Source organism: Balaenoptera physalus (genome assembly GCF_965194825.1).
Source record: "Balaenoptera physalus genome assembly, chromosome: 12".
Taxonomy (NCBI): Eukaryota; Metazoa; Chordata; class Mammalia; order Artiodactyla; family Balaenopteridae; genus Balaenoptera; species Balaenoptera physalus.
In genome coordinates, this window is record NC_138897.1 from 60,119,738 (window position 1) to 60,191,826 (window position 72,089).

General features: G+C 36.5%; 1 pseudogene across 1 annotated transcript; it reads right to left on the bottom strand.

Moving 5' to 3' along the window:
• Nucleotides 1-28,234: 28,234 nt before the first annotated feature.
• Nucleotides 28,235-47,957, bottom strand: LOC309640217 (hsc70-interacting protein pseudogene; annotated as a pseudogene). The gene has a single exon. The product of its transcript is annotated as a hsc70-interacting protein pseudogene (transcript).
• Nucleotides 47,958-72,089: the final 24,132 nt, after the last annotated feature.

The window sequence follows — 72,089 nt, forward strand, 5'->3', positions numbered from 1 at the left end:
TCAATTCCTGTATGTTACGGGTTGTCACATTCTTCAGAATGGAGGATCTGCTTTTTAAGACCAATTGCCTTTCGCAGCAGTAGTGTGATAACTTTATCATGCCAACATGTCTCAACAATTGTAAAAGAATGCTCTCATTCTTGTTACTGTTACCTGTTATATGTATGGGATTCATGGCTGCACTGAATTAAAAAAAATTTCTTACCTCAAATTCATAAAATAACAATTGTTTCTTACTTAACAACTACAGTTGACTCTTGAACAACACAGGTTTGAACTGCGAGGGTCCACTTATATGTGAATATTTTTCAATAGTAAATGCTACAGTAGTACACAATCCATGCTTGGTAGAATCTTTGGATGTGGAGGAACTGTGGGTATGAAGGGCTGACTATAAATCATATGCAGACTAAACCCCTGGTTTTCAAGGCTCCACTGTAGACTTTTATTAATTCGTCTTGGAAAAGGAAGGCAATAAATATGTATTGATTGCTTACTAATTGCCAAGTACTTTAAATATTTCATCTCTAAAGGTAAGAATACTATTGGCTCAGATATATTACCTTGTTTAAGATAACATAGGTAGGAAGGATAGACTCAAGACTTGAAGTCAACCTATTAGACCCATTTCACTATAACCCACAGCTTCCTAAATGTATTTCTTTATTTGGAATATACTTCTTGTTCTACCTATTCACTTATAGTGCATCCCTACAAGACAATCCTTCCCTATCATGTAAGATCTTCCTTAGCTATTAGAATTCTCGGCACTCTTTCCCTTCTTTAACTTTCTGTAGCACTTATGGTGTGCACCACAAATTCTTGTTCTTGTTTCTTTATTGGTTAATGTTGATTATTTCACCTCCGCAACTGTATTTCATGTCCCTTGAGGCTAGTGACCTTATGAAGAATCTGCAGCACATACAAAAGTCAATAAAGTGCTTTTTAAGTTTGTGGTTTTCAGGGCTATTCCAAGGATGTAGAATGAAGATAGGAAGTTTGCAGACTTTTGCTGATGTGTGTGAGTAACTGAAGGAGGCATATAGGAATGCTTAAAAAACAAGTATATGAAACTCTGAAACATGAAATTTTAGTTTGAAGAAAATATAGCACTAGTTATAGCTAGATATTAGATACAGAGATATAAAAATGGGGTCAGTATGTGCAGAGAGAAGATGACTATTAAGACCAAAACTGGGATGTAAACAAAAACCATTCCTTTAAATCCCTGTGCCTAATACTATTTTTGCAAAGTATTACTTGATGCGCAACTTCTTTGGAATTATTCCTGAAGGAGGGAATTACTGATACCCAAGCTATGTGACTTATCATGCATAAAGATACTCTGGTCCTTTTGAAACTCTCTGTCTCTCTCTGTCTCTGTCTCTGTCTCTCTCTCTCTCTCACACACACACACACACACCAGCAGTTTCCTAAACTGAGGTTTACAAAAAAAATAAATTCAAGGGCTTCCTTGGTGGCGCAGTGGTTGAGAATCTGCCTGCCAATGCAGGGGACACGGGTTCGAGCCCTGGTCTGGGAAGATCCCACATGCCGCGGAGCAAATAGGCCCGTGAGCCACAATTACTGAGCCTGCGCGTCTGGAGCCTGTGCTCCGCAACAGGAGAGGCCGCGATAGTGAGAGGCCCGCGCACCGCGATGAAGAGTGGCCCCCACTTGCCGCAATTAGAGAAAGCCCTCGCACGGAAACGGAGACCCAACACAGCCATAAATAAATAAATAAATAAATAAATAATTTAAAAAATAAATAAATAAATAAATAAATAAATTCAATTGCCAAATGTAGAATAAACTCTGAAGTACCTATGTTTGATACTGTTCTAGCCCTATATCAAAGAAAGAAATGATTGGCAGATTCTATACCTGCTTCTTGTTACTCCCTCTTCAAATTAGTTATTTAAAGGCTGGGTGTACTGTTTTACAATGGACACAGAAATAATCATAATCATAAGTAGATATGAAAGCAAAAAAATTGAAAATTTGAGACCATGTTTTTGGGTGGACTACTTATTGCTGGGCATGACTTATTTCAATTATAAAATTACTTGTACTACACATTCACAGGGTGCAATTCATGGCATTATACAGAGAGTGCCATTTGTGCCCAAATCTGTGCTTAGGGTGAGATCACTTTCACTACTTTTCCAGTTTGTTCACATTAAAAGGAAAACATGGAACAAGACACTAAAGGGCATGTTTAGATCATATAAAACTCGGAAAGACTGGGTTGCAGCTCAGAAGCCATTACAGGAATAGTAAATGAAACAGTCAACCACCATTTCATAGAGCATATTGGAGGGAAGAACGATTTTCTTGGAAATGCAGCAGGGCGCTTGGAACCAAGTATCATTTTAGAATAAGAGATCAAGTCTTTTCTCCACATAGTAGTATTTCCCTGACATAAAAAATTACTTCCCTGTGTAGCTCAATATTAGAATACTCAGAAAAGAATAGCAGAACTCCAACATTCAAAAAGGAGATGAATGAAAAAAATATAGACAATGACTACAATATCCTATTACACTAATTTAATATGATAAGAATATTCACTATTGCAAATGACACATAAAGGGGTATTTATCTTAAAATGTACAGTATGGGATCCACTTATCTTGGATAATATTTTTCAAATTGCATTAATTGCATTTATTAGGGGGTTATGAAATTAATGTAATGGGTCATGTAAAACATAAAAAAGAAATAGACTAGTCTAGACCAGATTAAAATACAATAGAAAATGTTAGCATGAGCTGCATGTACTAATGTTAAGCATTCAACCATCCATTCAGAGTTCATGGTCAAAATGTATCAAAGATATTTGCCTTTTATGATAGGAAATCATGGAAGGCATTATAGTGGTGGTGATATTTTGGCTTACTGTTAATAAAGAAGTAGAAGTTTTTTAAAGAGGTAGGGAATAAGATTGACATTCTAGGCAAAAGAAATGACATTTGCAAAGGCAAAAATAGTACTTGTCAAAATTCTTACTGTTTAAGGGATGTTAATAAGATTATGTATAAAAAGTCTGTGAAAACATTTTTTTGGTAACTCCTTTACTGAGATGTAATTCACATAAGAGGCAATTCACTCATTTAACATGCACAGTTGAATGGTTTTTAGTGTATTTACCAGAGTTTTACAACCATCACCACAATCGATTTTAGAACACTTTCATCACCCCAAGAAGAAACCCCATATCCTATAGTCACCTGCCTCGCACCTGCTCTTCTCCCCATTCTGTCTCAGCCCTAGGCAACCACTAATCTACTTTCTGTCTCTATAAATTCGTCTAGTTTGTAGTTGTATGATTGTATGATTACATTAATTGATTTTCAAATGTTAAACTTACCTTGCATTTCTGGGATAAATCCCTCTGTATCATGGTGTTTACTCTTTGTTATACCTTGCTGGATTTTGTTGAGGATTTTTGCATCGATATTTATAAGAGGTAATGATGTGTAGTTGTCTTTTCTTGTGATTTTTCTTCTGTCTAGTGAAAATTTTTTTTTTAACTACAGGACTTCTCAGAACTTTTAATATTCTCGTGGTCATTGTTTATCTTTATGTGGGTTCAAGCACTTCTTATTTTAAGATGAAATCTTTTTATCTTGTGTACTGAAAGGGGACAGTGTTCCACGGAAAATGCTTTGGGAAACAATATTATTGAGTAATAAATGAGCATGGGATATTTTGGGTCCTAGAATAGTTTGATATTTACAAGTTTTTTTATGAGTTTCTTGGTGAGAAGGGAATTGGAAATTAAAATTAATCTAAGAAACTCAATCTACAATTTGTGAAGTTTGTTAGTAGAACTTAAAGTAATTATATAGAAAGCTGAATCTCTCTCTCTCATTCCACAATTTTAATTCAGGAATTTTCACCTTGTCCTGTGGTTGTCTTCATGGAATCTGGAAGCTACCTTCCCTTCTGAATGCTGGTGTCTGGGATGGGTGGAATCTCCATAATGATCATGTAAACATTCTGAAGCCAGCATGAGGAAATCAGGTAAAAATGGCGACCATTTCATAGTGTTACTTTAAAAGACTTATTCCTGTCTGAATATGAAGTATAAACTTTCAGAAGATGTCTTTGGTTTCCCAGTGACCAGTAATAATCGGTTTCCAGTGTGCGCCTGTCCTTTTTAACCCCTATCACTGCAGACCATGCTAGAAACTTCCTGTTTTCTCTACTTTGCCAGATTTACTTTGCATGTTACCTTTTTCCTTTCTCTGCCTCCATTTTCTCTGTGGCTTCATGGCAGGGTGTACACAGCCCTGATATATTGTCAAGAACCCACATATCCTCCAAGCATTTGTGTGGCCATTAGGCTAACGAGCATATGTGCTATGGTGTTGAGTGCTATGAAAATAATTGACGGAGTATCACCCACCTTGTTACGTTTCTAGCCAAGACATTAACGGCCTCAACTTAAGGGTAGGCACAATTTGTTCTTCCTGAGTTCTTACAGAGCCAACAGTGCTTCCTTTGCAAGCACACCACAGGAAAGTGAGCGTAAACCCAATCACTGGGTTAGTGACAGATACTCTGTCATCTCATCAGATTAGCTTGACTAATCAGATTAGTTCTCCCAGTTTGGGACTCCCAGAAGTTAGAGATTTCACTTAAATTACATCAGTATTTCAAAAAGAAATGTCTGTGATAGCTTCACAATAACTTTACTCAGTTTGTAAGCAGAAGGTAGCCCTTTTAGTCTTTTCCTGTTATGTGCACTGTTTCCTCAAGTCCTGGTCCCAGAACACTGTGTTCACTATCTTTCCAAGGGAACTTTGCAGAATACTCAGTGACAAAGCTTTATGCTCTACATTAGTCTAAGGGTCTCGTATTTGTCACCTCCCACTCTCTGAATTTTCCAATGATGATTGTTGACTTCATCTGGAGAGACAGGTGCCCAGCTTAGAAATGCCAGTGTAATACTTTCCTCTGATGTGTACTGAGTTCCACAACCTATTAAGCAGTAAACGACCACTGTCTTCAGAAAGAAAGAAAAAAGAGTCACAAGAAAAACGGAAAATTTTTGCTCATTCTACTTTGTGTCCTTTTGTGACTCACTTGCCTACATGCTCATTAGGAGATTCCATCTCCGAATTCTCTTCCAGGTTTCGTTTCAGGCCAGAAAATTGAGAATTATTTGAGGCTGCGCTCTACTGGTTTCAGACTTTCAGGAAATGATGAAAATAAGGAACTTCAAGGGGCCGTGGGGGACTAAGAGCACCCGTGCGGTACCTAACGAATTGTCCAGCCTAAGGGTTTCACTCTGCTTCCCTCCAGGTTCCTAATTCCTAGAGCTAAAGAATCATCTGACTTTCAGTTCTCTCACCTGCAAAAAAAGAGAAAAATATTAACTTGCTTTCCAGGAGTTATACCTTCATAAATAACAAATCTATGACCTCAGGGTTCCATATCAATCCAAGTAGATTTCATTTTTCTCTTTCTCTCTGGTAGATATTTGAATTGGCATTAAAATTTCAAGAAGAGGACGATATTGGCCAGGTGGAAACTATCAATAGAAATTCAGATTTTTATTTATCAATATTGAAAACATATTCACTTTGATTTAACAAGCTATCTTATATGTTGGTCTCCTTTCTGTTTTTTTACCTCAGCCTCTGTGAGTCTGCATCTGACTCACTGAGAAAACTGGGAGGATTATTTGACTTCTGTATGAATTGTTTGCACAATTAGTGGGAAAGGGGTAACTAATATTCCTTCCTTTTGCTTCTTACCTTCTGTGTGAAAAACACAAAGAAGATTTATAACAACCAGTTTTCAAAATACTTGGCTTCCTATAGAAACATAATTTTTACTATGTTATTATTATTGTCTCATCCTATGAAAATTACTAGTTAATAGGACAATTACTGTTAAATAGCAGTTTATCAATGTGCAAGAGAAATAGCTTAACTCTCAGATTAACATACTTGAAATCTTTTGTATTTCTTCAATTAGGTAAACCTGAAGCTGTATCAATAGGAAAAAATGCTCCTTGTCATGGTCATTCCTAAAAATAAAATAAAGTGGCAGATTGGCAACTATAGATCCTGGGTAGCTTAGTACAAGGCAGGCAAATCCATCAGCAGGTCCAGCTGTCCTGGCTTTTAGAATACAGCTGTGGGGATGGAGACAAAAGCATGCCAATCAGTCACCCCTTGGGATGTAGTTGAGTTTCAGTTGAAGACATTTAAACTGCATGTTAATTTTGGAAATGTTTTTTTCTGGCAAAATGTCTAATTCCTTTCTCTTAATTAGGGTGAAATAATTTAGGATGTCAATCTCTAATCTAAAAATAGTTATTGATTTGCTATTGAACTGATTTTTTCAATAGGCTTGATTTGTTTGGTCTTATGAGAATGGGTTCTTATTTCTACCTGCTTTTGAATTTTGAAATGAATTGAGCTCCTATTTCCTTCCTTAAGGAAATAGCTGAAATATTCTGGTTACTATACCTTCCAAAAAGTTCCATTAAAATGTAAATACTAGCCATTAATTTAGGTGAAAACCCCTCTCCCTTTAATCAAACTGTTCAGCAAAATTAGAACTGAGAGCAGATGTCTTGGTTTCAGCAAGATATTTCCTTTTATTCTTGTTTATTTTGTAAGTTTTTGGCTAATCAGGCAGCACCTCATTTCTTCACAGTTCCTATCTCATTCTCTTTTTCATCTGGTATCTTCTAAATTGGCATTAGAAGATAAGAAGGAAAGAAACAAATTGTCCACTACCCATAAGATAGAGATGACTTTTTCCTCAGGCAGTGTTTTTCTTTCCATTGCCTTCTCCTGTAAGGTGGCTTCATTCTTAGCTGTTATTTTAGTTACAGTGCTACTTCTTGCTTTCTTCCTTCCTTTGCTTACTGAACGTTATGACTCTGCTAGCTCCTTTATTGTCCCTTGTTTGTTCAGACCTAACATTTATGAGAATTGCCCTTTTTATGAGTTGAGTTACCTAATAAAAATGCTGCAGTGACTTACTGTGGAAGATTGAGGGATATGTTTCCTTGGAAAATAATTTTAATGGCACATAAATGTGGGGATAGAAATGGACAAGTTCCTCTTAAGGGAAAGAATCATGACATTTACTTCCTTTATTTTCTGATAGCATCTAGTATACTGAAAAGACATAGCGGGAACCTAACAAATCTTTAGTGAATTGAATTGAACATTCCTAGCAGTGATCCTAATATATGAGCTGACACTGGGTTTTCTGCCTCTCCTAGGCAGCCTCAAGATAGGCTTTGGATGCACAAGCAATTACTGGGATATTTTAATGGTTTATGACAAACAATGGGACAGCATATTTCAAATAACGATATATGGTCGGCACATTCAGCACAGCTATGTTTACTCTGCAGATGTCTGCTCTGCATTGTATCTGAGTGACAGCCTTGATGCTAAGCCTGCCTCCAAGGAGCTCGCAGCCTAATGCCTTTACCCAGCTGCAGGTGTACTTTTAGAGATGAGGGTGTTTTTGCCAAAAGAGGTAAAGCATTCTGGAGACAATGTTTTTTGATGCAGTTGAGTACACATTCATTTCACTTTAAAATTTAAAAGCAAATCTTGATCAATGTTAAGTTGGTGCTCATATTGTATTTCTCAGAATACTGTTTATGTTGATCTTTTTCTAAAACTTGGTCAGTCAATTTTTGTGCTTCCTATGCTACTATTCAGGTAACTTGAATATCTAAATACTTACCTTTATTTCACATTAAAGCTTTTCAATATGGTTATCTAATATAATATTACCTTTCCTTTGCAATTGCTTCTCAACTTATGTTATTTATGAAGTATAATATTACCTTTCCTTTGCAATTGCTTCTCAACTTATGTTATTTATGAAGTATAATATTACCTTTCCTTTGCAATTGCTTCTCAACTTATGTTATTTATGAAGTATACTATGATGCCTGATATTTGGAAGTAAAGTACAGAAAGTGTTGTTGATTTGGCTTCTAGATTCTATAGGTTGATGATAGTGTGCAGATGATGATAACATTATTTTAACAATTAGACCTTTAATAATATCTTTTGGTATTTTTAAGTCTATTTTTATTGGTCCTAACATTGCATAAGACAGACAAGCGATGTGCATTACTATACCAAATCCATTTTCCATATGAGATAATGATGCCCTATGAGTTTAAATGACTTGTAATTATTATCCAAAGCCATTAACATTTAAAGTATAAATAGTATGTATGAGGCACTTGGTGGACTCTCCACACTTTATCATGTTTGAAATTTTAAGTGGAAGAGATAACCGGAACTAGAATTCAGATATCCTTTTATATGGACACCAAATGATGGAATCAGATAGGGTTAGGGTCCTACCCTCATGACCTTACCTAACCCTAATTACCTCCCAGAGGTCCCATCTCCAAATGCCATCACATGCGGGTGAGGTCTTCAGCATAGGAATTTTGGGAGGACACATTCAGTCTATAACTGTGCAATATCAACAATAACTTTTAATATCAAGATAATTGTAGAAATATAGATTTCTTGATTACGTCTCCTTTATTTAAACAGTCTGATTATATAGTGCTTTGTTTACTGTTTTACATTGAAAAGATGATAATCAATTATCCATGGGCTGTGAGCTGTAAGTAAGATCTAAGGAAAATCCAACATGGTGAAAATCAGGGCTCTGTTATTTGCTATCAGTTCCCCTACAGCTGCCATTGCCCAGCCACTGGCTAGTTCAAGCTCTTTGTTAACAAGGTAGGCATCGAAGAGCCTCATTGGGATTTGAGAGGCAGTTTCAATTGTTAGATGACTAGAAACTGCGTTTCCGCTTTAAAATATTTTCTCCAAGCTTTATTGAGATGTAATTGATATATGACATTGTGAAAGTTTAAGGTGTGCAGCATGTTGATATGATACATACATATTGCAAAATGATGACGACCACAGCTTTAGCTCACACCTCCATCCCATCCCATAAATACCATTTCTTTCTTGTGGTGAGAACATTTAAGACCTACTTTCTGAGCTACTTTCAAGTATACGCTAGAGTATTATTAACTGTAATCACCATGCGGTACATTAGATCTCCAGAACTTATTTATCATAAAACTGGAAGCTTGTACTCTTTGACCAACTTGTTATCAGCTAAACATCAAATTGGTTGTAGTATCAGTTTTTTAAACATTTGGGTACTGTCATTGAGATAAAATTACAGTCTATTCAGAGGTGGCTGTCTCTTATGACCTATAATTTATAAATATGCAAATATACTCTAAGTACAACACAGAGTAGGGTGATTGATATAAAACTAAAGGAAGAATTTAACATATTGATGTAGATTAAACAATGATCTTAACTATTGATACCTTGAGAAAAGGACCTATATTTCCTTACTTTGTATCTCATTGTAGTATCATGCAACTTTAATGTTTTCTTTAGAAAATTCTAGAATGACTCTTCATTTGAAATATTGGTCTATTGTCCTCTCCTTCCCTTCCCCAATCCTGGGTACACCTGCAGTGTCTGTCTAGGTCTATTTCACACAGCTGTTTAATGCCTATGATATTACTATGCTGTTGCTCTTCAGAGTAGAAATACCAAGGTGTGGAGAAGCTTGGGAGGAGTTAGCTGTATCTAAATGCACAAGCTGTCAGAAACTAGTAGACCTATTTAGGTTCACTTTCAAACCTAGCACACTTTGAGAGCACTCCTCGCTGGCCAGTTTTCAAGTCTTCAGTTACAGTAACTCAATTCTTCTGTAAGAGTCGGAATAACAGAAGACATAAAAATAGAATGATTTGCATTATTTGCTCTGTTGATTTACATTCTGAACCCATTCACTTGATATGTAAAGTGTATTGTGGATTTATTAAGCTGAATATTTTAACACTGGCAACTCTTTTTAAAGTTTTCATGAAGGACAAATGATATACTTGGACCACTCATAAATCAGTTTTTGAAAACCTAGAGCAGTTCTTCTGGACTTGAATATATATATATGAATCACCCAGGGATCTTGTTAAAATGCCAATTTGGATGCAGTAGGCCTGGGGAGGGGCCTCAGAACCTGCTTTTCTGTTAAGCTCCTAGAAGGTGCTGATGTTGCTGGTCTGTGAACCACATTTTGTGTAACAAGACACATTAAAGTGTGTGTGTGTGTGTATATATATATATATATATATATATATATATATATATATATATATATGTATGTATATTTTGCTCTGAAATTAAATTGTTAAGAAAACATTTTTAGATTACCAATGGAATAAAGAAATTAAATACTCTTTGTCTCAGAAACTGTTTAGTATCTCCCTAGAAAGGTTGTCTTTCTTGCATTTATTAAAACCTTAAAAAGATTTCTCTTTTGTGAATGCTAGAACAAATAGGTAATGTGAATCTACTATTTTAGATGGCTTAATTCATATGATAAATCCGAAGTAATTGCAATTAGTTTGCTAACTCTGAGTTAAAAGATGAAAGTGGCATTGTAAAGATTTCCAGCTGCTAAATACTAGCAGCTTTTCTTCTTAATTTCAAGTGAAATGTTGTAAATCCCTTTTTTCTCTTTGTTTTCCCCCCTATTTTGTTAAAATGTTTGTTAGAATTAATTTTTCATCTTCCTCAGGTGACTTTTTTGGAAAGAGTGATTATTCCAAGACTTCAGTAATCAGGCAAGGAGTCACTAAGAGAGGACGGAATTGGCAGAGGGCATCCAGGCCCCCTTCCTTCTGCCTGTCTTCTTAGAAACTCTCATGTTCTGTTTTTGTATCGCATGCTGTGGGCGTCTGTAAGATTTGAGGACTCCATGTCACTTGTATTCTCCATGTGTAGACAGAAAAAGTAGCACCTGGACCTACTCTCTTCAAACTCTTCTGCCTGAAATTAATGTGAATACGTTCACTTCTTGGATTAAGGAGAAAGAAGCCCATGTCCAAACCATTTGATAAGATAGACAAAGGAAACAAAAGGGGATTGCTTTATTGCTTAAAGTACGGTGACCCACAGTTAGATTGGATTGGGAAACTTGACTTGGTTAGTTGGGGGAAAATTGTGGTAATTTTCCTTATTCAGACACTCCAAAACCTTCCCTTTTGGTACATTTTCTATCTTTTGTTCCTCATCATATTCAGTAATCTCAACTTCTTTTCATTTGAAGAGCACCAAGTTTCTCTTCCTTTAAAACTATTAGAGTCCCTTTTGACTTACATATTGAGGGTATGTGTAAGAAAAATTTTCTTTTTCTTGAATGAAGTTTAAAAACAATGAGGGAAAGAAACGTTCTAGTTGGGTTAATCTAGAATATAAGAACACACAGAAGAAAAAAGATTGACTCAAACAATTGAAATAATGCAATGATATTGGGAGGAGGGCTGTGCAGGTAGCTGTATCTAAAATGGTAAAACAAGAAAATCACTGGGGGTTTAGTCCTTAATTAAGTTAAATTAAAAATTAAGTTCAGCTAAATACACAATAATGACCATCTGGCAAAGTCCTCCAAGAAAAGTGGTAGCTACCTCAAAGTTCTACAGAGTTCAACCTAGACATCCCCTTAGGAAGAATGCAATAGAAATAGTATACTACAAATGGACAAGTTATTTAACAAATGATATACTTACGAGTACTTTTCCTAAATGATAAAACATTACCCACTCTGTACCCTTTAAAAAACAGTTTCAGAAATTTCCATGGAATTATTGCTAATCTTACCATTTTAATCTATTTGGGACATATGCTTTCTCTGTTCAACCATCTAAACCTTTGTCTGGTTTAATTCCTGGGCCTCCCCTATATTCTATGATTTCAGATATTTCTTGTAATGATTTACTATATGCAACTATTCTTTGATAACTTTGGAACATAATTGGTCCAGTTCAGGAGAGGAAGTTGATAATGGGCTCCATGAGGTCAACTGTGCTTTTTTGTGATTATTAGTGTAACTGCCCATTGCAGCCACTCACAATCTATTTTAGAATCTTTCCTCAGATACATGTCATTCTAAAATATTTGACATATGCCTTTTCCTTTTGAGATTTGACTAGAGATAGAAACTATTTCCATTTTAGATGATAAGCATAGGATATGAAACTGAAAATAAAAGATCTTTATTTTTAATATTTAAATTAGTTATAGAATAATAATATTGGCCATCATATAGAAGTTCAATTAGTGAAAATATAAGGAAGTTTTATTTCGTCTATATTCTTAGCTATTGTTGACATTTTAGAGAGAGCAGAGAGTAGCCTTATTTATACCCGGGGGGCCAAAGGCAAAGCATGATAATTAGAGATAATGAGGATGATGGTGTAGTTTATAATTTTTCCCAGCTTTCCAGAAGCTAAAATCTTTTATTTGACATTGTCTTAAAAATAATAGAGCTTTCAAAAGTATACTCAAATGGCACAATATAAATCACTGTTTTATTTGTTCAGCTATAGTTTAAAAATTATAAATTTTCATTGAAAATTATCAAGAAATTTTGACTTGAAATTCAATGTTGAAAATATCAAATCAACAAACGTCAAAAAAAGTAAGTGATGGCGTTTGGTTTGTATAATACATCATGTTATTTTAATAGTGTCACTTCTACCTGACTGATATTCTAACAAGTGTCAGTACATATGGTTCTGCACATATGATTAATAAAAAAATATCAGTTTAATAAAAACAGGTGGCAGTCTATATAATGTATGTGAAATTTATCATTGACTATATACATATTCACAGTATAGAGTACATGATAAATTTATTCTGTGATTATGCATTTATGAGTTTTCTCATGTTGTTAGAAATCACAGATTAAGCTAAAATTAAAGGGCACACTTTAATTTCTGAGTTCACAATCGATTCCTATAAATGAATGAAAATTCAGAAGTCAATCATTGGAATAATGAGGAACTAAATGTTGCAGAATCTGGTGATTGTTACCAGTGTTTCCTCATGAAATTCATATAAGATGCCTTCAGAATATACACGTCTGTTTTAATAAAAAGAATTTTAAAATTTCATTGATATTAATGAGATGATCAGGGCCAATTTGCAAAGAGTTGAAATAAGTTCACTGTCAAAAATTGAATTTGATTCTAATAAAAGTCTGCATTAAAATAGCACTGCTGGAAAAAAAAATAAAACATATATGGCAAAGTTTAAGGCGAGTTATCCAGAGCTTTTAATATACATTGTCAGCGTATCTTTTGGACATAGTGATGATGAAGATTAATGATGAAAAATTAGAACTCTGAAACACTTAAAACACTTTCAATACTGTCAGTTCTTCATGAGCTACTAAACGTGCAGATTTTAAATACTGGAAAATGTTCCAGGTATTTTTAAATAAAAGGAAGGTTTAATAATAGGAATGCTATGTGTTTTATTAAAAAGCACATTGAACTATGCTGTGCACTATCAGTTGTTTTAAGGAATTTCTGGAGATGTCTCATATATTGAAACTTGTATCAAATGATTCTTTAAATATGTATATGGTAGTGAGTGGAACTTTTTTTTTTAACGTTTCTATTGGAGTATAATTGCTTTACAATGGTGTGTTACTTTCTGCTTTACAACGAAGTGAATCAGTTATACATATAACCCCATATTTCTTCCCTCTTGCGTCTCCCTCCCTCCCATGCTCCCTATCCCACCCTTCTAGCTAGTCACAAAGCACCGAGCTGATCTCGTGTGCTATGCTAATGCTTCCCACTAGCTATCTGTTTTACGTTTGGTAGTGTATATATGTTCATGCCACTCTCTTATTTTGTCCCAACATACCCTTCCCGCTCCCCGTATCCTCAAGTCCATTCTCTAGTAGGTCTGGATCTTTATTCCCGTCTTGCTCTTAGGTTCTACTGACCATTTACTTTTTTTTCTTTTTTCTTTTTTCTTTTTTTTTAGATTCCATATATATGTGTTAGCATACAGTATTTGTTTTTCTCTTTCTGACTTACCTCACTCTGTATGACAGTCTCTATGTCCATCCACCTCACTACAAATAACTCAGTTTTGTTCCTTTTAATGGCTGAGTAATATTCCATTGTATATATGTGCCACATCTTCTTTATCTATTCATCTGTTGATGGACACTTAGGTTGCTTCCATGTCCTGGCTATTGTAAGTAGAGCTGCAATGAACATTTTGGTACATGACTCTTTTTGAATTATGGTTTTCTCAGGGTATATGCCCAGTAGTGGGATTGCTGGGTCATATGGTAGTTCTATTTTTAGTTTTTTAAGGAACCTCCATACTGTTCTCCATAGTGGATGTATCAATTTACATGCCCACCAACAGTGCAAGAGGGTTCCCTTTTCTCCACACCCTCTCCAGCATTTATTGTTTGTAGATTTTTTGATGATGGCCATTCTGACCAGTGTGAGATGATATCTCATTGTAGTTTTGATTTACATTTCTCTAATGATTAATGATGTTGAGCATTCTTTCATGTGTTTCTTGGCAATCTGTATATCATCTTTGGAGAAATGTCTAGGTCTTCTGCCCATTTTTGGATTCAGTTGTGTGTTTTTTTGATATTGAGCTGCATGAGCTGCTTGTAAATTTTGGAGATTAATCCTTTGTCACTTGCTTCATTTGCAAATATTTTCTCCCATTCTGAGGGTTGTCTTTTTGTCTAGTTTGTGGTTTCCTTTGCTGTGCAAAGCTTTTAAGTTTCATTAGGTCCCATTTGTGTATTTTTGTTTTTATTTCCATTTCTAAGGAGGTGGGTCAAAAAGGATCTTGCTGTGATTTATGTCATAGAGTGTTCTGCCTACGTTTTCCTCTAAGAGTTTGATAGTTTCTGACCTTACATTTAGGTCTTTAATCCATTTTGAGTTTATTTTTGTGTATGTTGTTAGGGAGTGTTCTAATGTCATTCTTTTACATGTAGCTGTCCAGTTTTCCCAGCACCACTTATTGAAGAGGCTGCCTTTTCTCCACTGTATATTCTTGCCTCCTTTATCAAAGATAAGGTGACCATATGTGTGTGGGTTTATCTCTGGGCTTTCTATCCTGTTCTGTTGATCTATATTTCTGTTTTTGTGCCAGTACCATACTGTCTTGATGACTGTAGCTTTGTAGTATAGTCTGAAGTCAGGGAGCCTGATTCCTCCAGCTCCGTTTTTCTTTCTCAAGATTTCTTTGGCTATTCGGGGTCTTTTGTATTTCCATACAAATTGTGAAATTTTTTGTTCTAGTTCTGTGAAAACTGCCAGTGGTAGTTTGATAGGGATTGCATTGAATCTGTAGATTGCTTTGGGTAGTAGAGTCATTTTCACAATGTTGATTCTTCCAATCCAAGAACATGGTATATCTCTCCATCTGTTTGTTTCATCTTTTATTTCTTTCATCAGTGTCTTATAATTTTCTGCATACAGGTCTTATGTCACCTTAGGTAAGTTTATTCCTAGATATTTTATTCTTTTTGTTGCAGTGGTAAACGGGAGTGTTTTCTTAATTTCACTTTCAGATTTTTCATCATTAGTGTATAGGAATGCAAGAGATTTCTGTGCATTAATTTTGTATGCTGCTACTTTACCAAATTCATTGATTAGCTCTAGTATTTTTCTGGTAGCATCTTTAGGATTCTCTATGTATAGTATCATGTCATCTGCAAACTGTGACAGCTTTACTTCTTCTTTTCCAATTTGAATTCCTTTTATTTCTTTTTTGTCTCTGATTGCTGTGGCTAAAAATTCCAAGACTATGTTGAATAATAGTGGTGAGCGTGGGCAACCTTGTCTTTTTCCTGATCTTAGTGGAAATGGTTTCAGTTTTTCACCTTTGAGGATGATGTTGGCTGTGGGTTTGTCATATATGGCCTTTATTATGTTGAGGTAAGTTCCCTCGATGCCTACTTTCTGGAGGGTTTTTATCATAAATGGGTGTTGAATTTTGTCGAAAGCTTTCTCTGCATCTATTGAGATGATCTTAATGTTTTTCTCCTTCAATTTGTTAATATGGTGTATCACATTGATTGATTTGCAAATATTGAAGAATCCTTGCATTCCTGAGATAAACCCCACTTGATCATGGTGTATGATCCTTTTAATGTGCTGTTGGATTCTGTTTGCTAGTATTTTGTTGAGGATTTTTGTATCTATGCTCATCAGTGATATTGGTCTGTAGTTTTCTTTTTTTGTGACATCTTTGTCTGGTGTTGGTATCAGGGTGGTCGTGGCCTTGTAGAATGAGTTTGGGGGTGTTTCTCCCTCTGCTATATTTTGGAAGAGTTTGAGAAGGATAGGTGTTAGCTCTTCTCTAAATGTTTGGTAGAATTTGCCTGTGAAGCCATCTGGTCCTGGGCTTTTGTTTGTTGGAAGATTTTTAATCACAGTTTCAATTTCAGTGCTTGTGATTGGTCTGTTCATATTTTCTATTTCTTCCTGGTTCAGTCTGGGAATGTTGTGCATTTCTAAGAATTTGTCCATTTCTTCCAGGTTGTCCTTTTTATTGGCATAGAGTTGCTTGTAGTAATCTCTCATGATCCTTTGTATTTCTGCAGTGTCAGTTGTTACTTCACCTTTTTCATTTCTAGTTCTGTTGATTTGAGTCTTCTCCCTTTTTTTCTTGATGAGTCTGGCTAATGGTTTATCAATTTTGTTTATCTTCTCAAAGAACCAGCTTTTAGTTTATTGATTGTTGCTATCGTTTCCTTCATTTCTTTTTCATTTATTTCTGATCTGATCTTTATGATTTCTTTCCTTCTGCTAACTTTGGGGTTTTTTTTGTTGTTCTTTCTCTAATTGCTTTAGGTGTAAGGTTAGGTTGTTTATTTGAGAGGTTAGGTTGTTTATTTGAGATGTTTCTTGTTTCTTAATTTAGGATTGTATTGCTATAAACTTCCCTCTTAGAACTGCTTTTGCTGCATCCCATATGTTTTGGGTCGTCATGTTTTCCTTGTCAGTTGTTTCTAGTTATTTTTTGATTTCCTCTTTGATTTCTTCAGTGATCTCTTGGTTATTAAGTAGTGTATATTTTAGCCTCCATCTGTTTGTATTTTTTACAGATTTTTTCCTGTAATTGATATCTAGTCTCATAGTGTTGTGGTCGGAAAAGATACTTGATACTATTTCAATTTTCTTGAATTTACCAAGGCTTGACTTGTGACTCAAGATATGATCTGTCCTGGAGAATGGTGAGTGGAACATTTATTGATATGATTTTCTAACTTGAAGGTTTGCTTGAAATTTCTTTACTGTTTTCCGTTTGTTAGACGAATTCTTTCTAAAGACCTTAAATGTCAAAACTATAGAACTGTGTTTTTCACCTTTTATGAATCATAATGTTTATGAGAATCAGTTAAAAGTCATAGACTTCAGCTTAAGTAGTCCACTTAACCATATATAAAAAAAATTTAGCATATAATATATTTTATTCTACTGAAAACTTATTTCACAAGGACAATACGTAGTGAAACTTTGTTCTTTGTAAAAAAGTGTTTCTTTTATTTTTTTCTAAGAAAAAATTCATGGCAAAAAATAAGAAGAACATAAATTTAAATTCTGCAGATAGAATAAATCAAAATTTAACTTTGCTTCTAGGTAATGTTCAATAAGAAAATTGTTGAGTTTTGGCTTGAATAAGAGGTTAAAATTGAAAAGTCATCTTTGATATGGCAAAGTGCATGTTATTTTTGACACCCAGATGATTTGGGATTTTTAATTTGGATGGTACTAAGCACAGTACCTGAAACATGAAAGTGGCACAAAAATTATGCAGAATGAATTAATCTATGAGTGTCAAAGACCCTAACACTGTTGCACAATTGAATTTATCATCAGATGCCATTACAGACATACAGGGTGATATATATAGGGCAGCATCATTCAGGACTCTTTCCACTTTACAACATTTCTGAGAAGTGCTAAAACGTGGAACCCAAACTTTAAGGAACAACAACAAAAATATGGTTAAACTGTGATGTTTTAGGTAATCACACTCTCTGACATTCTAAGCTGCATAGTTGGTAATAGAATCAGATATTTATAGTTTTCTTGGGCAAAGAAGTCAGCCCAGATGAGTTAGGGGGCACCATTGGAGGCAAATAAATTGTCGCTCTTTCAAAGCAGTATTACTTAAATACTTATTCAATATCTGACCTTTGTGCACAAGCAGAGATTGATTTTCTTTTAGTAAAATTCCTAATCTTCAAACCAGAACATAACTTATATGTAGTTTTCCTAACTAGACAAGTTCTTGAGAAACATTAAACCCTTTAAAATTTGGATAATTTTAAATTAAATTTTTAAATAATTGAAAATTAAATCTAATTTTCCCAGCAGTCACTGTTGTGCCATGCATTATGACAATTCAGAATCTCTGCTGACCCTGAAGAGCCATCTCTTGGGACTAGGCTCAGTACTGGAGGCAAGGCAGATATGCCATGTACCTTGAATCTATGTGTTACAGAAATATCAACAGAGGTATTCTAAAGGAGTGCTTTTCTTTTTAAAATTAGTATCAGTAAAAATGGGATCATTTTCTATTTCTCCAATCACTTCAGGAATTACACGGAAAAACTGAATAATTGGTAGCAGCTTCTTACTTTAGTTCAGTATTGTTTTTGTGCCCCTGAGAAACTGAGATCGAGATGTCCATGGCAGCTGGCACTTTTGGTCTGCCTCTTAATCTGCAAACACAGGTAGGTTGGGTCAAGTAGAAAATAGAATTTTGCAAGACATACTGTGTTGAATTCACGTGCAATCTTTTCCTTTACTCAAGTCAGCAAGACCATCTTCATCAGGGTCTGCATATTCAATTTTAAGCTCTGAGTTTAAACTGCCAGAGTTCAGTGTTTTGAAGTATCTGCAGATCCTGCTGTGGAAAAATTGAGAAGGCTGTGTTAAATTTGACTCCACCTTGCAGAGACAATATTCTAACATTGGAAAGTTCAGAGGTTTCCTCCTGCAGTTTCCTTCTGCAGAGGGAGAAGCTTGGTTTAATAAAAAAAAAAAAAAACCTGTAATTTTTTTTTAGAACAACCATAATCAAACTCTACAGAGTTCTGTGCAAAGATTTACTTAATGAATAATGTCAAAAATATATAGTGAAGGAGTTAAGCTGTGAAAGAGCTCCTTCTTGTCAATGTTTCTGTGATTGAAATTTACCTTTTTTTTTTCAAAACAAGAGAAACATCTTTCATGGAGGCTAATCATGAATGTGAGGGAAACACTCCAGTGATCCAGTGGGTGTCAGGAGTAGAGAAGGACTTTACATTCTGTTCCAATTTCTTGTTCAAAGCTCTTGAAAGGCCCAGCTTTCAGGGTTGATGCCATTCATGTCATGAACGAGAGGACTTTATTGATTGTTGAAAGAGAGCCGGAATGTTCTGGTTAAGTGAGCAGAGGTGAACAGCTGTGGAGTTTGTTCAAATGAGTATCAAGGCAAGCTAAGTTGCCAAGTACGGAATATGTTTCACCCGTATGTATCAAGAATAACATTTTCTTTGTGGCCACAGTTTTGCTTAGCATTTTGGTGTCTTCCCATAGTGGCTACTTTGGTATCAAGGTGCATTTAAAAAATGTAGCCCAGGGGCTGCTAGTACCAGGGTCAGAAGTAGTTGCAACAAAGTATTAAAAAAAAAAGTTTTTGAGACCCAGGCAGTTTTTGATGAGGCATTTCTTCAATTTTTTCTTTCCCAAGTAATCCTTTCAAGAATATGTTGTTTCTCCAAGTTATTTCCCTTCAATCATTCGTATACATTTTCTTTAGTTAATTACAAGGTTATGAAAACATCAGGGCTTAAAGACAAGACTTTTATATGGGAGAAAAGTTTAAGTTTTAGTGAATTCTTAGCCTTTTCAATTCAAACACACTTCCTTATGAAAACAGTTAATACTTTCCATTGTATTTTTATGACTGACAGATGTAAAGAGTTCCTTCAGATTTGTTTTGTTCTCACTTCCTTGGAAGGGCTTTGCAACATAAGAAGCACCTTGCCTTTCATTTCTTCCCATTTCCAGCAATGAAAGTAGAACCCAAGAATGCATGTGCTCTGTGGTACTCAATATTCGAGATTTTTCGCATTAAGCTAGGACTCATAGAACCAAAGATAGAGGCCCATAATCATAATGTGAATGTTTATTTTCTTCATTTCCTATCCTCTCATTTATTATTAATTCAGCCAGTATTTTAAAGCACTTACTATATATTAAGAGATGTGCTAATCCCAGGCTACCTCTGCAGTCAGACAGACATGGAGACTTCCTGTCCCTGAAGTAGGAGATAAAAAGGAGTGAATAAACTATATTGCTACAGTTCTGTACAAGCTGTAATGGGGCTGCACTTGACCTAGCCTGGCACACAGCCTAGTCTTAGAGGACCCGGGGAGACTTCTTGGAGAAGTGACATCTAATTTGTGTTCTAAATTATCTCAAGGGGTTAGCCAGGTAAAGAAGAGAGGGGACAGTTTACATGGTAGAGGGAATAACATATGTGAGGCCCAGAGTCAAGGACAGGCAGTGGGTGTTTTGGTGAAACAGAGCAGTGCAGCACTCTGAGGTGGGGAATGAAAGTGGGATAGTGTGGAGGGGTGAGTGGGAACATATCCTGCAGGCTTCGTGAGCCATGTTGAGTTGTTTGGATTTTATCTGTAAACAATGCTAAGCCATTTAATGTTGAAAACATAGGTACCACATGTTGGACTTGCATCTGAAGATGTGTATCATAGCAGTTCAGGGTACAGATTCTAGAGGCCAGGAGCCTGGGTTCCCATCCTGGCTCTACCACTTAATAATTTCAGGGTCAACTAGCAGCGGGCCTGGAGGTAGGGAAAGAGGAGAGGAAAGAGGAGGAAACGACAGCTCTGTGTCGTAGATAAGCTAGACTTTCTACTGTGTGTCTGGATTTCAGGCAGACCACAGCTGGCTGTAGACTCCATGGAGAGGTATAGATTATCCTCTCAAGTGGAAAGAAACAGAACAGACTTCCTGCTATCCAAACTTCTTACTAGAGAACACGAGTGATTATATCTGTCTAATTTCATTGGTGCTAGTGATCTGGGCCCTTTTACTAGTGTTGTTTTCACTGTACTTTTTATTCACGTCTTCTGGTTGTCCATATGCAATGGTTTTTCTAGAGTGTATAAGCAAGAGTAGAATTTCAGTATTGTGGGTGCTTATAAGTTACACTGATTATTCATTGCTAAACTGTTCCCCAAATATTATATGTAGCAATTTATATCCCCATCAGCTCTGTGATCTTGTTCACATGGCTTCACAATTCCTACCAACATTTGCTGGTTTTAGACTTTAAATATTTTATTCTCTGATAGGTGTGTGTTAATAACAGCTTTTCACATGTTTACGGGCCATTCATGTTTCCATTAATTTGAAAGACCTATTTGTGTCCTTTGCCATTTTTTTTCTATTATGTCATTTATATTTGCCTTATTTATTCTTAGGAAGTCTTTATATAGTCTGGGTACTTTATTATAAGTCATATGTGTTGCATAGATATATTCTATAGAAGTTTTGGGATCAGATTCTCATGTTTATGACTCCAATTGGTATTTTGATTAGAACTATATTAAATAAGTAGACAAATTTGAAAGTAATTGATATCTAAATGAATTTGAATTTTTCTGTCCACGGACATGACATGTCTCTGTATTCTTTAAGTTTTCTTTAAGGATTTTCAATCAAGTTTTATCTATATTTCCATAAAAATCTTGTGCATAGTTTGAAGATAATTCTTTTCGGTGACATAATTTTTTGCTTTTTATAAATGGTGTCTTTTAATAAAATAAGTATTTCCTTTCCTGGTATGTAGAAATGTGATTAGTTTTGGATATAGAGTTTCAAACTAAAATACAAAACTCTTTTTAAATCTATCAATATAGATGAAAGTTCTTTTGGAATCTACACATAGACAATTATAACATCTATAAAAAAGAGAATTTTGTTTCTTCCATTTTGATCCTTATACTTTTTATTCCTTTTTCTTCTCTTATTATTGTGATCAGTACTTCCAGTAGAATGTTCAGTAGTAATGTTGGTATCCTTGACGTGTTAGAGATTTTAAAGGAATTTAAAAAATATTTCTCATTTTATAAATGAGTGATCCACTTTATGGATATTGCATATTCTGTTTACTGTTTGCTTAATGTTGATGGACATTGGCTTATTTTTAGTATTCCTTTTTTACAAATAAACCTGCTATTAAAATTCATGTACAGCTCTTTAGTGGACATATGTTTTCATTTCTCTTGGATACATACTTAGGAATGGAATGTCTGAGTTGCCAATTTTACATTCCCATTAGCAGCATGTAAGTGTTTGGTCTGGTTCACAACACTTGATGTTCTGTTATTTTAGTTTTAGTCATTGTAGCGAATATGTAGTAGTATCTCATTGAGGTATTAAATGGTGTTTCCCTGATATCTAATATTTTTGAGCACTCCACTTTACTAATTTTCTCTTCATCTGTGTTTAATCTGCTATGAAAGTCATCTTTTGAATCAATTCATTTTTGGTGTAAGTCCTGATCTGAATCTGAAAGTCTGAGAACCAGGAGCTTTGATGTCCCAGGGCAAGAGAAAGTTCACATCTAAGCTCAAGCAGAGAGAGTAAATTTGTCCCTCCTTCACCTTTTTGTTCTATTCTGACCCTCAACAAACTGGATGATACCTATTCATATTAAGGAGGGCATTTTGAGTTACTCAGTTTGATTTCACATGCTAATCTCTTCCAGAAACACCTTCACAGACACACTCAGAAATAATGGTTTACCAGCTAACTGAGCATGCCTTCATCCAGTAAGTTGACACATAAAATTAACCATCACATCATCTGACCTACCTCCCAATCTGCTTGGACCCAGGCTTGTTATTTTGCAAAAAATCAAAGCTCCACATCAGTAGGAATTGGCAGATATCTTCAAGGAAAATGGTGTCATTTACTCTGGAGTTTAGTTACCCCTTTTGAAGGGTCTTTCATTTTGACTGTAGCCTTTTATAGTTTTCCTCAACAGCCAGCTAGGCTTTAAAATATATTATGAATATATTTTCCCTGTGTGTTCTATATCAAAAGGTAGTTCTCTACACATTTTTTGCCATATTGCTGGAAAATGAAATTCCTACTAATTTACTTACAGATTTATTTTCACAAAGATGAAAATGTACACATATGAGGAAGACTTTATACACATTAAAATGCTATGAAAATATTTAGTATTATAATTTTATATCTTTGCAGAACGTAATAGAAGAGATTGGTATGGTAGATATATGTATTGCAGTGGTCAAATTAGAGATCTGTTTTTTTGCTATAGTTACGCATTCCTCTATTAACATACATTTACTGAATTCCTAGTATATACCATACACATTAGGATTTTGAGTTGTATATTTACCATGACATATTGAGAATACATCCATTTTTGGAAACCCTGAATAGCAGATTTATACTGAGTTAGTTGTTTCTGGTTGTTTCCCAGGGAGCCACCTGATTTTTTCAGTGACTAAAGAAATTGCTTTTTAAATCTTGCACATTCTTGCCTTGAGTTTATAATTCTTTAATGTTAAAACTCTACATTCTCTTTTCTATTCAGATTTATCAAAAGTTATTTTAAAGAGACTGTATTGAAACCTAAACATGACCAGAAGTTCTATAGAGTTTTTTACTACTTTGTTAACCTCAATTTGTTTCATTTTTAAAAACGTTTTTGAAAGGCAGTATAAATAATTTTTGTCAAATAAAATGTGACTTTATTTTTCCTTATAAAATGTATACCAAATTTTATGTAACTTTGAAACTCAAACCATAGTGATATTTTTTTTTTTGTAGTGAAAAAGCTAATAAATAAGCCATGCTGTGGTATAAAGCTATGTCAAGCTATCTGTGGTAATGTAGTGATAATGACGAAAAGATTTACAGAATCTGAGTCAGTGAGTCACATTAGTTCTTTCCTGAATGATTGTTAGGATGGTGGAAATTTACTATTGACCTCCACATTCAAGTCATTCAACCACCGGCAATGACTTTGCCTAAGTACAATGAAAGGGAATAAAAGCTGCATCACAAAGGATAATTCTTTGAATTAAAGATAGATGTGACAGCCACTATACTACAAATGAAAAGTAAATATATCATTGAGAAGATATGAGTCTGTGGAGCCTGAAGGATGGAGGATATCAGACCTCAGGTCACACTGATGCACACAGCTCTTAGAGGAGTGAAGCCACTAACATCACATCCTACTTAATGATAACAGTTGGACTGCAAAGACCACTATAATTGGCCTCCATGGCTATCTTCTTTCTATTTTTCCTGGCTCCAGGCCTGATCATTATTTGCCCTGTCCATATTTCCGTTAAGCCACCCGCCCAAAAGGCAGGGGCAGAGTCAATTCTATTTTAATGACTGTCAAAAATAAACTTTATTGTTGTAGTTCAGTATCCTTCTTATTTTGGTGTTTTTGTTTGTTTGTTTTTGTTTTTTTGCCACCAGTTCAACCCACTTCAAGCAATTCTTCCCCATATCCAAGATTCAGTAATCTCTTTAGGACACTCTAATCACATCAGTCAAAAGCCTCTTATGGTGCTCAGACAACATATTTCAAGTGCCCCAGCTGGATATTAAAGGTCCTCTATAGTCTTGTTCCTCAGACTCTTCTGACCTCCAGCACACCCCTCCATGTACCCAGTGTTCCAGCTGAATACGTTGTCTGCTCTCTTGGCATGTGCTTTGCACTTTTCTGATAAATAAGGCTCTTGCCTGCAGTGTACGGAACTCCTGTCCATTTAAAACTATCTACTTATGTCAAACTATTTAACAGAGAAACCAAGCTCTCTTAAATGATAATCCAATGAAGAGAAATTCATCCTTCTCTGTATAGCTCATCGCAGAGATTGCTTTCTTTGCTCTAGAATAATATGTTCTTGTTTTTATTTTTTTAAATCACAAAGACATTGGATAAGCTTACTGTTATGTATTGTTGTGAATCATGTTAATGCAATTGTCAGGCCAAAGAAAATGGGCACATAAACAAGTGAATAAAAGTGAATAAGTAAAACTTCTGCATATTTTGATGGTTTTACTTACATACGCATTTATTGGTCTTTATGGAGGAGAATGAAAGACACAGTGGTCCTGTTTATAATATTTTACTATCTTTTCTCTCTAGTCTATTCCTGATCACATTTCTATAAACAACAAAAATTAAAGTATTTAAATCAAAAGAATAAAGGGACAGGCAAAGGAAGACCTTGAGATTTTATTGCATAGTCTGTGGGGCCTATTAAAAGTTTAAAGCAGGACTTTTTTTGTTGTTGTTGCTTAAACAATAGGATAGTTTTTATATGTGTTTTTAAATATGGTTTATTAAGAAGGCTGGAGGAAAAAAAAAAAAGATGCCTGGAGATAGGCAGCTTCCAAGATTGGCTTAGCATTTAAGGATATCTGAAAGAACCCTGGCTTCTCTCCATCTTTCCGTTCTGGTATCCTAGGGGTATGGTCAACAGTAACCCCCGCCCCCTCATGGCCACAGGATGGCTCGTGGAGCTCCAGGCAGGATGTCCTCACACAGCACTGCCCCTGCAGATTGCTTTATTTATTTGTTTGTTTATTTCTTTCTTTCTTATTGGAGTATAGTTACTTTACAATGTTGTGTTAGTTTCTGCTGTACAACAAAGTGAATCAACTCTACATATACATATATCCCCTCTTTTTTGGATTTCCTTCCCATTTAGGTCACCACAGAGCACTGAGTAGAGTTCCCTGTGCTATACAGTAGGTTCTCATTAGTTATCTATCTTATATACAGTATCCATAGTGTATATATGTCAATCCCAATCTCCCAGTTCATCCCACCCCCCCTTTCCCCCTTGGTATCCATACATTTGTTCTCTACGTCTGTGTCTCTATTTCTGCTTTGTAAATAAGATCATCTATACCAATTTTTAAAATAATTGTTTCTGCTTAGATGAAGAACTGGTTCAACAGTGAAGAAGATGGACTATAGATAAACAAGACTTGGGAGTATAGACACCAACTCATCCATAAGTAAATGATTTGATGTGAACAAAGAAAATGGAAGAGCAAACATAGAATGGGGGAGAGGGTTTAGTGCTAATTAGAAAGTATAATTGATGGGATCGGTTTATCGATTGAATGTGAAGGGATATGGGAAATTTAGTTACTTGAAGCTTCTAGGTTGGGTGGCTGGGTGGTTCAGGTTGACAACAAATTAGACAAATGGTTGATCACATATTATGTCTAGGTACTGTCTGACACATGAGGGGTGGTTAAAATAAACAAAGCACGCTTCTCATCCTGAAGCGGCTTACAGTCTAGTGGGAGGGTTGCCTGGCTGTAGCGTAAGACAGGATGTGAAAAGCCTGAGGCCAGGGTGTGTGTGTCTTGTTCACTGTTATGATTTGACACTTCATAGGTGCTCAATAAATATTTGTTGGCCGACCTAAGCCTGGGAGGGAGAGAGGGAGGATTAAGCCCTCTTCATTTGTCTTACTCAATAAGTGATTTTCTCTGTTACAGTCCTCTTGACATGAGACACACCTTTGAGACAGTGCCTCACTTTTTGCAGAGAATCTGTCAGATGTTGGGCTTTATATATAATTTTCAGCAGTTCTTTTCAACTGCTTTCTGCTTATTTCATGATTGACTTGAAGGCTTCTTTAGACACTTTTTCTTTAGACAGTGAGCTCAGTAACACAAAAGCGGCCCTCAAGCCTAAAGCAAACTCTTGATTTAACAATAAACCCTGAACTACTAGTTTTTCCAGCCACTGAATGCCAGTGGATCTTTTGAAGTTTTGAAGTTTCTTGCCCCTCTTCTGATAAGAATCACAATAAAGATCAAAGCCACGTCTATATGTGTGCACACACACACACACAAAACACACACACACCTGTGAGGGAACAGATGCTCAATTGGTGATGTTGAAAGATTTAAAAAAATATTTTATTTCTTTCTTTGAATAAACTTCTAGTCAAAGAAAGTAAAACTCACAGGCAATAGAAATTAGGAAATGTGTCTAAAAGTTGGGAAATTTACTCCAGTAAAATATCCTTTCAAAAATAAAAGTTTTATAAAGGCTGCATTTAATAAAGTATTTTAGCCTCTTCCCATAAATTGGTTTATCACTTTTTTTCTTGTAAATTTTAATGCCTCTAGCATTCTAAACTAAAATCAATCACTTACTAATCCAGGTTAGAGTCTTATATATAGATATGTATGTTTCTGGGTCTGCCATTACTATTGATAAAATATTCTCATAAACCCCTTGTGAAGCAATGGAAAAACACCGAAAACAATTGTATCCACTGCCTGGAGAAATGAGATTCAACCACAAGCGTATGAACAAAATGGACATATAAGTAGGACAATAATAGTGTCTTAATTGCTTTGCTAATGAACTTTTCCATTTCCTTAAAACAAGAGGATTGCTGCTTCACTTTAATGTGGCGTTTCTGATGCTTATTAAGTATTATGTGCTTTTAGAAGAAAAAAATTCTTAAGATATAGATATGTGCGATGCTCCACTTTTTCTTATGTTTACTATTTCTAAATCTCAAAGAGAGAGTAGACAGGTTGAAAATTGCCTGAAAAAACATACACAACATATGGATTAGACATACAGCAAATGTGTAACACTAACAATAAATGGTCTACATAGATTAAAGTACTAGCTTTATTTTAGTTAGTACTGAGTCTTGCTAAGTTTCCTTCTAAATGGTTTCAGCTGTAAAAAAGTATTATAAGCTTCTGATTAGAAATCTCCATATTATAATGAACTAATTAATAAATGTAAAGAATAATTGTATTTTGAAATAGCTGGAATTAATGGAATAATAATGGGAAATGGCATTAGTTATTTCTTTTACTATAAAACCTGCTTGTGGAATGTGGAGCGTAGATAAACTTACAGTGAGGTGAATTCTACCAGTTAGGACTCTGAAATCTATAGCTGTAATTGAACCTACCGATTGAGCACCCAACCAGGATCTAATGTAGTTGTTCTTGACTGGAACTTGACAGAAATCTGTGTGTGTGTGTCTGTGTGTACTTTAACAATCCCTTAGGGAATGAATGAGGACAGCCAGTTACAGAACAACTGTATTAGGTCATCTATCAGTTTCTTAAGTTGTATCCTGTTTATCACAGAGTCTATGAAAAAAGTATTTATTTAGTGTGGCATTTTCCAAAAGCATTTGATTATAGAATTGTCTGTGCCTGTGAAACTCCCAGCAACTCAGATTTAGTTTTCAGTACTAACAACTCATTGTTAGTAGTAGCAGTGGTAGTATGGTATCACCTTGTCATTTAAGGATGACAGTACAGAATTCTAATATTGTTCTGTTGATGGCAATATATTGTTGGAATCTCAACTTCTTTCTGAAATTTTGTTTTAAAAATGAATAAAATACTTCATAGTGTTATTTCCTGCCAAGTGTTCATTGTACAGCCATCAAGTGCATGACAATATTCTGGCTTTTTTACAGAAAAATTATCAAAGATATTTATTAATAAGTCTTAAAGAACTTGTAACCTGAACTAAGGTCAATTTTCCATGCAGTCAGATTAAAATCTGCCACAGAAATTCATATATTTTCATAGGTCTGTCAGCAATATCAACAAAACAGTCTCAAATCTTTCATGTAGTCATGAAAAAACATGGCAGGAATTTCAATCCATTGTTTGGAGAAACCAAGGTACCATATGCTCAGAAAAAATTATGATACAATGTCCTCTGATTAATACTTTAAAAGTGAAAGAACCAAAACTATAAGAGCTGAAGGAATTCAGAGGGATGAGAGCTCACATGTAGGTAGAATGAGTGAGGAAGTCTTCATGGAGGGAGTGGTATTAGAGCTAGATCTTGAAGAATATTTTTAATTTCAATAGCTCTAGAGGTGGAAAGTAGATGGGGTAAGGAAAAGTGGTGGAGACACTGCATGTTAGAAGGAGTGATGCAGACACGTGTAGTGTATGGGGAATACCAGCTGAGCTCTGGAGAGTAATGAAAGCTATTACGTTCTATGCTAGTCAAATCCCAATGACCCAGATCTCAGCATTACTAAATAAAATTGTGTCAATCTTTTTTCCCCAGTCTTTCAAAAATACATTTAACCTTTAAAAATTTCACAAAAATTGAACAAAAAGGTTTTTACAGCCCATTAAAGTCAGATAGATAAAAACAGTCAATGCTGAAAAAGGAATTATTAATATTTATATTCAAAGTATTTAAAATGACATGTTCTAATATTCAGTTAATGTAAGGTGAACGTATCCATAAGTGCCTGGTTATATGAATAAATACTGGAGAACTAAAATTACAGTTAATAGCACTGCGTAGTTTTGAGACTAAGTTGAACTGTGCCATACAGTAGAAAAAAGTCGAGAGGAAAACGATTTCATCAGGAATGGCCCCCCTCTTTGATTGAGCTTTATAGGAATTCCTGCAGAACGGGAGTAATGAACCCTCTTGAAGACATCTTCCCAGAAATAGTAAACCCTAAAATGTGGTGTGAAGAAATATTACTGATAAATTTACAGTGTCTACTTAGATGGTATCAGGAAAAAGCCAAGCTAAAATACAATGTAATCAATGAAAAAACGCTCTACTTTGGGGATTTGAGATACTTTAGGACAGTATCGTGAAATGAGGAAGGCACTAATTGAATGACAAGAATAAAGAGAAGAGGGCTGGGCATCCCAAGGGTGAGAAAAGAGAGCTGGTGAATAAGAATGTGTCAGACTGTCACCCAGTACTACTGAGGGAGGAAGCTCCAGGGCTTCAGTAATCCCTGGTAGCGCTGCTTTCTCTGGGCACTGCCAAGACAGAGCTTGGCAGGTAGAGCGCTGGCTTTTTTCCGGCCCCTCAGCTGGGCATTTGTGCAGGGCACAACCTGCACAAATGTACCTAGTTGCCCTGACAGGCTCACAGTGGTTTGTAGTAGCCTTCATAGGAATAACCTTATAAAAAGGTATTTCATCAGACTACTATAGCTCACTGATAATATCCCTGAAGACTTTCCAACTCTTATGTGTAGCAAGATCATACATTTTTCTCAGCAAATCTCTGATTTTTAGTATCTCCTAAGAAACAGGATAGCTCTGAGCTTCTCAGGCAAATGCCATAGTGCAAGTTAGAAAATGAACAATCTAGCCAGCAAAATAATAAAGTATGGGCATTGTGGTAGGCAGAATGATGCCCCCCCCCAACCCACCAATGTCGATGCCCTAATTGCCAATGTAATTAAGGTTAAGGACCTCAAAATAGAGAAATCCTGGATTATCTGGTTGGGCCCAATATAATCACATGAGATTTTATAGCACAGAATTTTTTCTGGCTGGAGTCAGAGAGATGCAGTGGAAGAAGAAGCAGAAGAGAGATGTGGGGAAAAGGGAAGTCGGAGAGATGCCAAGCGTGAGAAGGATTCCACACTCTGTTTCTGGTTCTGCAATGGAGGGCCAGCCTTGTGTGAGGACTGGAGAGAGGCCCCAAAATGAAGAGTGGACGCCAGCAGACAGGCAGAAAGGAAGCAGAAACCTTAGTCCTACAACAAACAGCAGGGCACTGGGTTCTACCAACAAGACGAATGAGCTAGGATTCTTCCCAGAACCTAATACCTTGGTTTTAGCCTTATGAAACCCAGAGCAGAGAGACCTGTCAAGCCCACTCAGACATTTGACGTACAAAACTATGAGATAACAAACTTGTGCTGTTTTAAGCGTAAAATTTGTGATAATTTGTTATAGGAGCAATAGGAAACTAATACAGGCATCATATGTTAGCAATAAATATGACTGTAAATACGGCTGCCTCATGGAAGCCAGTTTGCAGTAGCAGACAAAGTGTATTTAAGCCTTCATAATCTCTGAGAGAAAGCCATGTGTTATCTACCCAGCTTTACAAAGGACCCTTCCAATGCCCCTTTCAGTTTTAACCTTCCTTGAAAGTTCCCTTACCCAAAAGAATCTGGTTTCATGCTTGGCACTTACATTTTACTTACTCTTGACTTTAACTTTTCTGTTGGTAATTTGTCTACCTTGACTCTGTCTTCCTTGTTGCCTACCATTCAGCACTGCTATTGTTTATTAACCCAAGATGACTTGATTTGACCCTTTGTCCCAGTCAGCCTAGCACTCACTCCTTGAGGCATCAATTTGTCGTCTTATCCAGTGTCTGGCTCATGGCTAATTTTCTGTGAGTTGGGGACACATTCACTAAAATTTGACCATTCCTGGGTGAACTGATGCCATTGAGTTTCTGAACAGGCAAAACTGAGATTTCAGTGGCAAAGCTGTTTCCACCTTGGCAAGGCTGACAGGCTATTCACCTTGTCAGCCACTTGGCCTCTTCTTTTGCTAGGTCTTGTCCTTGCATATTTTACATAATTTAATAGTTTCTCAACCTGCTTGTGACTCTTCTCATATCTGCTTTTCCTTTTATATTTCACTGTGTATTAGTTACTTGCTTGAAGAAAGACTGTAGGTAAGATTGAGAAATGGATGGAAGCAGAAAACTAAAAGCTTAAGAAAAGCATCACGCAAGCTGTCTGCTGGAGCTTCAGTCAAAAAAGTAGCTTCAACCATGGAGGAAATAACTCTAACCCACAACATTTAGAAAAATGCAGAAGCAATGGTGCTTCCATTTTGTCTATCGTTGTGTTGCAGAAGTGATGCTCCCTCTCCTTTTATTTTCTTTAAAATGTGGTACAGGTCGGAGGATAGTTATGTCTCCTTCTTTATTTTTCTTTATAGAAATTATCCAGTGGGAGAAACAATCTGGCTTTGGACTTTATAAGATCATTTTCTAGACTATTTAGAGCTTTATAAAGTTTACCAAGCAAATCTTTTCAGAGTACATATTATGCTAAAGCAATATATATAGTGTTTACAAGAGTAAATTAAAGTCATTTTTATAACTTCCTAGAATGGGAGTGGCTTCATAAAAAACTGGACCATCGTTAGTAGACATTACCTGAATTTCTTCTGTGAAAATGTGAAAAGCCATTATAGAGGTCAAATAAGGTAGCTATTGCCCTCAAAGGATTTGAATTTATATTCTAAAAGATATAGTAAGATTATAATAGGATATATCTCTCTCTAGCTATTCTGTCTGTTCTTTCTATCTATCTATCTGTCTGTCTGTCTGTCTGTCTGTCTATCTATCTATCTACCTATCTCTAGAGAGAGGGAGGGAGAGGGAGGTTGATGGATTGAAATAATGGGCTCACATAATGATTGTGGGGCTGGCAAGTCTGAAACCTGTAGGGCAGGCTGGCAGCCTGGAAAGTCAAGTAAGAGCTGATGTTGCAATCTTGAGTTCAAGTTTTGCAGGGCAGGCCAGCAGGCTGGAAACTTAGGCAGAATTTCTATGTTTCATTCTTGAAGCAGAATTCCTTTTCTTTGGGGAATCTCAGTTTTTGCTCTAAAGGCTTTCAACTGATTAGATGAGGCCCATCCATATTATGGAGGATAATCTGCTTTACTTATAGTCAACTGCTTATAAATTTTAGTCACATCTAAAGAATACTTTCACAGCAATATCTAGACTAGTGTTTGACTGCAGAACTGGACACTATCGCCTAGCTAACTTGACATAAAATTAATCATCACAGTCAACTGGTTGTCATCTTGGCCTCCATACACATCTCCATAACCATATTTAATCTCCAGATAAAATCAAATAACAAAGTAATTCTACCAAACATGATACAACGATTCTGTATACAACTGAAAAGGTACTTAGCTTTTCCCTAAAAAAGGATGCAAAGTTGTTGGGATGTTCTTGACGTTGTGTTTAAATACTATAACATAAAGTTAACAATACTTAAATACCATAATGTAAAGTTAATACATCTTATATTGTATGAAAAAGGGATAAGAGATGGAAGAAAAATATATTTTCTATATATGTGTGTGTGTTTCTGTGTTGTGTGTATATACACAAACATATTAATAACATATAAGGGATAATTATAGTCCTCATTTCTGTAACTGATCTTATAGTTATAGCTGGTATTTATAACTGCCTTCTTCTACTACCCATTCTGTATTCCCTTTGTTCTCAGTAAGCACCTCAGCTGGTCGTGAGTCTTTATCTGGTGGGATGATCCCACCTTCATTTCTGAAGGATCTGGGCCATTATAGCTCTGCTGGAATTGGGTCATCGTAGTTTGCCGTTGACTTTCACCATAGGGCATGCCAGTCGTCTTAGTCCATGTGGGCTACTATAACAAAATACCTTAGACTGGATGGCTTATAAACAACAAACATTTATTCCTCACAGTTCTGGAGCCTAGGAAGTCCAAGATTATGGTGCCAGCAGATTTGGTGTCTGGTGAGGAACTGCTTCCTCATAGCTGGCACCTTTTAGCTGTAAACTCATGTGGGGGAAGGGAGGAGCTAGGAGCTCTGTGGGGTCTCTTTTATAAAGGCACTAATCCCATATAAGGGATGTAATCACCTCGCAAAGGCCCCACCTCCCAATACCATCATGTTGGATGTTAGGTGGGGGGCTGGGCGGCACAAACATTCAGATCAGAGCACAGTACTAGGAGACTGGGTGGCTGCTTCATGACTGTGAACCTCCTTAAGGATGAGGCAGTGCACGAAATGCTCAGGCAGTGGCAGTGAAGGCAGGAGCTTGCTCTCAGATTTTCAAAACATTGTAGGAAACTTTTGATTTCAATAATAGTTACATGCCACCTAGAAGGCAAATCATATTTGTTTCCTAATTTATGTTTCAATTATGATGGAGTAAAACAATTCAGATGTATTATAAAGAATATATGTTACTTCTACAGCTCTTCTATTTTTTCAAAATGTATTTATGATCAAGTTGCAAAAAATAAAGGGATATATTGCATTCTCTGATTAAAATATTTAGTTATTATACAAATCCAAAATAAGGATTGCAACTCTGCTATAAAAATGCCGTGAAATATAATGCTACTGTAGCTGAAGTCCTGTTTTTCATATAGTAGAACCTTTTGATTATTTTGCAATAATCAAAAGATCTTTTAAGCAAGCTCTCATTTATTTAATATGTCCTATGAGGAAATGGCATTCCTATGAGGGGTAGAATTGGGGGGAATGGGGTTTATGAAGTCTAGATTACCTTAGGAATATGAATTGTTTTCTTGAAACAGAGGGAGAAGAAACCTATGGCTTGTTTCGATTCCCCATTTTGGGATAAGGAGTTCTCTTGGAGAACTAGGCCTCTCCTTAAGGTAAGATCAGAAAGCGCACTGAGAGTTACTAAGTGCCAAGCTCAGGAACAAAAACAAAGGGGTGAAATCCATCAGAATGCACATCTGCCAGCCTAGAAGAAAATGAGGACTGTAGACTGTTTTTAAGATTTGGAGTTACTGTTAAAAATATGTAAAATTCTGCAATCTTTTTAGTGTTCCCATATTTGTTGTTTTTGTATGCCAGTTTCTTACTTTCTAACAGAAGCAAAATCCTTATAGTCAGTAGGTCTATGAATTTTATTTTATTTCATTATTTTATTTTTGAAAGAGTGAAAGACAGGTAAGCTGAAAAAACATTTCTATAACTAGGCTTGGGGAACATAGAATCCCAAGGGACAGTGTTGCTAGTAACAGTTCTCAAGAAGAGAAAGAAACATTCTGTATGCTATGGAGACTGCTACAAAGGAGAAAAAGAATCTCCAGATTATTTTCAAAGCATAGAGATAACACAGGCTAACAATTTTCTAAGATCTGGAGTATCTCTTTTTATCAGATAAATACATAAACTAAACCTTAGCAAATTTAGGTCATGTGGTACTGATATTCCAACCATGAAGCAATGTCATTAGCTCATTTGTGGTTAGCCACTTAGAAAAACCTACAGTTTATTAGCTAGATCTTTGAATTAGACAACAAGGGTTCCTGATGACAAATTTTCCTTATGCGTTCAGTATACTTAAATTTATGCCAAGTGTAAGTACATGATTACATGTTTTATATCTCCAAATATTATCAACTTTCTTTTTGCTGGTAGTGTTACATACAGTCATGGATAATCATCCCACATACAGGTGATGAAAAATACCTAAAATATATTCAAAGTACTTAACTTGCCATTAAGGATTAATTTGATTGTGATCATTACCTGGTTGAAACACTATTGCAAATCTAAATCCATTTCTGATGGTTTATGGGTCATTTAAAATAATTGTCCACAGCAAAAAGTATATAAATTAGTTAATAAAAGTAGTTCTATCTCTTTAAGGGACATCAAACATTTAATATCCATCCAAATTAAATTTAAGTTTAATCTGGACTGTGGGAAACCTGCAAATGACCCTGTTAATTATCAAATAAGCCTAACCTAATCCATACCTAGTCAATAAAGAACTCTCTAAGAGAAGCCCTGGTAAATGTTAGTGGAGACTGCCAATTTTATAGGGCAAATATTATTTTTGAAAAAGTTTTGAGAAGTCATAAAAAGTGCCCAATAACCATTTTATTTGTTGTGCAGCTGTCTTGTCCATCATGGAGCTGCATTAGTGTTTGGGGTCAACGTCACATACTCCTGGAGATGAAAGGAGAATATTTCCTGTCTGTTTTTCAGTACATATAGTTGAGGAGTAGTGGCTGCAGAGGGACAGAATTGGGTATCTTAAATTCTAGATTCACTCTGCATTCATTCATTCATTCTCTTGCACCCTATGGCTCCTTATCAGACCCTTTTATCACTGCTTACACTATGCTTGACAGGTCAAGAGATTCCTGCAAAATGTATCTGTGAACTTTGATTGCTGTGGGCATGGAAATTAACAAATGGTCTTAAAAGGCTGCAGGGCTAAAAACAAAAGAAAATGAAACTCACAGGCCATACTGTGAAAATGAATTGCATCATTGCTTCTGAGTTCTGTTATCTTTTCTATTGACTTCACTTCTATTGCATTTTCTGTTTCTTCCATCAGGTTATGCTGTCTAGCAACTTCCATGGCCCATTTTAACACAACACATCTAACTACATATAGGTATTATTAGGACTTTTGAATGACACAGAAATAAATGGAAATGTTTGTATTGTGTATCAGAGTATAAGCTAGTTATTTACACAAATTGGGTATTACCTTTTTATTTTTCTTCTGAAAGCTTTAATACACATTATTTTTAAAAATTAAGAACTGCACCAATCTTCTGGAGTCCCTAAAAATGTTTGCCTGAACTTTCACCCTATTTAACCACTTTGCACCTTCATGCAGATTTTAACCCAACTAGGCTCTTTTTATTCTTCAAACTCACTGGTACTCTTGCTCTTTCCTGATTAACATGGAATCATCACTACTATATGTGACACACCCAAAGCTTTCCTACGTTCTTTAAATTTCTGTATGTGTTTATCTCAGCTTAGAACATTTACTATTAATGACCCTCTAAGGGGAAGGGAGGAGGTCTTTCAGGTAGCACAGTGAGTAAGAGCTTAGATATAGGAGGCAGGCAGCCTGGGCTTAAACGCGGCGCTTCCTAATGTTGTGATGTCCGTAATTCCATAACCTTCCTACAACTTCTCTTTACAGATCCTTAAACTTAGAAAAAGAAAACTAAATGAATTGTCACTGTAGACAATATTTCTTTTCACTCTCAAAATGTTCTGGTTTGGGCAATACATTATATAGCCACACAACTGATACTGCAAGTTGTACATGTTAGTGGTACTTGTTAGTAACCTTGGCCAGAGCAACCATAAGATATAAAATGGCCTAGTTTGAGTGTCATATCTTGTATTAAGCAGTAACTACGAGGAGGTTATAGTAACTACCAGGAGGGTAAAGAAGAGCAAGGAAGAGATAAAACACGCAAATTCAGAGTAATCTTCTGAATACTTCAGACATGATTGTGTTATTTTGCTGTCATGCAAACAGGCATGTCAGAAATCTGATTATTCATTCCATAATTCCTGTGCCTGGTTGTTATTATAATGAGTTTTTTCTCTTTCCTGTCATTGTGTTCATATTTACAGTCACTTGCTTCTTTTTAATTTGATTGGTGTATTACATTATTCTTATAGAAATAGTCATACCAAAGATTCCATTTGCTCCTTGACATTTTTTCAGTCACTTTACATACAAGTAGGTAGGGTCATGGACACCAGTTCTGGTCAAAAAATTGTGGGAGGAGTGCTCTGTGTCCTTTCTAGGCTGAGGCTGTGTAAAGCCTTGCTGCTTTTCCAACTAGTGGAAATCCCAGAGAGTGGGTCTCCATTGGGCTGCCTAGACCACACCCCTTGTCCATCTGCAGGAGACATGTGCTGTGATGCGGAAACACCCTTTGGTATATGAAGCCACAGAGAGTTGGAGGCTATTGGTTATGTCAGCATCACCTAACCCGTCCTGACTAATACAGAAACTGCTACCAGGAGAGATGTGCTGCTGTAACAAACAAGCCAGAATCCTCAAGTGCATGGCCCTGGGTTTGGTGGCTACTGAGTAAATGACTATCAAGCTAGAAAGGTAGCAATCAATTTTTTTCAATAAACTTTTGAAAAGTTTAGAACTGTTTTAGATTTACAGTAGCAATCTGTTTTTGCAGGGGTGAAATATTTTATAAAACTGGAACCTGTGATAATTTGGGAAGCAGATCTTGTAGTGTACCTGATGCAGCTCTCTGAGAAGAGGTTGAAGATAGAGCATGAATAGTGTGTGCTGGTTGCTTTGGGGTTGTATTTCACAGCGTATTAGAAGAAAGAGGTGATTTCAGCATAGAAATTGTCAATTTGCAGCTTAATGAAAGGGAATGAGGACATTTAGACCTTTTACTGTTAAAAGAGTCAACTGCTTTGACATCTAGTAGTAAGAGGCTTGAGAAAGACTTTTTGAGAAGCCTACTCAGTACTATCTTTCAACTAATTAAAATGCTTAAGGGAACAATTAAACTAAGTATCAGAGCCCAGAAAAAAACATTTTTTTCCACTGAAGCCCAAGGGATTCTAGACGCCACCATTAAGTTTAGAGAAAGTGAGAGTTATCAGGATGAGAAAGCAAACAACTATTTTCTCTATGAGAACTATGTCTCAAAGAGAATGTTAGATATATTTACTGGCACATCGTGCTATCTGGAGTGGACTGGATAAGAAACTCTTGAAATTTTTGAGATTATTATATTGCCAAAGAAACCACTGAACTGAAAGAGATGGAGCCTTAAAATGACCCTAGCCAGTTTTAGGATAGGTTAAGTTATGCCATGGCAACAAACAACTGAAAATACTAGTGGCTTACAAGAGGCAAAGCTTATTTCTCCTTTGCACACATGACCATCATAGTTGGCTGTGCTCTGTATGTTCTCTTTATGCTGGGTCCCATCTGAAACAACCACTGTCTGGTACGTTGCAAATCAAAGTGGCAGAGGGTAAAGAGAGCATGGAAGCAGGTCCTACTGTAGAGGTAACACATGCCACTTCCCATAGGATCTTGGCTGAAACAATGAGAAAGCCAGAGATTAACCGAGGGGGCATGTGATCCCCTTGCCTGGAGAGGCAGTGAATATTCATGAGCAGCGATGGAGACAACTATGTGTTACTGACCGTCTGGTGGGCAGGAAGTGGGCTCAGAAAACTGCATAGCCACAGTGAAGGTGAAATTCCCCAAGGCTCAATTCAGATGTGAACAAGAGTCAAGATACAGGAATCAAGGATTATTTTCCACCCCAGTCGAGGGTGCCCTCCACAATGTGTACTCAGTGGGATTTGGGAATTGGTACAAAAAGTCATGACTGTGCCTTTCCTATTTTTCTCTCCAGATGAAGTTTTCTACTGTTGTTTTTTGTTAGTTAGGGCAGTAACAGGTCTTTTTAATCCATAAGTCTCTGGACCTAGAAGAGCCATATCTGGGCTAATGTAGAGATGACTGTGCATCACCCAGAGACCCTGGGCTTTCGGCTGAGTCTTTGACTGGCTGGAAGTTTTATGCGATCTCCCTTGGGAGGTGGTTAAGTGTGGCCCATCTGTTGGAAGAAGAGAGCAGAAGGATATGCGGTGACTAGACGGGTAAACTGGAGCATAGATGGTAATGCTCACCAAATATTCCATTTTCCCCTCCACTGCCACTCATGTGACCATGATGGCCAATGACCTATGAGTGGAAGCAAAGTGTTCCTTCAAGGCTGAGATGATGAGAAGCTCACACATGATCTGCAGCCTCTCCTTCCTGGTGTGGAGCCTGAGCAAGCCTTGCAGGGAGCACACTCACAAGAGGAGAAGCCTCTGTGGGATCCACCTCTGAGGGGCAGTGTGGGGCAGAGCCTCCTGCTATCCCGCATGAGGCATGAGCCTGAGTGATCAACCGACAAGGACCTACTGTATAGCACAGGGAACTCTGCTCAATATTGTACAACAACCTAAATGGGAAAAAATCTGAAAAAGAATAGATACATGTGTATGTGTAACTGAATCACTTTGCTGTACACCTGAAACTAACACAACCTTGTTAATCAACTATACTCCAATATAAAATAAAAAGTTTTTAAAAAATCAACTATTCTTATGTCAAGTGCCTGCGCTTTGGGAGTGGTTTGTTCCTCAAGCCTAATCTAGTCTATCAAGTTATGCTGGGTAAAGCTGAAAACTCTGTATAAAGCAGACTTTTTAAAAAAGGTCATTTTAGTTTCCCTTCACATTTATGCGGACACTTTGTGTGGCTTATCCCCCTTATTCACCCATCTCCCTGCTCCTGGGGGAAAAATAAGTATCATAAGAGTAACTGTGAAGAGGCAGAGAGCCTGATCTAACCATAAAGGCTCTGTTTCAAATGCAGCAAAATGTGGTTAGAGAGTTTGTTTTTTCCTCTCCACCTAATGGTGCATCAGAGGTTAGACACACTCAGGAAAAGGTTACTGAGAATATCCTTTGGGAATTCCATAATGGGCGTTGGCTCTTTGTGCATCCCTTCTAATCAATGCAAAATAGCAGATTGTGGGTTCCATAAGCAAAAACACAGACATTTAATCACATGAATGCACACAAATCCAAAAGAAGAATTAATTATTAATGATTCTGTGGTTAGGCTCAACTTCAATTAGTAAATAATTTAGAATGCTGTAGACAAGGAAACCACATTATAATAAAAAATAAGGTAGAGTCTTAACCAGAAACCTCCAACTCAACATTTAAGAGGTCATTTCTCAACATTGATAATTCCTAACAGTGTAGCACTCTGCTCAGTCCACTCCTGCTTATTCATAGCAACACCCGTAGACCAGCATGAGGTCTTTATTAATATTTACATACTTCTTTTCATAAGTATATGATGGTGTATTGTAAAAAGGACATAATTCAAGATGTAATCTGGCCTGATGCAATGAAAATAGATACGCCCAAAGCAGCTTTCACTAACACATAGGAAGGCAACAAACAAACTTATTTCTGCTTTCAGTTATGCCTAGACAGTGCCAGAGTCTTTCAAATCCCAAAACTGCTTTAACACAAATTAACAACCATCTTAAAAAGCCGTGCTATAGCAGGTACTCTTCTCATTTAATGGTCCATCTGCTGCTTGTGGCTAATGTATGTACCAGTCACTTATTCCAGAATCTACCAGCATTTAGGCTTCAAGATGAAAAGAACACCATCATGAGATGCTGTTTTCTTTTGATATGCACTTGGTAAACACTCCTTGTGTTCTCTGAGCTTCAGAGTTAAAACTACTTCAATAGGATGTAGACATAGGAAGAAATTAATCTGGGAAGTCCGATTTGAGAATCATTTTCAAGAACCTCTCATCCCCCCTCACTCCTCTCCCTTCCCTCCCAGGACAGTAATAGAAAAAGGGAAAAATGAGTTCAAAGTTCCTTTTCAAGCTTCTTTTGGCAACGATTGCCTATCTAAAAACCAAGATATTTTGGATGGCTTCACATTCAGTAAACTCTGTGTGATGTTTTCTGTCACTCCCTGTGCAGCTAATTTTTGGAGAGTGTGACATTAGAGACAGATAAAACTGTCTCTAAGCATAATTTAATTTTCGTAATTTATGGTCTTTCAAAACCTAGAATTTATTCTAGGCCAGACGAAATATTAATCATGTGGACTGTCTGGAGCTTTTGCCTGAGATTATAGAATTAGAAAATAAAGATGTTGATATAATGTTCAATCTGTGCTACTGGGTTATTTTCATTCTTATTTCATGTTAAAAGTAATAGCCTTTAAAAAATTGCTTATACAAAGTTAACAAATGTAATAAAAGGAAATAAGAGCCCTGTGAAAGCCTCTGGTTCTACATTTTATTACCCAGTGTTTAGCTTTTTTTGTTTTCTTCTCAGTCCATTAAATAGATACAATAGTAGAAACGCCTCAGAGTTAAAAGAATATTTGCAAATTTTATAATATACATTGAGTTCTTATGAAATAGGTATTCTATAATATAAAGTGGGTTAAATTTTAAGAGATGAACATCATCTATGTATTAAGAACTGTACAATAGGCAATTAAAATTAGTGTTAAACTGTATTGGTGTATTTGCTAAAATAAAGATGGATGAGAAGAATTTTTAGAAGAATTTGTCTTCTAAGGAAAAAAGAGGAGGCCTCATGCTGGCATTTATTCAATGGCTGTCTAGTGTTTTAGTGCCTAAGTCTTAATGGCAAGGGACTCTTTCAAATGATAGATTCCAGAGGGTCCTTATTCTAGTGATTGGCAATAGACAACTTTGGGCTTAGGAATCAGCATTTATAACCAGCAGCTCAGGTGATGCCAATATGCATGGTCCCTGTCCACACCTTTTTTTTTTTTTTTAATAAAAATTTAAAAATTCCCTTGGTAAAGAAAACCAAGGGGAAAAAAAGCATGAAAAAATAGATGGACTATCCAAAAGTAGTTAACAAATAGGAAAAAGCCAGTCTATCAAACCTACCTAGACCAGAAGCAAAGTTAACAAGTGTAAGAGAATGATGAGAAAGGAAGTAATTGGATAACCTTCATATTATTGTATTTTAGTTTTTCTTTAAAATTTTGTATTGGCAGTTATCTTTTTCTATCATTGTGTTTTTAATGTTTTCCCGTCCCCTCTACCCCCACTGCCCTGACTCTTCCCTGCTTGGAGAAATAACTTGTTCCCTCAACAAATGTTCTTTGACACCAATTTCTTGTGTGAGGAAAGCTTAAGAAGTAAGAAATAATAAAAACATAAATGGGGAGAAATTATCCTCCTTGACTCATGGATCCTAGTCTTGGGGGCACAAATAAAGTTGGAAACAATTTTGAGGGATTCACAGACCCCTTAAGCCAATCCTCTGGATTTATTATTATTATTTTTCCCTAGAGTTTTAACACAGCCCAGCTTAAGCACCCTGGGAGAAGAGCTTGGACACCTTTTTCAGATCTAAAGTTTTTTTTTTGAAAAAAAATTTCTTATAACAGAGATACAGAAAGGTACCATTAAACAGATTTATAATTTAACAAATTCTTATAAACCAAAATACCTTAAGAATTCAAGAACCCACTTCAAGAACCCTCAACGCAACTCTTCCTAATCACCAGTTCCACTCTCTACCCGAAATGAAGATACTCTCCTCACTTTATGGGAATCACTTTCTTGCTTCTGTAAAAATGGTTTTATCATCCAGGTGTGCATTCTAAAACATTCTATTTCACTTTTCAACACATATTTGGGTTGTCTCATTTTTCTTTCATCTTTCTTCTCTTTTCCTCTTAAAATTAGTTATTTTGGAAAAATCAGGTGGTTTTAACTGTAGTTTCCTGGAGTATGAATGTTGCTGATTTGATAGTCATGATATGTTTCACATGTCCTCTGTATTTCCTGTAACTTCGTAGTTAAATCTAAAGACTTGACTAGGTTCCTTTTCTTCCTTCCTTCCTTTCTTTTTTTAAAATAAGTTAATAGGTGGTGGTATTTTCCTTTATTAGGACATTACCTCTCTTTTGGGGTGTTAGTAACCATTGGTATTTGATGCCTGGGTCCATTAATTCACTGGGGATTAGAAACTATGACATTTTAATTCCATCACTTTGACTTCATTTATTTGTTGGAATATTTTCATAAAAATGTTTCCCTTCATCAACTATTTTGTTATAAAGTGGTGCAGTTATTATAAAAAAGCTAAGATATATATACATATCATCTTTTCAAGATAATTAATTGGATCCCTATCACTCTCCAAACTTAGTTTTTTTCTTTAAATTTGATACAAACTCATAAGCTTAAATATATCTACTGTTTCAATCTGTTCCAATTAATATCCTCATTGGAGCTTAAATTATCTCAATTAATTTGTCAGAACTTCTTTAAGTTGGCTCCTAAGTCATTTCAACATGACCTTCGTAAACTTCACTTTCTTTCTGACATGAAAGACGGTTTTAGCTCATTTTTTTTAAAACATCTTTATTGGAGTATCATTGCTTTACAATGGTGTGTTAGTTTCTGCTTTATAACAAAGTGAATCGGCTATACATATACATATATCCCCATATCTCCTCCCTTTTGCGTCCCCCTTCCATCCTCCCTATCCCACCTCTCTAGGTGGTCACAAAGCACCGAGCTGATCTCCCTGTGCTATGCAGCTGCTTCCCACTAGCTATCTATTTTACATTTGGTAGTGTGTATATGTCCATGCCATTCTCTCACTTCGTCCCAGCGTACCCTTCCCCCTCCCCATATCCTCAAGTCCATTCTCTACATCTGCATTTTTATTCCTGTCCTGCCCCTAGGTTCTTCAGAACCATTTTTATTTTTTTTTAAGATTCCATATATATGTGTTAGCATACAGTATTTGTTTTTCTCTTTCTGACTTACTTCACTCTGTATGGTAGACTCTAGGTCCATCCACCTCACAACAAATAACTCAATTTCATTTCTTTTTATGGCTGAGTAATATTCCATTGTATATATGGGCCACATCTTCTTTATCCATTCATCTGTCGATGGACACTTAGGTTACTTCCATGTCCTGGCTATTGTAAATAGAGCTACAATGAATATTGTGGTACATGATTCTTTTTGAATTATGGCTTTCTCAGGGTATATGCCCAGTAGTGGGATTGCTGGGTTGTATGGTAGTTCTATTTTTAGTTTTTTAAGGACCCTCCATACTGTTCTCCATAGTAGCTGTATCAATTTACATTCCCACCAACAGTGCAAGAGGGTTCCCTTTTCTCCTCACCCTCTCCAGCATTTATTGTTTGTAGATTTTTTGATGATGGTCATTCTGACTGGTGTGAGGTGATACCTCATTGTAGTTTTGATTTGCATTTCTCTAATGATTAGTGATGTTGAGCATCCTTTCATGTGTTTGTTGGCAATCTGTATATCTTCTTTGGAAAAATGTCTATTTAGGTCTTATGCCCATTTTTGGATTCGGTTGTTTGTTTTTTAATATTGAGCAGCATGAGCTGCTTGTAAATCTTGGAGAGTAATCCTTTGTCAGTTGCTTCATTTGCAAATATTTTCTCCCGTTCTGAGGGTTGTCTTTTCGTCTTGTTTATGGTTTCCTTTGCTGTGCAAAAGCTTTTAAGTTTCATTAGGTCCCATTTGTTTATTTTTGTTTTTATTTCCATTTATCTAGGAGGTGGATCAAAAAAGATCTTGCTGTGATTTATGTCACAAAGTGTTCTGCCTATGTTTTCCTTTAAGAGTTTGATAATGTCTGGCCTTACATTTAGGTCTTTAATCCATTTTGAGTTTATTTTTGTGTATGGTGTTAGGGAGTGTTCTAATTTCATTCTTTTACATGTAACTGTCCAGTTTTCCCAGCACCACTTATTGAAGAGGCTGTCTTTTCTCCATTGTATATTCTTGCCTCCTTTATCAAAAATAAGGTGGCCATATGTGCGTGGGTTTATCTCTGGGCTTTCTATCCTGTTCCATTGATCTATATTTCTGTTTTTGTGCCAGTGTCATACTGTCTTGATTATTGTAGCTTTGTAGTATAGTCTGAAGTCAGGGAGCCTGATTCCTCCAGCTCCATTTTTCTTTCTCAAGATTTCTTTGGCTATTCGGGGTCTTTTGTGTTTCCATACAAATTGTGAAATTTTTTGTTCTAGTTCTTTGAAAAATTCCATTGGTTGTTTGATAAGGATTGCATTGAATCTGTAGATTGCTTTGGGTAGTAGTCATTTTCACAGTGTTGATTCTTCCAATCCGAGAACATGGTATATCTCTCCATCTGTTTGTATCATCTTTAATTTCTTTCATCAGTGTCTTATAGTTTTCTGCATACAGGTCTTTTGTCTCCTTAGGTAGGTTTTTTTTTTCCCCCTATGTGGAAATATGAAACATTTATTTTAGATATCAGAGAAGAACAGAGCTAAGTAATCCAATTTTACTGCAGCAGTATAAAAATCATCCCTTCACCCAGTGTAAGATTTAAGTGCATCTGCACAAGGGTACACATTATATGAAATGTAGTAAGATTACTGCTGCCCTGACAAGTACTTCCACTCCCTACCCAGGTCCTACTGCAACACTGGTGGTCCCAATAGTTTCATGGAAGCAAATCATTAAAAAGAAAAATAATAAAGCAATTAAAAAGACAAATCAAAATGCCTCAGTGACCATATATCCAACTCAAACTTTATATATTTAAATGTTACATTTTCCTCCCACTAATAAATCTTTATTTCACTCAAACTTGAACAATAAATCTTCCATACTGAAGTATCTTCCTTGCCTAATTAATTCAAAGGAAAAAACCAAAATGATTAGTAAAGAAAGATGTAGGGATTAACACACCCTTTTAATTTGTTTTAAGTATTTTTAAGGTTTAAAAATTGTTTAAAATTTTTAATTTCTAGTAAGAAAACATTATCTGAATGAATACCCTAATGGAAAACCACTGTAAAATGTTTCAGCTGCACTTGGGGTAGAGGGGTAGGAATTATCTTTAAAGCACCCCAGCTTTCTTCATGAGAAGTTCAGAGGTACACTAGTTTGTATTATTGCAACATCCATTAGGTGATCTAAGTTGCTTTTCCTTCAGCAGGGGCTTTATTTGTCAGAAGGGCATTATGCTTGACCTCCAAATTTGCCCGACAATTTACTGACGAGATTCATAACCTTTGGGTTGCTCTGATATATTGACATATTTCCTGGGTTCTAAGCCACATCCTGGAAGGCCACCATAACTTCTGGATCCTGTATGGCTGCAAGAACCCCTGGATCACTAAGAATTTCATTGAGCCCAGGCATTCCTGCTATTCCAGGCATGCCCCCTCCTATTCCAGGCATTCCTCCAGGAAAATTACCAGGCATTCTGCCAGGAAAGCCACCTGCAAAGAGCCATACTGAGCTCCTGATTGTCATCTAGCTTCTTCCTCCCTCTGGGCTCTCTCATGTTCTTCCTTAGCCTTCTTGACCCTTTCTGTTCTTTCTTTGATCTCTCGCTCTTCACATATTTGCTCATACTTTCTCCTATGTTCAGCAATTTTCTGGGCCCTTGGTTGAACTTCTTTCAGCGTTGCACTAGTATCTTCATCATAATCCAGCTTACAGGCATGGACAAGATCATGGGCAGCTTCTTCCCAATGGCCCAAAAGTCTGTGTGCTTTCCCTTGCCACTTGTATGGCTGAGCAGAATCAGGATTTATTTCAATAGCTCTGTCACAGTCTCGGAAGGCAGCATTTGGCTTCTGTAATTTGATGAAGGCACTTGATCTCTTGGCATACAGAATGGCCAAACGAGGATTTAGCTTGATGGCATCTGTGAACAAGTCAATGGCTTTCTGTAGTTCACCATCATTTAGGGCATCAATGGCAGGCACTTTTTTATCATTTGCCTGATCCATCATCTCCTCAGTTATCTCTACATTTTCATCTCCTATTTCTTGAGGGGCATCAGGGTCTGGTTCAATCACACCTTCATTGTCAATTTCTAGATCACTTTCCTCACTTGATGGTTCGTCTGTCTTTATGTTTTCCTCCTCGTTCTTACTGTTTTTTCTTCCTTGGTATTTTCTTCCAATTTAGTTTTACGAGTAGCGGGTGGTATTTTACCCCCATGCTCTCCACCCATTCCCTCAGGAAGCACATTTCCTCAGTGTGCAGAACACTCGGGTCCTGCTTGCACATTTTCACGAAGGCTCGAAGCTCGCTCACTTTGAGGGAGTCTATGGTCCGGAGACGGCGGGAGGCAGCAGGAGGCGGCGGGCGCGGCGGAGGCTGCGGCACAATCCCAGGCCCAGGTGCTAGCTCAGCGTGACTGCATAAACGGGGCGGCTGCTGCGAGGCAGAACAGACTAGAACCTCCCCGGCCACTGGCTCTGCCCACCCAATGGTCTCGTGACCCTGGGTCCTTCGCCCGTTCATTCCTACTCTCTACCACTTTCCTGCGCACTGGCTAGAATCTTCTAGAAGTGTGGCTGTTAATGCTGTTGCTTGCCTCTCCATGCACGCATTCTTATATTCACTCAGAACCAGTGCTCTCCTTAAGTAGGTTTATTCCCAGGTATTTTATTCTTTTTGTTGCAGTGGTAAATGGGAGTGTTTCCTTAATTTCTCTTTCAGATTTTTCATCATTAGTGCATAGGAATGCAAGAGATTTCTGTGCATTAATTTTGTATCCTGCTACTTTACCAAATTCATTGATTAGTTCTAGTAGTTTTCTGGTAGCATCCTTAGTATTCTCTATGTATAGTATGTCATCTGCAAACAGTGAATGCTTTACTTCTTCTTTTCCGATTTGGATTCCTTTTATTTCTTTTTCTTCTCTGATTGCTGTGGCTAAAACTTCCAAAACTATGTTGAATAATAGTGGTGAGAGTGGACAACCTTGTCTTGTTCCTGATCTTAGAGGAAATGGTTTCAGTTTTCCACCATTGAGAATGATGTTAGCTGTGGGTTTGTCATATATGGCCTTTATTATGTTGAGGTAAGTTCCCGCTGTGCCAACTTTCTGGATGGTTTTTATCATAAATGGGTGTTGAATTTTGTCAAAAGCTTTTTCTGCATCTATTGAGATGATCATATGGTTTTTCTCCTTCAGTTTGTTAATATGGTTTATCACATTGCTTGATTTGCATATATTGAAGAATCCTTGCATTCCTGGTATAAAACCCTCTTGATCATTGTGTATGATCCTTTTAATGTGCTGTTGGGCTCTGTTTGCTAGTATTTTGTTGAGGATTTTTGCATCTATGTTCATCAGTGATATTGGTCTGTAGTTTTCTTTTTTTGTGACATCTTTGTCTGGTTTTGGTATTAGGGTGATGGTGGCCTCGTAGAATGAGTTTGGGAGTGTTCCTCCCTCTGCTCTATTTTGGAAGAGTTTGAGAAGGATAGGGTGTTAACTCTTCTGTAAATATTTGATAGAATTCGCCTGTGAAGCCATCTGGACCTGGGGTTTTGTTTGTTGGAAGATTTTTAATCACAGTCTCAATTTCAGTGCTTGTGATTGGTCTGTTTATATTTTCTATTTCTTCCTGGTTCAGTCTTGGAAGGTTGTACTTTTCTAAGAATTTGTCCATTTCTTCCAGGTTGTCTATTTTATTGGCATATAGTTGCTTGTAGTAATCTCTCAAGATCCTTTGTATTTCTGCAGTGTCAGTTGTTACTTCTCCTTTTTCATTTCTAATTCTATTGATTTGAGTCTTCTCCCTTTTTTTCCTGATGAGTCTGGCTAATGGTTTATCAATTTTGTTTATCTTCTCAAAGAATCAGCTTTTAGTTTTATTGATCTTTGCTCTTGTTTCCTTCATATCTTTTTCATTTATTTCTGATCTGATCTTTATGATTCCTTTCCTTCTGCTAACTTTGGGGGTTTTTGTTCTTCTTTTTCTAATTGCTTTAGGTGTAAGGTTAGATTGTTTATTTGAGATGTTTCTTGTTTCTAGAGGTAGGATTGTATAGCTATAAACTTCCCTCTTACAACTGCTTTTGCTGCATCCCAGAGGTTTTGGGTCATCGTGTTTTCATTGTCATTTGTTTCTAGGTATTTTTTGATTTCCTCTTTGATTTCTTCAGTGATCTCTTGGTTATTTAGTAGTGTATTGTTTAGCCTCCATGTGTTTGTATTTTTTACAGATATTTTCCTGTAATTGATATCTAGTCTCATAGCGTTGTGGTCAGAAAAGATACTTGATACGATTTCAGTTTTCTTAAATTTACCAAGGCTTGATTTGTGACCCAAGATATGATTTATCCTGGAGAATGTTCCATGAGCACTTGAGAAGAAAGTGTATTCTGTTGTTTTTGGATGGAATGTCCTATAAATATAAATTAAGTCCACCTTGTTTAATTTACCGTTTAAAGCTTGTGTTTCCCTATTTATTTTCATTTTGGATGATCTGTCCATTGGTGAAAGTGGGGTGTTAAAGTCCCCTACTATGATTGTGTTACTGTCAATTTCCCCTTTTATGGCTGTTAGCATTTGCCTTATGCATTGAGGTGCTCCTATTTTGGGTGCATAAATATTTACAATTGTTGATCTTTTCTTGGATTGATCCCTTGGTCATTATGTAGTGTCCTCTTTGTCTCTTGTAATAGTCTTTATTTTAAACTCTATTTTGTCTGATATGAGAATTGCTACTCCAGCTTTCTTTTGATTTCCATTTGCATGGAATATCTTTTTCCATCCCCTCACTTTCAGTCTGTATATCCCTAGGTCTGAAGTGGGTATCTTGTAGACAGCATATATATGGGTCTTGTTTTTGTATCCATTCAGCCAGTCGATGTCTTTTGGTTGGAGCATTTAATCCATTTGCCTTTAAGGTAATTATCGATATGTGTATTCCTATTACCATTTTCTCAAGTGTTTTGGGTTTGTTATTGTAGGTCTTTTCCTTCTCTTGTGTTTCCTGCCTAGAGAAGTTCCTTTAGCATTTTTTGTAAAGTTGGGTTGGTGGTGCTGAATTCTCTTAGCTTTTGCTTGTCTGTAAAGGTTTTAGTTTCTCCGTTGAATCTCAATGAGATCCTGGCTGGGTAGAGTACTCTTGGTTGTAGGTTTTTCCCTTTCATCACTTTAAATATGTCCTGCCACTCCCTCCTGGCTTGCAGAGTTTCTGCTGAAAGATCAGCAGTTAATCTTATGAGGATTCCCTTGTTATTTGCTGTTTTTCCCTCACTGCTTTTAATATTTTTTCTTTGTATTTAATTATTGATAGTTAGATTAATATGTTTCTTGGCATGTTTCTCCTTGTATGTATGCTGTATGGGACTCCCTGTGCTTTCTGGACTGACTGACTATTTCCTTTCCCATATTAGGGAAGTTTTCAACTATAATTTCTTCAAATATTTTCTCAGCCCCTTTCTTTTTCTCCTCTTCTTCTGGTACCCCTATAATTCTTATGTTGGTGCATTTAATATTGTCCCACAGATCTCTGAGAGTGTCCTCAATTCTTTTCATTCTTTTTTCTTTATTCTGCTCTGCGGTAGTTATTTCCCTATTTTATCTTCCAGGTCAGTTATTCGTTATTCTGCCTCAGTTATTCTGCTATTGATTCCTTCTAGAGAATTTTTAATTTCATTTATTGTGTTGTTCATCATTGTTCTTTTGTTCTTTAGTTCTTCTAGGTCCTTCTTAAACGTTTCTTGTATTTTCTCCATTCTATTTACAAGATTTTGGATCATCTTTACCATCATTACTCTGAATTCTTTTTCAGGTAGACTGCCTATTTCCTCTTCATTTGTTTGGTCTGGTGGGTTCTTACCTTGCTCCTTCATCTGCTGTGTGTTTCTCTGTCTTCTCATTTTGCTTAACTTACTGTGTTTGGGGTCTCCTTTTTGCAGGCTGCAGGTTCGTAGTTCCTGTTGTTTTTGGTGTCTGCCCCCAGTGGGTTGTGTTGGCTTCCTGGTGGAGGGGACTGGTGCCTGTGTTCTGGTGGATGAAGTGGATCTTGTCTTTCTGGTGGGCAGAACTGCGTCCAGTGGTGTTTTTTCAGGTGTCTGTGACCTTGTTATGATTTTAGCCAGGCTTTCTGCTATTGGGTGGGGTTGTGTTCCTGTTTTGCTAGTTGTTTGGCATAGGGTGTCCAGCACTGTAGCTTGCTGGTCATTGAGTGGAGCTGGGTCTTAGCGTTGAGATGGACATCTCTGGGAGAGCTTTCGCCGTTTGATATCACATGGAGCCAGGAGGTCTCTGCTGGACCAATGTCCTGAATCAGCTCTCCCACCTCAGAGGCACAGGCCTGACACCCAGCTGGAGCCCCAAGACCCTGTCAGCCACATGCCTCAGAAGAAAAGGGAGAAAAAAAGAAAGAAAGAAAGAAAATAAATAAATAAAATAAAGTTATTAAAATAAAAATTTTTTTAATTATTAGAAATAAAAAAAATTAAAAAGTAATAAAAAAATTAAAAAAAGAGAGAAAGAAGAGCACAACCAAGCCAAACAACAAATCCACCAATGATAACAAGTGCTAAAAACTATACTAAAACAAACAAACAAAAAAGAAAACGGACAGACAGAACCCTAGGAAAAATGGTAAAAGCAAAACTATACAGACAAAATCAGACAAAGAAGCATACACATACACACTCACAAAAAGAGAAAAAAAAATATGTATCTATATATAAAAAATAAAAAAGGAAGAGAGCAACCAAATCAATAAAAAAATCTACCAATGATAATGAACTCTAATTACTAAACTAAGATAAACATAAAACCAGATACAAATTAGATGCAGAAAGGAAACCCCAAGTCTATAGTTGTTCCCAAAGTCCACTGCCTCAATTTTGGGATGATTCATTGTCTATTCAGGTATTCCAGAGATGCAGGGCACATCAGGTTGCTTGTGGAGATTTAATCCTCTGCTCCTGAGGCTGCTGGGAGAAATTTCCCTTTTTCTTCTTTGTTCGCACAGCTCCGGGGGTTCAGCTTTGGATTTGGCCCTGCCTCTGGGTGTAGGTTGCCTGAGGGTGTCTGTTCTTCCCTCAGACACGATGGGGTTAAAGGAGCAGCTGATTCGGGGGCTCTGGCTCACTCAGGCGGGGGGGGGGGGTGGGGAGGGAGGGGTACGGAATGTGGGGTGAGCCTGTGGCGACAGAGGCCGGCGTGACATTTCACCAGCCTGAGGCGTGCCGTGTGTTCTCCTGGGGAAGTTGTCCCTGGATCACGGGACCCTGGCAGTGGCGGGCTGCACAGGCTCCTGGGAGGAGAGGTGTGGATAGTGACCTGTGCTTGCACACAGGCTTCTTGGTGGCGGCAGCAGCAGCCTTAGTGTCCCATGCCCGTCTCTGGGGTCCGCGCTGGTAGCCGCGGCTTGCGCCCATCTCTGGAGCTCCTTTAAGCGGTGCTCTTAATCCTCTCTCCTCGCGCACCAGGAAACAAAGAGGGAAGAAGAAGTCTCTTGTCTCTTTGGTAGCTCCAAACTTTTTCCCGGACTCCCTCCCGGCTAGCTGTGGTGCACTAGACCCCTTCAGGCTGTGTTCATGCAGCCAACCTCAGTCCTCTCCCTGCAATCCGACCGAAGCCCGAGCCTCAGCTCCCAGCCCCCTCCCACCCCGGCGGGTGAGCAGACAAGACTCTTGGGCTGGTGAGTGCTGGTCGGCATTGAACCTCTGTGCGGGAATCTCTCTGCTTTGCCCTCTGCACCCCTATTGCTGTGCTCTCCTCTGTGGCTCCGAAGCTTCTACCCTGTGACCCCCACCTCTCTGCCAGTGAAGGGGCTCCCTAGTGTATAGAAACTTTCCCTCCTTCATAGCTCTCTCCTAGAGGTGCAGGCCCCGTCTGTATTTTTTTTGTCTGTTTTTTCTTTTTTCTTTTGCCCTACCTAGGTACGTGGGGAGTTTCTTGCCTTTTGGGAGGTCTGAGGTGTTCTGCCAGCGTTCAGTAGGTGTTCTGTCGGAGTTGTTCCACATGTAGATGTGTTTCTGATGTATTAGTGAGGAGGAAGTTGGTCTCCATGCCTTACTCCTCCACCATCTTGAAGGTCTATATCTTAGCTCATTTTCTGTTATCACTTTTCTGTTTCTATTTCATTGATTTTTTTGCTTACTTTTGTTCTTGGCTTCCTTTAGATTAAATTTGCTTATCTTTTTCTTATTTCTTAAATTGAAGCATAGATCATTGATTAGAGAAAATTCTTTTTTTTAAATATGAGCATTAATCCCATAAATTTCCCTCTAAGCAGTTTAGCTAAAACTAACAAAATTTGATATAATGTGTCCTTATTTTCACTCAATTTTCATGTATTAAGATTTACTGTTTTCGGTGATTAGCTCTGTGACATTTGACAAATGTAGACAGCTGTATAATCACCACCACAATAGAGATTTAAAATAGTTCCTTCACCCCCATAAAGGTCGCATGCTCTTTATTATTCAAATCCTCCTAACATCTCCATCCCCTCTCAAGAATTGGTCTTATGATTGTACCCTTGCAAGAATGTCAAATAAATGGAATTATACAACATGTGCCCTTTTGAATCCAGCTTCTTTCACTTACCAGGATGCATTTTAGATTCACCCATGTTGTGTTGACTAGTTGTTTTTCCTTTTTATTGCTGAGCAGTGTAACATTATATGGATGTGCCAGTTTGTTAATCCATTCTCTTGTTGAGGGATGTTTGGGGTTTTCTCCTGTTTTGGCTATTGTAAATGTTCATAAATAGAGTTTTATATTTTTATTACACTTGGGAGTAGAGTTGCTGGGTCACATGATAAGTACAGATTTGCTTTTTAGGAGGTTGCTCTGTATCCTCAACAACACTTGATATTGTAGGCTTTTTTTTAAACCGTTTTAATAGATATTTAATGATATCTAATTATGGTTTCATTCACATTTCTTTAGTGACTAGTGATGTTGAGTATATTATCACAGACTTATTTGCTGAAACAATTGTTCAAATTTTGTCCATTTTTTTGTGGTTTTCTTATTAAAATTTGAGAATTTTTTGTTAATATATTTGAGATATATCTTTTATCAGATATGTGATTTAAAATATTTTCTACCAGTATGTGACTTTTTCATTTTATTAACAGTGCCTTTTGAAGAACAGATATTATTAATTTTGATGAAGTCTATCAGTTTTTCTTTAATGGACCATGCTTTTGATGTCATGTCTATGAAATATTTGCCTTAACTAAAGTAATAGAGATTTTCTCCCATGTTTTATTCTAGAAATGTTACAGTTTGGGGTTTTGCATTTGTTTTACACACATTTTCTTAGCAAGAGTAGTAGGAGAAGGGGGAATTTAAATTGAAGAGATTATAAAATAACACATGCTTTGTGAAAAGACCGAATTCTATAGTATCTGTTATAGACAGTGCATCCTCAGATCATGCCATGTAGAAATATTATATGTTATAATATAAATAGGCTTTTAATTTTGTCAGTTTTGTTAAGATTATTTAAAAGAGAAATAGTGTCAAAACATAATACTGTCCTAGGGCTTGCCTTTCCTCCTGCTCGGCAATATATTTATCTTGGACAGCTGATCATTTTATTACGAATAAATTTGTTTTGATTTTCAGTGACTATATAATAATACCTAGATTAAATAACTCTCATTTTGATGAACTTTGAGGTTCTTCCTTTTTTTTGCTATTGCAAATGGTTTTATATAGTTTTGTCTATTTCTGTGACTATATCTCTAGGATAAATTTCTCCAAGTGAAATTGCTGGATCAAAGACTATGTAGAGTCCATACACAAACGTCCCAGGTTTTTCCTGTATTATCTTTTAAAGCTCTTTCTTTTTGATCCAAGATTCAATTAAAGTTCACAATTGAATTTAATTTTCTGTCTCTTTTGCCTCTTTTTAAAGTGAACTTGAATATTTAAAGAGCCCAAGCCATTCGGCTCATAGAGAGTCACACATTCTGGAACTGTTTGCTGGTTTCCTCATGATTTAATACTGGATAAACATTTCTTACAATAATGCTTTATAAGTGATGTATTCTTCTTAATGTCTTATATCAGGAGATACATCAATGTCAGGTTATCCCACTGTTGGTGACCTTACTTTTGTTACACTTGGGTTACACTGATGACTGTCAGACCTTTTAATTGCCAATTCCCCCTCAGTAATCAACCATTAATCTATGATATATGATACTTTGCTACTATGATAATCTATTTCCCAGTATTCTCTTACCCAGGGGCTTAGTGTCCATTGATGATCCTGGCCTAAACCAAATATTACAATGAAGAATGGTCATTTTCTAATTCTGTCCTACATTTACTAGCTAGCTTCCTTCTTCCTCTTTATCTCCTTCTTTCCTTTAAAAAAAAAGTATCACTGTAAACATTATTTTTAGTATTATATTTGTTATACCCTTTACATTTGTTAGTCATTTTTGGTTGGAAGCTGGTTCCTGGGTCGTTTTGGTGTGACCCCATTAATCACTGAGCAGTCCCTTGCTTTCTGGAACTACAAGCTGTTCCAGGTTCTCCTACTTTTTCTGCACCACACCTGGAATCAGCTATTTTCCCAAGGAGCTCTAGACCATTTCGAGAAGAATGATATTTAGAAAACAATTTCTGGGTGTAATGTGTTCATTGTTACTGAAGTGGCATTTCTTGTAGATCCTTTCAGTAGGTAGACATGTTACTGAGTGCAAGCTCCTACTCCTTGCTGCATGACAGGTCAATAAATCCAGACACAGGTGTTGGGGCAAGAAATAGTGATTTTTTTTGGAAAGCCAGCAGACTCAGAAGATGGTGGATTAGTGTCCCAGAGAACCATCTTACCTGAGTTACAATTCAGGCTTCTTTTATACTAAAAGGGGAGGGGAGTGTGGCTGGTTGTTGCAGACTTCTTGGTGCTTGCCAGTCACCAGAGGGGGTGTGATAATCCTGTGTTGTTGCAGCCCTCCACTTAGGTCTGGTCATAATGGTCCTGTAAACCTCCAACAAGACAATGGTTATTTTCTGTTCTGCAACTTTTTATCTTTATATGAATGGAAGAATGTTAATACCTTTAAAGCTCAAGCCTGGGAGGCAGAGCATTGAGACAGGGCTATTATGTATATTTCAGGCTATAGGTAACATTCTTTCAGGAAACGTGCAGAGCCACCATGACTCAGCACAGGCAACAGAGCACAAAGGTTAGAGCTAGAGGAATAGATCCAATGTAGAGTCAGGTTTGTTCTTTGTTACAGATAGAGCTTTAGGTAATGTATATCTTGCAAATAACATGAGTTCATACAGATATTTCCAGTCAAATGTAATAGTGTTTCCTTACTGATATCTTTAAAGTTTTGTATTTGAATCTCCTCTTGCTTACAGTGAAAATCCTAGACTCTAATGACATTATTATATTTACATATTAGCTTTAGTCTATATGTACACACACAGATAATAGTTTTAGAATTACACTACTAATATTTCCACTAATAACAAACTTACTAAGTCAACTTTAAGACCTCTTTGGATTTATTTCTTTTCCTTGAAATAGTACATTAAGTTCTGTATCTGGAAGTTCTCTTTTTAATTTATTTTTTCATAATCAATGTTATCAATTTGCTATGGAGTTATGTCCATTTATTTCTCTCTATATATGATTTAGGGTTTATTTTTTCCTGCTTTTGATTTAATTTTATTTTTGAATATGTGAAACATGATAAAATATTGTTATGGTTCAAAACTTAGACTATAAAAAGGTGGTACACTTCTTACCATTTCTGTCCTTCCTTGTTCCCATCTACCCCATCACTTTCATTATTTTATGGCTTTGCCTTCCATAGCTTTCTTCCTTCCTCCCTCCCTTCATTTTTCTGTGTTTTTTTTTTTTTTTTTGGCACCAAAGTCATATACTGTACACACTTGTTTTTACCTTTTCGCAATGACTTATAATGGTAATTGCTCATACCAGTTTATACAGATTTTTCTTGTTCTCTTTTGTGGTGGCAGAGAATTGGAAATTTGAATTAGTTTACATTTCCATCAAAAGTGAGTGGGGTACTGGAAGCACAGATGAGTCCTGGCCTTCAGAGATCTGTTGACAGTATGACAGACAGCAAGATATAACACCCTAAGACTCACAAACGCAGGGACCTTTACCCTAAATTTACCAATTGGACAAGCATGGAACAAGCAAAAAGAGTGGCCCTCCTTTGCTCCCTGCTGAGAGTGAAACAGGAGCTCCAGTCCCACTGAGGCAATGTAAGGAACAGGCTACTCTCCAACGTCAACGTTCGGGCCATTATGCATGTTTATTGGCAAAATTAGGGTCGTACAGTTTCAGGGTTGTGGGAAGCACTTCCTTTACTCCCAACAGACTCTTCTCAAAAGTCCAATTTGTTCTGGAGTTATTCCAAAGCAGTATTTGGATTATGTAAGCTTCCTGGGGCATAAAATTATGCCATCACAAAGGGACTTAGTTGCTGTTGCCTACCCTGCTGATAAGGACAGGGAGTTCCTGAGAGTAACAGGACAAATGATGCCTGTCACTATCACAACTGTTGCCGAAGATGGGTGGTTTCTCTTTCTTTAGAAAGAAGCAAATATTTACTCTCCTAGTTATTATAAAAATATTTCACTTTATGCTGTCCCAGTACAGTTTCATTTGATTGCAGAGCCTGATGTGCTCCACCGTGAGGAAGGAGATAATGAACAAATCCTTCTTTTCTTAAATATATATGCACCTAACCCTGTTAGAAATGACTTACACATATGTCAGTTTGTTTGCTGTAATGAGGCACCAATATCTACTTTGCCAAGTACTCAGACCTGAAGTACCACTGGGGGTTTGTAACACTGTTCTGAAATGTGGACTGTAAAATAAAAATGAAAAATCTATTTAATATATTTATCTAGACCAGCAATCTAATATGTGTATTACTTTAGAAGATCTTAAAATATGAGCACCAAAAACTGATATTAAATAGTTATAAATTTTTTAATGACTTTACTTTCCCCCATGGAGATTAAAAATTTGCTATAGTATGTATTGTGGAAAGATAGAATATTTACAAAGAATGTAAGTGCAACCAAGGACATCACATTTGCCAGTTTTTACTATTCTTTCCAGTTTGCCCTTGGTCTCCTAAATAGTTAATGCTGCATGTTAACATAATTTCCCGCCACTTAGAAACAACATATACTCGGAAATGCCACATTTTAATTAAGAGACTCTTACCCAATGAAGAGGTCTTGTCAGAACAACCTTTTTTACTTTATGTCAACTTCCTGTTCTGACTACAGATTAGTTACAGATAAAATGATTTGGAGGATTAGCCAGAGGACTATTTCTCATCTTTGTTAACATTACTCTTTCTTTTCTATTTATAAACAGTGAGTACACTGGCTATAAAAGAATAATATTGGCACTATCCATTAAGTGCTCTCTATTATTGAGTATTCCTATGAATTCTTACCACTTGTGAGGGTAAGGTGACATTTGGCTATAAGGTGAGCATTCTTTATGCAAAGGAACTTCTATCAAGAAAATGAAAACAAGATGAAAGCAATAAGAGAAAGGCTCTTCCTTATGGATTATTCACTCCCAAACATATACAAACAAAACCCAGTCTGAAAACCAATTAAAGCATTAAGCACACCAATTGTGTTTTACCCAAAGTACATTAGGAGCCACATAGAAGAGGTGTTATAGCAAAGTACAAATGAATCTGAGGAAGGCCGGTGAATTTTCAATAGCAAGTTAGTGTTGACCCTTGATCCCTGGAACTTTTGACAAAGTAAACTGTAGGCCAAGGTATGGTTGGATTCTACACCTTGATTTCTGAAATTCCTACCTCATGTCATCATGTTTATCAGCACTTTTTGGCACCTGGATCAGAACAAACAAATCTAGAAAGGGACTCAGTGAAAAAGCCAAATAGGAATTGCATACTTTGAGATTTCTAACTATATTTTGTACTCTCCTGAATACTGAAACATGGCTAAATATGTTTTCACACACACACACACACACACACACACTATATATATATATATATATATATATATATCTCGTTGCTAGGTGTATAGAGGCTATATACATGTCTTGGAGTTGAATTGGAGAAGTTCAGTTTCATGGAATCAGTTATCACAGCACCAATTTTGTTGTGACAGGAAAAAAAATAACAATCTTTAGCATCACTTAGCAGTAGGCAACAAGACTACGAGCACAACTATTTAAAAATCTTGCCTAATTTTTCCATAGTTTGCCAGATGAACTTTTCGGTAAGATGTAACTTTAAATTAATGGGTTATGCCTCCTTAATGTTTTTTAGCCATCTCAGAAAGAAAGAAATAAACTGTTTTGATTTCACCTCTTGACCCTTGAGAGATTCCAAGAACAACCATTATTCTTAAGACTGGATGACTAAGGGCAAATCTTAGTAGATGAAACAGCCTGGTCCTCATAAGCCTCTGAGATTTTTATATTCCTTACAGTTATTCTAATCATTTTGCAAGTGGTTTTAGTTTGTCTAATTTTGAGAAGTGACTTGAGAATTATAACTCAAATTTTTGCATTCTGTTGTATTCTCTTTTTTATTTTTATTTTTTTTAACATCTTTATTGGAGTATAATTGCTTTACAATGGTGTGTTAGTTTCTGCATTATAAAAGTGAATCAGTTATACATACACATATGTTCCCATATCTCTTCCCTCTTGCATCTCCCTCCCTCTGTATTCTCTTTTAATTGTACTTATCTTTCTTACTCAGAGTCAGCTTCACAAAATGCAAGGACTCACAGAAACCTGCGGAAAGTTCCATGGTAATGAGAAGTAATGTGAAAATGTCTCCATTTCACACTATATTTAATAATTAATTTGTTTTTTCAAAAGTATCCATTACCCATCTGACTATCTTTTTTTGTCTGCATATGAGTTCATAAAATGCAGAAATATAAATATGCTATGAATCTCACCCATGTGTTGTTATATCTGCTACCTGATCTCAAATTTTGAAGAAAGATTATATGTTTGTTCAGGAATTAAGCAGGCCTTTTGTGTTATTATGCAAAGATTTTCCTGCCTGAAGTTTAATTGTTTTTCAGATAAAGTCATAATGTGGTTTTAAGGTTTTCTTAGTTGGAAAGCAACAGAGAATGTCTCTGGTCAATTTTAACCAAAGGACATTTTTGAAAGGACACCCAGGCATCACAGAATTAGTAGGAGACCACAGAGCAAGGCTGAGAAAGCATCAAGAAGCAAACTATGAAAAAAAGCAGTGATCATTTTGAATACACTAAAATTATAAAATTCTGATAAAAATGTTACTTTTAACAGAATAGTAGAAAACATCTCAGAGACAGAAACAAATATATACAATGATCATAACCAACGATAAATTATTTAAATTATATTAAGAATTTTAAAGATCAGTATGAAAAGCACAAAACTCTTAAAAGTATATAAAGGAAATGAGCAGGCAATGCACAGAAGAAATTTAAATGTCTAATAAAAGTGAGACGCTCAACCCCACTGGAAATGAAAATAAAATTGAAAGTGAGATTTTGGTTCATATCTATCAACCTGATCAAGATTACAAAGGCTGAGAAAAAAAAAGATTACAAAAGCTGAAAATGCTAAGTGCTGGTGAGGGTCTGGAATAAGGGTACAGCTTGTACGCTACTGGTGGTATTATAAATTTGTTCAACAACTTTATAGAGTGACTTACCAATATCTGGTAAAGCTGAAGAAACTTTCCGCCTCTAGATATGTACTTTACAGTAACTCTTATACATGTTTATATAGGGAGATGTATAATAATGCTTATGGCAGCTTTTTATGTAGAAGCAATAATATTGAAAAACATAAATGTCCATAGACAGGAGAATAGATAAATTACTTTTGGTATGTTCATATAATGGAAGATTATCAAAGGAAGAAAACAAAACTAGAGTTACCTATGTTAATATGGATAAATTTCCAAAATATTATGTTGAGTAAAATAAGTTGCAGAATAATGTGTGGCATTTGAGCCATAGACAAAAGCCAAAGCGCAATGTCTTTTTTCTCTCAGCCTTGCTTTTAAAGCCTTCTGACTGATTAATTCAGGCCCACCCAGTTATTCTGGATAATCTCCCTTGCTTACACTCAACTGATTAGGGCTCCAGTGACATCTGCAAAATCCATTCACAACACACCCAGACAAGTGTTCCACTGAATCACTGGGAACTATATCCTAGCCAACTTGACATCTCAATAAAGTCATCACAATGAGGTTAATAAAATATTTAAAACTTCTGTGAGACAAGTTGGGAAGCTAGAGTTTTCAACATTATTTCTGGGTGAGTTAGGGACACAAACACATGGTAGATTGGGAGTGGGAACTGATACTGGTAGCATCTAGTGAGCATTCAGAAAATAATTATTGAATGAATGAATTAATATATTCAGGTGACTCTTGGGGATCAGCTATATTGTGTATAGGTATCTTTATGAAGTTGTTGCTGGGGAGAACATCATAGAAAGAATTGTCAGTTTTAAGTATTGTTTTCCTCAGGCCTCAATCTTGCTGTGACATGAAGAAGGCTTTTTACACTGACTCCAAAACATTTCTGTTTTTATCTTTTAATAATATTGCATGAGGGGCGAGTTTCTCCAGCTATTTTCTGTGTCATATCAGTATCTTATTAGGTGTTAATAGGTATTCTGTGAAAAACAGGTTCCAAGGTGAAACAAATCTGGTAAAAAATCAGGATAAGCCAGGTAACAACCAGTACAAATCTTAGTAATTTAAAACAACCATGTTTTGTATCTCACTCACAAATGTCCATTTGTGTCAGCAGCAGCCTCCGGTCTGTCACTGTTACTGTCTTTACTCAGAGCCAATAGGACAGAGGAGCACTGTGTGGAATTGTGTGTGTTGCTTGGACAGAGGTAGAAAAGAGCAGGGACAGCACCCTTTGGCTCTTAATGCCTCTGTCTAGAATTGACACATGTCACTTCTGCTCACATTTCATTAGTCAAAGCAAGTCCATGTCTCTGCCTTGAAGAGGGTAGGGAAGATGAATGCTCCTGCAGCGAGGTAGACATTATACCATCTACCACGAAAAGTAAACCACAGGGCTTCATGGAACCAACGAAGTGCTAAAATGTGTGATAAATAACAATGAACACATTTAACCTTCTGCCAGGGCTATTGACACAGTATTAACCAAATTTATTAGAATACAGATAGAATCTTTCCTTCTATTAATGAGAGAGGGCAATGTTGTATGCATGGACTCTGTTGTCATGCTGCCTGGGTGCAAATTACACCCCTGATTAGCTAGTGACCTTGGGCAGATTTCTTAGCCTTCTCAACCTTCGGTTGCCTCAATAATGTCTCTTACCTGATGGGTTTCTTGTGAGGATTAAATGCACATAAATCACTTATTCACTTTCTGGCAAGGTATAAGCTCTTAATAAAACTCAGTGGGGTTCTGAGGAATGCTGAAAAACAGTGTTATAGGGTTTTGCATTATTAGTTTACAAAACAGAAGATTTTACTCCATATCCTTAAACATCAAGAGTCCGGTGTGTGCTAGTAGATAAGGATCATGAGAGGAATTAATCAAGGCTATTGAAAAAGTCAGAATGAGCAGGACAAGGGGGGTGGCACAGGACAGGAAACAAGGAAAGTAGGGCAGCCAGAAAGAGTGACCCTGGGGAACATTATATTTCTGTTATAGCTTGGAGAGCCAGCAAATTGAGTCTTTTGAAACTTCCCATAAAACATTTAGTAAAGCCCATGTGGTGCAGATAGAGTTGTAATGAAATAAGAGGTGATTATTCTTCATCACCAGAATGCTGGCACTTTAAAGGGGCAACACGATACCCGTGCTTGTATTGATTGAGAGCATGTTACAATTGGCCAATATGTGTCAGGTACCACTAGCTACATCATTGTAGAAGTTTTTTTTTTTTTCCTGTGGATTTTAATGATCTTTTCTTATTATGAAATATTGGCTAAGAGTTTAGATATAGGGCAGATAGATAGCAAAACTTACTAAGTTTTTAAAATATTCTTGGAAGTATTGTTATCTTATTTACTTGATAGCTTCAAGATTTGTAATTATTTCTGAAGATTCAAATGTACATTGATTATGAGTTGTCTTAAGGAATGTTGCTATGGAAAATTACTGATTCTTATAATCATTTTTGGGTGAAGCCATTTTTTTGTACTGGAGTAAACAAATAATGTCTACTTATTTAGGGTTTAAGATTTTCTTATTTTTATGTGAAGTTTGATTAAAATTTCATACTACCGTTACATAATTTCCAAATAAACAAAACATGTTTCTTCCATCTCCTCAAAATAGGAGGCCTAGAAAACAAAAATAATTTCTTATAAAAAAGAAGATACACTTTTATTAAATGTCAATCAGTAGATTTCTCATAGAATTTATATTTCTCAACCAGGAGATTAACTTTGATGGAATTGAATAAAAGTGAGTAATTTGCATAATAATAGATTTCCCAGTGTTCCTGAAAAACATATTCACACCTTCTCTATCCATAAATCAATGTATAACTCAGTCATGCTAAAGAAGGGATAACTCAGGTGATATGGCTCTCTGACAGTCTTCAGCATTGACTGAAAACAAAATAATTGCTTAATTGTTTTCAGAAATATGCAGTATTTTGTTATGGTTTCCACTCTTAAAATGTTAGTAGATAATATTATGTCACATAAACACATGGAAGAAATTCAGATGCCTGAACATATATTAAGCAAAATAATTCTGGTACCATTCATCTCAGGTGAAATAAGCTTACAAAGCATAGTCCTTTTGGAGCCTCAAGGTAAACTGTGAATATTAAATGGTCATCTTCCAATCAAGTATGTTACTGTGTTTTACTTTTTTGGAGATATTGATATATATCTATATATCTATATATATACACACACACACTATACATATTTTTTAATTACAAATTTTTTAATTGAAGTATAGTTAATTTACAAGATTGTGTTAGTTTCAGGTTACAGCAAAGTGATTCAGTTTTATATATGTCTTTTTCAGATTATTTTCCATTATAGGTTATTATAAGACGTTGAATATAGTCCCTGTGCTATACAGTAAATTCTTGTTGCTTTTCTATTTTACATATAGTAGTTTGTATCTGTTAATCCCATACTCCTAATTTATCTACCCCCCTCCTTTCCCCTTTGGTAACCATAAGTTTGTTTTCTATGTCAGTCAGTCTGTTTCTGTTTTGCATATAGATTTATTTGTATTATTTTTTAGATTCCACATATAAGTGATATCATATAGTATTTCTCTTTCTCTGTCTGACTTATTTCACCAAACATAATATTTTCTGGTCCAACCATGCTGCTGTAAATGGCAATATTTCATTCTTTTTTATGCCTAATATTCTCTTATATATATATATATATATATATATATATATATATATATATATATATACACATGTATGTATGTATGCCACATCTTCTTAAACCAATTATCTGTTGATGGGCACTTGGGTTGTTTCCATGTCTTGGCTATTGTAAATAGTGCTGCTATGAACATTGGGGTGCATGTATCTTTTCGAATTAGAGTTTTCATCTTTTCTGGATATATGCCCAGGAGTGGGATTGCTGGATCATTGGTAGCTCTATTTTTAGTTTTTTAAGGAACCTCCTTGCTGTTTTCCATAGTGGCTGCACTAATGTACATTCCCACCAACAGTTATACATATTTTATATATACTATGTATATGTGATTTTCTAATATTCAAAATTCATGGGGCTAATAAAGGAAAAAGCTATTTACTCAGTTATCTTGGGCTCAAAGTTCACATTTTAAAGGCGACTCAAAGGACTTTGCAATTCCTATATCACAGCAGGTATTGGTTACAAACTCTAAGCTATAATTATTTGCCTTTGTGTTAAGTTTGAAACTCATTTTGAAACTTTCTCTTTTTTCTGTGGAACTGCTTCTTTTTCTGGGTGGACATTGAACCATTTGAACTTGATCTACATCAGATACTTGGCTTCTTTCCCTCCTTCATTTCCCAGATCAGCAGAGGGCTGGTGAATGTTTCAACGCTATGAGTAGATTAATTGACTAAATCTTTACTGAAAAGTTTTAGCATCTAATTGCCATGCTATTTATAATGTCTTATGAAAGTGTATTATCAGATTTATCCAAAACTTATAAATGATTCTGATCAACACTGAATAATAAAATTGGCTGATGAGCAACTATGTTTATAATCAGGTAACAATTCTCTTTCATGTAAATAGTCGGTGGGGCATTCCATGAATGCATCTCAACACAAAGAGCCCTCTCTCAGTGAACTCCCATATGACCTACTGTCTATAACATATATCACACCCTTTACTGCTTTACTTTGTAACTATGGGTATATTTGTCTCATTCATCTTTTAAAATTGCAAGCCTCTGGTGAGCAAGACTGAAATTATACACATCTTTGCATTTTTTAATGTCCCTTAATAACTCACACCATGTCTTGAACAATAGATGAGCTCAAAAAACATTTGTCCATGAATTAAATAGGAGAGAGAAATGATAATTTATTATTGGATTTATTCTAAATGTTTCAATATGATGAAAAATTGTGTTTGGTTTCAAATAAAAAAAAAATGAAGTTAAATGCAAATTCCTGCTCAAATGAAAACATTTCACTCCTAATGTGAACCCCAGATTACTTTAAAATCTAATGTGCTAGTAGGAAACAAAGAGAAAGTAAAATATTCAGATTAGATTTACTTTAGAAGTTGAAGAAGGAATTTATGTACTTAAGTTTTGATTTTGAAAAAGGATGTCTCATATTTTCTCATTACCAAATAATTTTTAAAAGACAAGTCTAGGATTGATGTGGTTTGAGGATTTGGTTATAGATTCTGGGCTTGAAACCAAAGCACTGCTTAGTATGGGTTGCCCAGAGACACTGGAATTCTCTGCTTGTTCATTCCGTAGGACTGAATCTCAGAAAGGAGAAGGTAAAATGCAAGCATGTTATCTTGAACTGGTGTTGGATGTTAACAATGAGCAGAATTAAAGATATCTTATAAGGATATTTTCATGGTTTTGCAAGGCAAATAGGAACAAAGAATATATTTTTTTTATACAAAGAAGATTTTCTGTGAGGACATTAATTATAATGAAAGCTTGAGTCCTGAGGGAAGTGGCTTTGAATCTTTTTTGATTTTCAGAATGTTTTGAGAATTTGAAGAAAGCTATTGTACTCTGTTCCCATAAAAACAAGGAATATAAAAAATACATTTTGCAAATTAACGTTCGGGAGTTCTTGGCCACCCCCGCCCCCGCAAAACTCTTTCACTGGTCTGAGCTAAGACACCTAATCCTGTAGGGCACACCTCATACTGAGAACAGGATTGGACCAGGCACACGCTTCTGGTCTAAGAACTGAAATGGTTCTTAGCTCCTTTCATGTAGACCACGCACCTCATCTTATCATCATGTCTCATCATGTACAGCAGTGAGATGAGGCAAAGAGAGTCAGAGCTGAGGAAAAGAGGAGGCTTCTTTCCCGGGTCTGAGCAGGACTGGCCTGAGGATCTCGTGTAGGTTTTCCTGAGGTGGTGGTGGGGTGGGAAGGGATGGAGGAGCACGGATTACTGTGTTAGGAACATAAGAGAAAATAGCTCCAAACCAGCAGGATAGAAAACAAAAGAGTACAAAAAGGATAATACAAATATTATTTCAGAAGGGCCATGTGACAAGGCTGTGACATTTTTTACTTCTGTCATGAAGTAAGAATGGTTAGATGTTAGCACCTAGACCCTGATGCACACCAGTGCTTTTGATTTTCTGGAGTAGAATATGGGAGGTGGGAGCAAATTCCCCTGGTGGGTGTTTCAGTTATTGGCACTTTAGGCGGTGCTTGTTTTTACAGATCTTCACAAGAAAGACTTGGCTGAGATGGAGGAAACCAAAGAGGAAGTGAGAGAAGCTTAGCTACCATTCTCAAACTCCAGTGTGCAAATAGGATTGACCCCCAGAAATTCTAATTTAGCATTTCTGCAGGGGAAGTGAGGAATTTATTCTTTTAATGAACAATCCTTCGTAATTTGATCCTGACAAAATTTTGATAACTGGACAGTATTTTGAGAAACACTGAGCTATGGCGTAATGAATGCCCAGGAGCAGTGGATCTGTCAGAAGTAATCAACTGTGTGCATGTGTGTGTATGTGCATGTGTGTGTGTGTATATGTGCTTGGGGAGGAGGTGGTCAGGCTTTTGTTCTAAAGGCGAGATGGCAGTCAGAACAGTATTCACACTACCAAATGCAAAACAGACAGCTAGTGGGAAGCAGCTGCATAGCACAGGGAGCTCAGCTCAGTGCTTGTGACCACCTAGAGGGGTGGGATAGGGAGGGTGGGAGGGAGGTGCAAGAGGGAGGAGATGTGGGGATATAAGTATATGGATAGCTGATTCACTTTGTTATACAGCAAAAACTAACACAACAATGTAAAACAATTATACTCCAAAAAAGATGTTAAAAAAAACACATTTATTTTAGTCATTAAAAGTAATGCATCTCTCTTAATAAAGTAAAGAATATAGAAAAAAAAAAAGAAAGAAAGAAGACGGTATTCATTTAGGCAACACATGTTTCCATGCTGGGCACCTGTCTAGGCCCTTTGGATCTATTAGGGCAAAAATTCCTTACCCTTATGGAACCTAAATTTTAATGTGGGGGAGTGAGAGTGTAACTAATACACTTAATAAATAAATTGTGTGTTAGAAGGAGAAAAACACTGTGGAAAGAAAGATAATTAGATCAGGGTAGGGGGATCCGAACTGCCTGGGGGATAAATTCTAATTTTATATTGGGAGACCAGGGATAAGCCTCATTGAGAAGGTGATGTTTTAGCAAAGACATGAAGAAGGTGAGGAAATTGACCATGAGAATATTGAGGAAAGAGCATTCAAGGAGAGCCTCGCATGGGTTCTCAGGGAGGGGTTGAATTGGTGTGAGGCTGGAGGGATGAAAACTAAAGAGAGAGAAGAATTAAATGGGGTCAGATAATATAAAGCCTGTAGACTATTGTTTACTCAGGAAAAAATAGTCATTAGAGGGTTTTGAGAGAAAAGTCATGTGATATCTCTTATATTTTTAAAGAGTCACTCTGCTGTGTTGAGAATTGACTATGGCTGATGGTGCAAGGTGGCATCAGTAGAAATTTGGGAGGAATTCAGAAGAAAGATCACCAGGGGTGGTGGTGAGAATTAGTAGAAATCTGGTTACATTTTGAAGATAAATTTTAAAACAATTCTTGATTAAACATGAGATACAATAGAGGTGGTACAATAGAGGGGAATAAGGAGTGACTTCATGATGTATGGTCTCAGGTACATGGAAGGATAAAGTTGCCATCAACTGAAATGAGGAAGATATTGAGAGAGAAGACCATAAAACCTCCAGCTGTCTACTATTCCCAATAACATGATTTAGAGCATTCAGTGATGCAAGACATGAATTTACCTCCTTGATCTACTAGATAGAGATGATTTGAACCACCCATTGAACCTGTTTCCTTTTCCTTAAAGCGAAACAACATCTGTTCTGTTTACCTTGTAGTGTTTTTTTTTCTTTCTTTCTTTCTTTTTTTTGGTGAGGAATAACAGAGATAATAAGTGTGAAAAAGTTTTAGTGTGTTATACTAGAAAGTTGTAAGACATAATTTTGCCTAGACTATACTTAATAGGTCCAAATTATGAGTCTTTAACTTCACTGTAGAAATGCAATAAAATACAAATGGTGCTATTTGTTTTATACCTAATAGATGCCAGGCATTGCATAAAGTGATTTGAATATACTATTTCTAATTCTTATAGCAACTTCACAGATGTGGAAATGAAGTTCAGAGAATGTAAGAAAATACACAAGTTTGTGAGAAAAATAAATAGCATAACCATTATTTCAGTTTGGCCTCCATCCCCTACAACATACAACCTCCCTAAAGTAGATAGAAAATCCCCAACTAGAACTGACAAATTGTGGTCCTGTTTTCTTTTTAAAAATGCTACAAATAATGTTACTGTGGCAAGAGCACAGTAGCACCTAGGCCGAAGGTAAATGACCCTTTTGATACTTTTTGTAGTATTTGTCTGGTTTTGATATCAGCGTGATGGTGGCCTCACAGAATGAGTTTGGGAGTGTTCCTTCCTCTGCAATTTTTTGAAAGAGTTTGAGAAGGATAGGTGTTAGCACTTCCCTAAATGTTTGATAGAATTCACCTGTGAAGCCATCTGGTCCTGGACCTTTGTTTGTTGGAAGATTTTAAATTACAGTTTCAATTTCATTACTTGTGATTAGTCTATTCATATTTTCTATTTCTTTGTGGTTCAGTCTTGGAAGATTATACCTTTCTAAGAATTTGTCCACTTCTTCCAGGTTGTCCATTTTATTGGCATAGAGTTGCTTGTAGTAGTCTCTTATGACGCTTTGTATTTCTGTGGTGTCCATTGTAACTTCTCCTTCTTCATTTCTAATTTTATTGTTTTGAGTCCTCTCCCTCTTTTTCTTGATGAGTCTGGCTAAAGGTTTATCAATTTTGTTTATCTTCTCAAAGAACCAGCTTTTAGTTTTATTGACCTTTGCTATTGTTTTCTTTGTTTCTATTTCACTTATTTCTGCTCTGATCTTTATGATTTCTTTCCTTCTACTAACTTTGGGTTTTGTTTGTTCTTCATTCTCTAGTTCCTTTAGGTGTAAGGTTAGTTTGTTTATTTGGGATTTTTCTTGTTTCTTGAAGTAGGATTGTATTGCTATAAACTTCCCTCTTAGAACTCCTTTTGCTGCATCCCATAGGTTTTGGATCATTGTGTTTTTGCTCTCATTTGTCTCTAGGTATTTTTTAATTTCCTCTCTGATTTCTTCAGTGATCTCTTGCTTATTTAGTAACATATCGTTTAGCTTCCATGTGTTTGTGTTCTTTATGTTTTTTCTCTGTAATTTGTTTCTAATCTCATAGTGTTGTGGTCGGAAAAGATGCTTGATATGATTTCAATTTTCTTAAATTTACTGAGGCTTGATTTGTGACCCAAGATGTGATCTATCCTGGAGAATGTTCCATGTGCACTTGAGAAGAAGTGTAATCTGCGGTTTTCGGATGGAATGTCCTCTAAATATCAATTAAATCTATCTGGTCTATTGTGTCATATAAAGCTTGTGTTTCCTTATTAATTTTCTGTCTGGATGATATGTCCATTGGTGTAAGTGAGGTGTTAAAAGTCCCCCACTATTATTGTCTTACTGTTGATTTCCTCTTTTATAGCTGTTAGCATTAGCCTTATGTATTGAGGTACTCCTATGTTGGGTGCATATATAATTGTTGTATCTTCTTCTTGGGTTGATCCCTTGATCATTATGTAGTGTCCTTCCTTGTCTCTTGTAGCATTCTTTATTTTAAAGTCTATTTTATCTGATATGAGTATTGCTACTCCAGCTTTCTTTTGATTTCCATTTGCATGGAATATCTTTCTCCATCCCCTCACTTTCAGTCTGTATGTATCCCTAGGTCTGAAGTGGGTCTCTTGTAGACAACATATATATGGGTCTTGTTTTTGTATCCATTCAGCAAGCCTGTGTCATTTGGTTGGAGCATTTAATCCATTCACGTTTTAGGTTATTATTGATACGTATGTTCCTATTACCATTTTCTTAATTGTTTTGGGTTTGTTTTTGTAGGTTTTTTTCTTCTCTTGTGTTTCCCACTTAGAGAAGTTCCTTTAGCATTTGTTGTAAAGCTGGTTTGGTGGTGCTGAGTTCTCTTAGCTTTTGCTTGTCTGTAAAGATTTTGATTTCTCCATCGGGTCTCAATGAGATCCTTGCTGGGTGGAGTAATCTTCCCTTTCATCACTTTAAATATGTCCTGCCACTCCCTTCTGGCTTGTAGAATTTCTGCGCAGAAATCAGCTTTTAACCTTATGGGAGTTCCCTTGTATGTTATTTGTCATTTTCCCCTTGTCGCTTTTAATAATTTTTCTTTGTCTTTAATTTTTGTCAGTTTGATTACTATGTGTCTTGGTGTGTTACTCCTTGGGTTTATCCTGCCTGGGACCCTCTGTGCTTCCTGGACTTGGTTGGCTTTCCCATGTTAGGGAAGTTTTCCCATGTTAGGGAAGTTTTCGACTATAATCCCTTCAGATATTTTCTCGGGTCCTTTCTCTCCCTTTTCTCCTTCTGGGAGCCCTATAATACGAATGTTGGTGTGTTTAATGTTGTCCCAGAGATCTCTTAGGCTGTCGTCAATTCTTTTCTTTCTTTTTTCGTTATTCTGTTCCATGGCAGTTAATTCCACCATTCTGTCTTTCAGATCACTTATCCATTCTTCTGCCTCAGTTATTGTGCTATTGATTCCTTTTAGTGTATTTTTCATTTCAGTTATTGTATTGTTCATCTCTGTTGTTTGTTCTTTAATTCTTCTAGGTCTTTGTTAAACATTTTTTGCATCTTCTCATTCTTTGCCTCCATTCTTTTTCCGAGGTCCTGGATCATCTTCACTATCATTTTTCTGAATTCTTTTTCTGGAAGGTTGCCTATCTCCACTTCATTTAGTTGTTTTTCTGGGGTTTTATCTTGTTCCTTCATCTGGTACATAGTCTTCTGCCTTTTCATTTTGTCTATCTTTCTGTGAATGTGGTTTTCATTCCACAGACTGCAGGATGGTAGTTCTTCTTGCTTCTCCTGTCTTCCTTCTGGTGGATGAGGCTATCTAAGAGGCTGGTGCAAGCTTCCTGATGGGAGGGACTGGTGGTGAGTAGAGCTGGGTGTTGCTCTGGTGGGCAGAGCTCAGTAAAACTTTAATCCACTTTTCTGCTGATGGGTGGGGCTGAGTTCCCTCCCTGTTGTTGTTTGGCCTGAGGCAACCCAACACTGGAGGCTACAGGCTCTTTTGTGGGGCTAATGGTGGACTCCGGGAAGGCTCACACCAAGGAGTACTTCCCAGAACTTCTGCTGCCAGTGTCCTTGTCCCCTCGGTAGGCCACAGCTGCCCCCTGCCTCTGCAGGAGACCCTCCAACACCAGCAGGCAGGCCTGGCTCAGTCTCCTGTGGGGTCACTGCTCCTTCCCCATGGGTCCTGATGTGCACACTACCCTGTGTGTGCCCTTCAAGAGTGGAGTCTCTGTTTCCCCCAGTCCTGTCAAAGTCCTGCAATCAAATCCCTCTAGCCTTCAAAGTCTGATTCTCTGGGAATTCTTCCTCCTGTTGCCGGACCCCAGGTTGGGAAGCCCGACGTGGGGCTCAGAACCTTCACTCCAGTGGGTGGACTTCTGTGGTATAAGTGTTCTCCAGTTTGTGAGTCACCCACCTAACAGTTATGGGATTTGATTTTATTGTGATTGCGCCTCTCCT